Source organism: Panicum hallii, chromosome 3 (assembly GCF_002211085.1).
Source record: "Panicum hallii strain FIL2 chromosome 3, PHallii_v3.1, whole genome shotgun sequence".
Taxonomy (NCBI): Eukaryota; Viridiplantae; Streptophyta; class Magnoliopsida; order Poales; family Poaceae; genus Panicum; species Panicum hallii.
The window spans coordinates 45,583,487-45,655,575 of record NC_038044.1 but is presented as its reverse complement, the minus strand read 5'-3'; the positions used below and the strand labels follow the sequence as shown (position 1 = coordinate 45,655,575).

General features: G+C 46.7%; 1 protein-coding gene across 1 annotated transcript; it reads right to left on the bottom strand.

The window, feature by feature from the left end:
- Nucleotides 1-39,965: 39,965 nt before the first annotated feature.
- Nucleotides 39,966-44,738, bottom strand: LOC112887286. Its single transcript, XM_025953425.1, has 6 exons — nt 44,363-44,738; nt 43,836-44,012; nt 43,353-43,478; nt 42,679-42,858; nt 42,300-42,464; nt 39,966-40,553 (listed from the first exon to the last, which is right to left on the bottom strand). Exons 1-6 carry the CDS (start codon nt 44,582-44,584, stop codon nt 40,218-40,220), a joined length of 1,206 nt encoding a protein of 401 aa, XP_025809210.1. The 5' UTR covers nt 44,585-44,738; the 3' UTR covers nt 39,966-40,217.
- Between the last annotated feature and the right edge of the window lie 27,351 nt (nt 44,739-72,089).

The following is a 72,089-nucleotide window of genomic DNA, read 5'->3' as shown; positions in this document are numbered from 1 at the left end:
AGCGATCACATTTGCGGGCATCAGTGTCCGCATGAGATCCCGCATACTGGCACAGGTGATTGAAAACCTGTGCATATTGCGTAACGGTGCGGGTACCTTGGGTTAAACTCAAAAATTCATTGAGCTTCCGCTCAATGAGTCCCGCTGGTATGTGATGTGCTCGGAACGCAGTCCGAAACTCATCCCAGGTGACGACGTGATCGGCAGGTTGCATAGCATGAAACTGGTCCCACCATAGACGGGCAATGCCTCGGAGTTGCTGGGCTGCAAAGAGCACCTTGTTCTCCTCTGAACATGGAGCTGGTAGTAAGACGAACTTAGACTCAATAGTTCGCAACCAGGTGTAACACCCTAACGTAAATTTTCCCAATTTTTAATAAATTTATTTGGGCTTAAATAAATTTTCCAGGCTTTTCTTTAATTTTTGTGGCATTTAAAGCAATTTATAACGCAAGAAAATAAAAATTTATCATAGGATTAAAGTGTTTGTGCATTCATGCCGCAGCATTGTTTTATTTGTGTTGAGTGTATAGATTTGAATTCAAATTGTATTTGAATTCAAGTAGAATTGTTTGAATTAGTGGGGTATAGCAAAAGAAAAGGAAAAGAGAAAGAATAGAAGAAAGGCAGCCCAACTCCCTCAGCCCGGCCCACTCCTCCTCTCTCTCTTCCTTTCCTCTCCGCGTGGGCTGCACGCTGGCCCATTCCCTCCTCCTCTCAGCCGAGCGCCCCGGCCCGTCTCCCCCTCCTCTCCTTCCTTCTTTCCCCCGCGTGGGCCGTCCTAGCCAGCGCACGCACTCGCTCCAGCCCAGCGCACCGCTCCCTCGTTCAGCCCGCGACGCAGCGCTCCTTCCTCTCTCTGACGAACCGGGCCCGCCTGTCATCCCTATCCTCTCGCACTCCATCCCCGCAACGACCGCGCCGCGTCACGGCCGGGATCTCCGGCTCCTTCTCGCTCGACCCGCACGTCGAGGCCTGAGCCAGACCTATTTAAGGCAGCGCCTGCACCTAGGGTTTCCCAGGTCGCCGCCATAGCCCTCTCCGCACGCCTAACCCGAGCCGCCAATCGCGCTGCCGCCGCCGGTGCCGCGGGCCGCCGCCGTGCCGTCTTGCCGCCGCTCTCTACCGTTGCTCGGGCACCGTGGGGATTCCCTGTTGGGGTAAGGTTGCTCACTCACCTCACTTCTCCCTCGGTCTTGTTTCCCCGCAGCCGCGCGGGCTCGCCGGAATCCCGAGCCACAGGTCGTCGCCGCCCGGTCGCCACTGTCCAGTTGGCCGTCCCTCTCTCCCCCAAAGCGATTCCCCGTGCGCTCCTCTGTCTCCTCGGCCTGACCCCGTCTCAAACCCACCACGGGAGCGCGGGATTGCATGCGCTCCGGCGAAGCGCCGCCGCCATCCTCTGCGTCCAGCCTCTGCCGCCACCGGAGCTCCGGCTGGGATCTGATCTACCGCCAGACCCCTTTCCTCAGCCAATAGATCCATATCCGACGGCCGTAGTCGACCCAGCCCAGTCAACTGAGATCCATACCGGTCAGCGGTGCGGTTCTTTTATAGTTTAGCCCTTAATGTTTTCGGGAATCAACCCGCGGTCCACCCGTAGTTCAAAAGAAATTACGGATAGGTCCTGTTTTATGCTTTTAGGCCCCTGGGTTCTCTGGAATTTGAACCCGCAGTCCAGTCTAAGGTTTTAGCGAGTTAGCCCTTGCGTCTAGGGTTTAATTACGTTTAAGTCCCCGGGTTTTGCCCAGAAGCCCCTGATTTCTCTGTTTTTCTTACAAATAGGTCCCTGGATCCTGTTTTAAGCGTAGTTTTCGCGTTTTAGCTCCGTTTTAAGCGTTCTTTATATCCACGCGATCGTTGTAACGCGTAGAATAGTTCTAGCATAGTTTTGTGTGCTTTTTCTATGTAATGTTGTACTATTTTCTTATAGTTTGCTATTGTTTGTGCATGTGTGTATGTGTGGACTATGCTTGATAATCGTGAGTAGACGCGGAGCCTTTGGATCAGTACCAGGAGCAGCCGTCTTCCGAGCAGTTCGAGCAGCAGCCTGGAGAGTACGAGGAAGGCAAGTATAACATGAACCTCCTACCATCTTTAAATACAATTTCATACTGCATTTAAATTCTGTATGCCTATAAGGATTTCCTAGCCACTTTATATCCTAAATATATATCCTTTGGGTTGCATTGTGGTTAGTTGTGCTAGGTTGCTGCGCTATAACAAACTTGGCCCTTTTTAATTAAATTTGATTAATGGTCTTATGCAACTTAACTCTGAGAGTGGCCCTCTGTGCTGTGTGCTTGAGTGGCTCACGTCTCCTTAAAAGATGCTTTTGATAGAAACATGGTTTAGGGGGCCAGCACGGTGCTTAGTGCTTGGTTGGCCACTCTCCCTAAGGACCGGTTCATAGAGCGACAACCTGGGACAACCGCGCAACCACAAGACTGGAATGGGACGGTCTTGACTTACTAATTAGGTCATTTTGGTTCGGGAGTAACTTACCTGCGTGGGCAAGAGGGGTGGTAAGCTTCAATGGTCTCTGCTCCTCCGGCTTGGTCTGTGCTGTGTGTCTTGTACCCCCGGAGGTAGGCCCCATCGTCGCTGATCCAGAATCCTTAGCGGTTACACCTTACCAACGTGTCCTTTGTAACGGTCTCGTAGTGTGCTTGCTAGCCATCTCACCTAAGGAAGTGTGATGAACAACTAGCGTAGCTCACGACTGGTGGGTAAAGTTGTGCAACCTCTCGAGAGTGTAAAACTGATATATCAGCTGTGCTCACAGTCATGAGCGGCCCAGATCCTCCGTCTGATTAGTGGGGTTATCCACCTTTGACGAGGGAGGTTTCCCCTGGGTGGTTTTGGTTTGGATGGTTCTCAGTAGTTCTTAATTAATATTGATTAATTCTTATGCAATTGGGTTTATGGTAATTCATCCACTTGTAGTAATTAGCTTTAATAAAATATGCCAAGACTAAAAGCTAATGCAGTTAAGTCAGCTAACCTTAGAGCCTCATGCTCGTGTTATACTTGTTGAGTACTAGTTTGTACTCACACTTGCCTCTCTACTCTTCTGTTCTATTTCGGATATCTTCGACTGCTGCTCAGTGCCCGGCAACGTGGAGGATTACGTCAGCGGCTTCGACGACTTCTAGGCGTTTGTCTCCCAGTCGACGTCCCTGTGGTGCCCAGCTCTTCATGTATCTCTTTTACGCTTCCGCAACTCTTGAACCGATTCTTGATTCGGTTGTAATAAAATGATTTATTCATTTATGATTCGTTTACGATTTATATTAATATTATTCGTGACATGTGTTGTGATATCTTGATGATCTGTTGTATATATGCGTGACTTGATCCTGGCGCATATATGATTGCTCGATTTATGTTCTTATAAATCGGGTGTGACAGATTGGTATCAGAGCCGGGTCGACTGTAGGACGAAGCCTAGGTAGAATTGGTCGAGTTTAGGACTCCTTCCTCTTGCCTTGCTTCCGCAAACCTTCAACCACCATTCATTTTTGCTTCTATTCCTTGAGTCTTAAGCCCTAGATCTGCTATCTCTCCTGTCTTTTCTGGGAAATAGCTTGAACTTTCCGTAGACGTTGGCCTGAGTCACCTAATCTTATAGGCTCTAAGTTTAGGTTGTCCCGATAAAAATACGCTAGAACGAGTGTGTTAGTCGAGTAGTGTGGAAAACTCGACTAAGCTGTGAATATTGAATGATTGTTATTGTGCAAATGTTTGATTTGGATTTTTGGTTGATTGCATAGTCTAGTAGTTAAACTTGTTCATGCAAATCGACCTAACCCAACTTGAACTAAATAATAAAATTGAGTTAGAACGTTGGGGGTAAAACCTATATTTCTCTCTTTCTATCATATTCTTCCGAAGTTTCATTTCCTCAGCGGCACCATATCTTTTTCTCATAAATTTCGGTTGTTGCAATCAGATGGTGAACACCAGGCGCACCGGTTCCGGTTCTGACCAGCAGGAGCAGAACAACCAGAGTACCGGTCAGCCGCTGCCGATGCCGCCACCACTGACCCCGGAGCAGTTCTTCCAGCTCCAGATGCAGATGATGGCTACCCTGAACAATACCGTTCAGGCTCTGCAGCAGATCCATGCTCAGCCACCGCCTCCACCGCTGCCTCAGCCCCGTGACAGGCGTGCGGATTTCCTGAGAGGTCACCCACCGACCTTCTCTCACACCACGGACCCACTCCAGGCGGACGACTGGCTTCGTTCGGTGGAGCGCCAGTTGGTTGTTGCGCAGTGCGACGACCGGGAGCGAGTCCTTTACGCAGCAGGGCAGCTGCGAGGCTTCGCTCTTGACTGGTGGGAGTCCTACCCAGCTCGGGATCGTGATGCTCTCACATGGGACCAGTTCCGTGAGCGTTTCAGGAACCATCACATTCCTGAGGGCATCATGAAGATGAAGCAGAAGGAGTTCCGTGCCCTTAAGCAGGTAAAATTAAATGGAATTCCTTACAATTTCTTTTGAGCTCAATCTATCCTTGATTTCTTTCGTAACACCTGACCAAATGAGCGATTTCTATCCTTGTTATCTGTGTTCGTTATTTCAGGGATCGATGACGGTGACGGAGTACCGTGACCGTTTCCTCCAGCTTGCCCGCTACGCCCCTGCTGACGTCGCTCGTGATAGCGATAAGCAGGAGTACTTCAAAGAGGGACTGGATGATCACATCCAGTATGCGCTGCTGAACCACCGCTTCGACAACTTCAACCAGCTGGTTGATGCGGCCCTCAACACCGAGCGTAAGCGCCGGGAGATTGAGGATAAGAAGAGGAAGATGGCTCCATCCTCTTCGGGCAGTAACACCCGTCCCCGCTATCAGCATCCGCAGCAGCAGCAGCAGCAGCAGAGGCCGCCCCAGCAGTACCAGCAGCGGCAGCAGTACCCGCCTCGTCCTTAGCAGCAGCAGCAGGCGGGACAGGGTCAGAGGCTTCCAGCGCCTCCGGCTCCACCAGCTCAGAGGCAGGGAGCGCCCACTCCTCCTCCTGGGCAGCAGACCGCTGCATTTCCTCGAGTATGCTTCCACTGCGGCGAGCCGGGGCACTACGCCAACGTTTGCCCCCGGAAGGCGCAGGCAGGACAGCAGGGACGTGCAGCACCGCCCAAGGCCCCAGCTCAGGGCAGGGTGAACCACGTGACGGCCGAGTCAGCGGCCGAGGCTCCCAACGTGGTTATTGGTACGTTCATGGTTAATGCCCATCCTGCTACAGTGCTTTTTGATACTGGTGCTACACATTCTTTCATCACCCAGTCTTTTGTTGAGCATCATGGCATCCCTACTAGCACATTAAAGAGGTGCATGTTAGTATCTTTGCCGGGAGGGTAGTTGAGGTCTCATATCTTCTGTCCCAGAGTCAGTGTGGCCATAAGGGGGGTAGAATTCAGTGCGAATCTGATGGTGCTAGACTCCAAAGGCATTGATGTGATCCTCGGGATGGAGACTCTTGCTAAGTGGGGAGTCCGGATCGATTGTGCTCAGAGGACGGTTCTTCTGTCAGCACCGGATGGTCAGGAAGTCACTGTTGGTGCCACAAAGCCTTCTGGATTTCTTCATCAGATGGAGGCTAAACCCACGGATGGTATTCGCGTGGTGTCTGAATTCCCGGATGTCTTTCCGGACGATTTGCCAGGTATGCCGCCTGATCGCGACATTGAGTTTTCTATTGATCTCTTGCCTGGCACAGCTCCTATTGCTAAGAGGCCCTATCGTATGGCTCCTGTCGAGCATGAGGAGGTTAAGAAGACTGTCGATGAGTTGCTAGCTAAGGGTTATATCCGTCGCAGTTTCTCTCCTTGGGCTTTTCCTGTATTGCTTGTAGAGAAGAAGGATGGTGCGAAGAGGATGTGCGTCGATTATCGGGATCTGAATGCGGTCACCATCAAGAACAAGCATCCATTGCCCCGTATTGAGGATCTCTTTGATCAGCTTCAGGGTGCTTGTGTATTCTCGAAGATTGATCTGCGTTCAGGTTATCATCAGCTGAAGATTCGTCCTGAGGATATTCCGAAGACGGCATTCACTTGCAAGTATGGGCTCTATGAGTATACGGTCATGTCCTTTGGCTTGACTAATGCTCCGGCTTTCTTCATGCATCTGATGAACAAGGTTTTCATGGATTATCTGGACACCTTTGTGGTGATATTCATTGATGATATCCTGATATATTCCAAGTCAGAAGCAGAGCACGAGAAACATCTGAGGTTGGTGTTGCAGAGACTCAGAGAGCACAAGCTGTATGCCAAGCTCAGCAAGTGCGAGTTCTGGATTGACGAGGTTCTGTTCCTCGGTCATGTAATCTCCAAGGGAGGTATTGCTGTGGACCCCGGAAAGGTGAAGGATGTGCTTGACTGGGTAGTACCACAGACGGTGAAGGAAGTCCGCTCTTTCCTGGGCTTAGCAGGTTATTATCGGAGGTTCATTGAGAATTTCTCCAAAATTGCGAAGCCTTTGACTTCCTTGCTGGAGAAGGGTGTGGATTTCTCTTGGACTGATGAGCGTCAGAAGGCATTTGAGGAGCTGAAGAAGAGGTTGACTACGGCGCCAGTCCTTACTCTGCCAGACCAGAGCAAGAGGTTCACAGTGTATTGTGATGCTTCGAGAGATGGTCTTGGTTGCGTTCTGATGCAGGAAGGCAGAGTGATAGCTTATGCTTCGCGGCAGTTGCGCCGGCACGAGCTGAATTATCCCACTCATGATCTGGAGTTAGCCGCAGTTGTGCATGCTCTGAAGATATGGAGGCATTACTTGTTTGGGCAGAGGTGTGATATTTACACCGATCACAAGAGCCTCAAGTATATTTTCACTCAGAGTGAGCTGAATATGCGGCAGAGAAGATGGCTAGAGTTGGTCAAGGATTACGATCTGGAGATTCACTATCATCCGGGCAAGGCCAATGTTGTAGAAGATGCCCTGAGTAGGAAGAGCTATGTTAACATGGCCGTGGCTTTTCAGATGCCTCAGGAGTTATGCGAGGAGTTTGAGCAGTTGAGTCTGGGTTTCTTGCATCATACCTCGGGTACATCGTTCGAGGCGGAACCCACTCTAGAGGCTGAGATCAGGCAGCATCAGAAGGAAGATCAGAAGCTACAGGAGATTCGTGAGTTGCTCAAGATTGGCAAGGCTCCTCATTTCAGGGAGGATGATCAGGGTACCCTGTGGTACAAGGGTCGTATATGTGTGCCGGATGTAGCAAATCTCAGGAAGTTGATTCTGAGTGAGGCTCATGATACAGCATATTCTATCCACCCAGGCAGCACGAAGATGTATTACGACCTGAAGGAACGATTCTGGTGGTATGGAATGAAGCGTTCCGTTGCGGAGTATGTGGCTATCTGCGACACTTGTCAGCGTGTCAAGGCAGAGCATCAGAGGCCAGCAGGGTTATTGCAGCCGTTGAAGATTCCAGAGTGGAAATCGGAGGAAATCACAATGGACTTCATTGTTGGCTTGCCTCGTACTCAGAAAGGGTACAACTCCATATGGGTAGTAGTGGATCGGTTGACGAAGGTTGCTCATTTCATTCCGGTGAACACTACTTACTCCGGTGCTAGACTCGCAGAGTTGTACATCTCCAGGATTGTCTGTCTGCATGGTGTTCCTAAGAAGATTATATCTGACCGAGGATCTCAGTTCACTTCACGGTTCTGGGAGCAGTTGCATGATTCGTTGGATACGAAGCTGCGCTTCAGTACTGCTTATCATCCTCAGACAGATGGGCAGACAGAGAGAACCAACCAAGTGTTGGAGGATATGCTTCGAGCCTGTGCTATTCAGTATGGTACCAGCTGGGATAAATTCCTGCCGTATGCAGAGTTTTCTTATAACAACAGCTATCAAGCCAGTCTGAAGAAGTCCCCGTTCGAGGCTCTGTATGGTCGGAAATGCAGGACTCCACTGTATTGGGATCAGATTGGTGAGAGGCAGGTGTTTGGTCCGGATATTGTTGAGGAGGCCGAACAGTTGGTACAGCAGGTGCGAGAGAATCTGAGGGTCGCTCAGACTCGTCAGAAGAGCTATGCGGATGTTCGTCGCCGAGATTTGACCTTTGCAGTGGGTGATCATGTATATCTGAAGGTCTCGCCGATGAGAGGAATCCGCAGGTTTAATGTAAGAGGGAAGCTAGCTCCTCGGTACATTGGTCCGTTCAAGGTGTTGGAACAGAAAGGTGAGGTGGCATATCGTTTAGAGTTGCCGCTCAATCTCTCGGGGGTGCACGATGTGTTTCACGTGTCTCAGCTGAAGAAGTGCTTGAGAGTGCCAGAAGAACAAGCACCAATAGACGGGTTGGATGTGCAGGAGGATCTGACCTATATCGAGCATCCGGTGAAGATTTTGGAGACATCTGAGAGAGTCACCCGAAATAAGAAGATCAAGATGTGCCGTGTTCAGTGGAGTCATCACACGGAGGATGAGGCTACTTGGGAGCGAGAAGATGAGCTGAGGAAGACATATCCCGATCTCTTCGCTAGCTAGCCTATCCGAATCTCGGGACGAGATTCCTGTAAGGGGGGTAGGTTTGTAACACCCTAAGGTAAATTTTCCCAATTTTTAATAAATTTATTTGGGCTTAAATAAATTTTCCAGGCTTTTCTTTAATTTTTGTGGCATTTAAAGCAATTTATAACGCAAGAAAATAAAAATTTATCATAGGATTAAAGTGTTTGTGCATTCATGCCGCAGCATTGTTTTATTTGTGTTGAGTGTATAGATTTGAATTCAAATTGTATTTGAATTCAAGTAGAATTGTTTGAATTAGTGGGGTATAGCAAAAGAAAAGGAAAAGAGAAAGAATAGAAGAAAGGCAGCCCAACTCCCTCAGCCCGGCCCACTCCTCCTCTCTCTCTTCCTTTCCTCTCCGCGTGGGCTGCACGCTGGCCCATTCCCTCCTCCTCTCAGCCGAGCGCCCCGGCCCGTCTCCCCCTCCTCTCCTTCCTTCTTTCCCCCGCGTGGGCCGTCCTAGCCAGCGCACGCACTCGCTCCAGCCCAGCGCACCGCTCCCTCGTTCAGCCCGCGACGCAGCGCTCCTTCCTCTCTCTGACGAACCGGGCCCGCCTGTCATCCCTATCCTCTCGCACTCCATCCCCGCAACGACCGCGCCGCGTCACGGCCGGGATCTCCGGCTCCTTCTCGCTCGACCCGCACGTCGAGGCCTGAGCCAGACCTATTTAAGGCGGCGCCTGCACCTAGGGTTTCCCAGGTCGCCGCCATAGCCCTCTCCGCACGCCTAACCCGAGCCGCCAATCGCGCTGCCGCCGCCGGTGCCGCGGGCCGCCGCCGTGCCGTCTTGCCGCCGCTCTCTACCGTTGCTCGGGCACCGTGGGGATTCCCTGTTGGGGTAAGGTTGCTCACTCGCCTCACTTCTCCCTCGGTCTTGTTTCCCCGCAGCCGCGCGGGCTCGCCGGAATCCCGAGCCACAGGTCGTCGCCGCCCGGTCGCCACGGTCCAGTTGGCCGTCCCTCTCTCCCCCAAAGCGATTCCCCGTGCGCTCCTCTGTCTCCTCGGCCTGACCCCATCTCAAACCCACCACGGGAGCGCGGGATTGCATGCGCTCCGGCGAAGCGCCGCCGCCCTCCTCTGCGTCCAGCCTCTGCCGCCACCGGAGCTCCGGCTGGGATCTGATCTACCGCCAGACCCCTTTCCTCAGCCAATAGATCCATATCCGACGGCCGTAGTCGACCCAGCCCAGTCAACTGAGATCCATACCGGTCAGCGGTGCGGTTCTTTTACAGTTTAACCCTTAATGTTTTCGGGAATCAACCCGCGGTCCACCCGTAGTTCAAAAGAAATTACGGATAGGTCCTGTTTTATGCTTTTAGGCCCCTGGGTTCTCTGGAATTTGAACCCGCAGTCCAGTCTAAGATTTTTAGCGAGTTAGCCCTTGCGTCTAGGGTTTAATTACGTTTAAGTCCCCGGGTTTTGCCCAGAAGCCCCTGATTTCTCTGTTTTTCTTACAAATAGGTCCCTGGATCCTGTTTTAAGCGTAGTTTTCGCGTTTTAGCTCCGTTTTAAGCGTTCTTTATATCCACGCGATCGTTGTAACGCGTAGAATAGTTCTAGCATAGTTTTGTGTGCTTTTTCTATGTAATGTTGTACTATTTTCTTATAGTTTGCTATTGTTTGTGCATGTGTGTATGTGTGGACTATGCTTGATAATCGTGAGTAGACGCGGAGCCTTTGGATCAGTACCAGGAGCAGCCGTCTTCCGAGCAGTTCGAGCAGCAGCCGGGAGAGTACGAGGAAGGCAAGTATAACATGAACCTCCTACCATCTTTAAATACAATTTCATACTGCATTTAAATTCTGTATGCCTATAAGGATTTCCTAGCCACTTTATATCCTAAATATATATCCTTTGGGTTGCATTGTGGTTAGTTGTGCTAGGTTGCTGCGCTATAACAAACTTGGCCCTTTTTAATTAAATTTGATTAATGGTCTTATGCAACTTAACTCTGAGAGTGGCCCTCTGTGCTGTGTGCTTGAGTGGCTCACGTCTCCTTAAAAGATGCTTTTGATAGAAACATGGTTTAGGGGGCCAGCACGGTGCTTAGTGCTTGGTTGGCCACTCTCCCTAAGGACCGGTTCATAGAGCGACAACCTGGGACAACCGCGCAACCACAAGACTGGAATGGGACGGTCTTGACTTACTAATTAGGTCATTTTGGTTCGGGAGTAACTTACCTGCGTGGGCAAGAGGGGTGGTAAGCTTCAATGGTCCCTGCTCCTCCGGCTTGGTCTGTGCTGTGTGTCTTGTACCCCCGGAGGTGGGCCCCATCGTCGCTGATCCAGAATCCTTAGCGGTTACACCTTACCAACGTGTCCTTTGTAACGGTCTCGTAGTGTGCTTGCTAGCCATCTCACCTAAGGAAGTGTGATGAACAACTAGCGTAGCTCACGACTGGTGGGTAAAGTTGTGCAACCTCTCGAGAGTGTAAAACTGATATATCAGCTGTGCTCACAGTCATGAGCGGCCCAGATCCTCCGTCTGATTAGTGGGGTTATCCACCTTTGACGAGGGAGGTTTCCCCTGGGTGGTTTTGGTTTGGATGGTTCTCAGTAGTTCTTAATTAATATTGATTAATTCTTATGCAATTGGGTTTATGGTAATTCATCCACTTGTAGTAATTAGCTTTAATAAAATATGCCAAGACTAAAAGCTAATGCAGTTAAGTTAGCTAACCTTAGAGCCTCATGCTCGTGTTATACTTGTTGAGTACTAGTTTGTACTCACACTTGCCTCTCTACTCTTCTGTTCTATTTCGGATATCTTCGACTGCTGCTCAGTGCCCGGCAACGTGGAGGATTACGTCAGCGGCTTCGACGACTTCTAGGCGTTTGTCTCCCAGTCGACATCCCTGTGGTGCCCAGCTCTTCATGTATCTCTTTTACGCTTCCGCAACTCTTGAACCGATTCTTGATTCGGTTGTAATAAAATGATTTATTCATTTATGATTCGTTTATGATTTATATTAATATTATTCGTGACATGTGTTGTGATATCTTGATGATCTGTTGTATATATGCGTGACTTGATCCTGGCGCATATATGATTGCTCGATTTATGTTCTTATAAATCGGGTGTGACACCAGGCGTCTGCGTCCAAAGGCTCATCAGCCTTATGGAATAATGGAGGTTGGGTGCTGAGGAAGTCCTGGTAACTGGCCGACAGGGGTTCACCTCGGCCTCGAGGTTGCTGCTGGAAGTGGCCCATTTGAGCTTGTACAAGTTGATTAAGAAGCTCAGTCTGCCGGGCCATAACCTCGGCCAGGTTTGGAGGTGGCGGTGGTGGTTGCTGAGAACTACCAGGCTGACCTGCCTGGAATCCTTCCGGGGTTCCTCGAGTAGCTCCAACCATCTGAAATAAAGGAGACATCCATTATCAACCATAATCTTACTCCAGTTTCAGAAAGTATGCAATTACCAAACGGAAATGTAATGCATATGCTCCATTCAATCCTCTTATAACAGATGCACAGATGTTGAACAAGATAACCAAAACACAGGATTCAGATTACTATATAGATGCTGATATCCTTACATCTCGTATCAACACACTCAAACTATTACAAAGCTTTGCCTAAAAGCACATGCCACACATACAACAAGTGGCTCTATAACTAGATAACCTACACACCACTTATGTTACATCTTTATACACTAGTTACATCTAAACCATCACCCACTCAGTCACAACTAAAAGTCATCAAAGTTTCCTACTAATGACTGACTACCAGAAGAGGAATGATGGGGACTGATAACAGGATCTCCATGCTCCGAATCAAGTCCTGAGACTCCTTCAATCTCCTCTGGTTCTTCTTCTTCCGCCTCAGGCACTGCAGGTGCAACGGGAGGGATCGGGGGCTGCTGCAGTTCTTCAATATGAGCTTGAGCATCATCAACCGCAAGGATCAGATCATGGATTTGTGCCTGTAGAAATTCAATAACAGTATCACGCTGAGTGATTATGTGATCAATCTCGTTGATCTGATCTTCCCGATGATGGATGGTCTCATCCCGTGCTGCGATAATCTCATCCTTTTGAGTCACTAAAGCTTGAAGCTGATCCACTTGAGTATTTTGTCTATCAGCTTCTCTATAGTGACCTCGGGCAATATAAATCGCTTGGCCCAACTCACGACGCAGAAGTAGATGATAATGATATTGTACATTCATAAACCGCATCATTCCTTGGAGGGCTCCTTCCGGTGGACCATCCAACCTATGACTCTCAGGGACGATTCTGAGATTCCATTCTGGCTCATCGGGATTCGTCGTTGAGAATAACCCGATGGGCTTTCCAACAACTTCTTTTGGATGTTGAATGCAGAAACAATAGATTGCCTCTAATGCCACTGCTTCAACAGTATCCACGATACGATAACCTATCACGTTAACTTCGATGGGCGGCCATTAGGAGCGAAATGGATGCTGTGGAATGATCATTCTGACATGAGCTCTATGAATTCCATCATCCACAAATTCGACAGCATCATACTGAGGAGGCTCCGTATAAAGAAAAGATTGTAAGGATTCCCAGAGCAGACGAGGGAAACCTTCCCAATGGAGGGCATTAGTATGAAGATGCCCTTCCGGATCCCAGAAAACGTTAGAAGGTGCTGCCATCTGCAACAAGAATGCAAATGGTGAAACCTTATACCTTGCTTGAGAAAGTACCAGATAAATAGAATGAGATAATCAATTCTGATAACAGCAAAGGCTGGAAATTAGATGGATGTCTAAAGTACCTTAAGATACCCAACTTAAATCTATCATGAGAATCCCTATCAACTCCTTCTAAAGATAAATAACACACTATTAATCCTTAACAGGATTTAAACAAACATTACATTCGTTTGTCCCGTGATGAATTATGCATGCACGTACTACTTGTCCTCACAACAAAAACAACTGCCGAGTATCCTCGGACTTACGTGGTTAATTCCGGTGGCATAACCATACGTCTCTCACTATATATAACTAATCGATAAACCCTACGCGTCCTAACCTCATAATCGTGGTTAGTGTACCTGCAGAAGAATACACATATATATATGTCATGAACCTTTCATGGCAGCACGACATGAAAGCATCCCCAAACAGTACTGTTCACTATAGAAACAGCATCTGTACAATTACCGCCGTACAGACAATGTTAACATACGTTATCGAAACAACGTATTCACGGGGGGTACCGCAAAATGCGGGGGTATGAACAGCGATCGCCATACCCTGCGCCGAACCATATACTCCCAATATAATCAACCTAAGTTGGTATATTGGCAGCATCTCAAGTAGGCCACTGCTTGAGAAACAGCGTTCGGTTCGCATCACCGACAGGAAGGCCAAGCTCCCTCAGTTGGCTGAGGATCCTTACCTTCTTACCTCACGATCGTAGATGTCGTTACGGAAAGTAAGGTTGAGTTATACAAGAATTTAAATTTTGACAGAAAATAGTGCTGCAAGTCAGAACTATCTATACATATATAGATACTGATAGCCAACTGATACTTTCCCCATATAAATCCCTAGGGCTTTACGTTCTAATCATCAACCTTAACGGATCCAACGTGCTTTGTAAACTCATTTGTTAGCAAACTTTTATCCTGAAAACACTTTTTAAAAGCTTTTCCAGATGTAAAGGTAAACCTATAGCTCTGATGCCAGCTGTGGCAGAACCGCCTGAATTATTCCGGCTCAAGTGCGCTAATGATCGCCGTACAACTGCAATCGGCTCAACGCACTTCAAACGGAACAATTCCTTGGTCTGTCGGGTCTCCGCCGATACAACCACGGTTCAACAGGATCGAAGCAGGTTTACCTCGCACGAAGGCGAGTTCACATCACAGAATAGCTCATCAACTTTTGATTTACAGACATTCATACATTATTACAAACCGGGTTCAAACATAAGTAAGTTTATACAAACCGTGTCCAAACTGACAAGCATAACGGCTTGTCCAAACTCTCAGCGGAAGGAAAAGTTTACGCGACTACACACGTCGCGAAGGCGGACACCAAACTTAGCCCAGGGCCTGGTGTCACTCCGGAGGGTCACTGCCGGCCGGGGACGGGTCCCACTCCACGGACCAGCCATAAGGAACGGACGTTGGCCACACAAGGTTGTCCGTGGGATTCTCGAAGGTCATACCTGAAACAGATATTGGCAAGGCTGAGTATCCTAATACTCAGCAAGGCTAACCCGAGTTTTGGGTATACTTAAGCCCGTAACTAGACTCATGAAGGTACTATATGGGGCTCTGAGTTTATTTTCAGCTGAAAAGCAACAGAGAGTATAAACTATTTTCAAGTTTTAGCTTTCAGATTCTAGCTTGATTAGCCATTCTAGGTAAGCACCTATACTAAACAAGCAAGATATGATTATCATCCATCAAGATTATTCCATCAACAATTATACTTTTTACTCGATGTGGCAGAAGGAATAAGCAGTCTCAATCCTCGTGAGAGGCGGACGATCCGAATCGAATTTATCCTTGCAAGGTAAACCTAACACACACGCTTGGAATACCAACAGGGTGTTCCGAAGCAACCGTTTCCCTCATATTCCGGGTTATGGATCGGGGCCACCACAAGCGACTGCAGGACCGTACGCACATCACTCGTGCAGGACATATATCTGTAGCGCGACTACAAAACCCGTATTCCTGTCTGCCATGCAGAACATACTCCCACACATCGGTGCGTGTAAACATAAAATAAAAGTCGAGTGGTGGAGACGCGTCCATTTGCCGGACTAATCAGGTACTAGGTTTACCGCTTACCATATTTCGCGGCATGTGGCTAGTACTTTCAAATGCTTAGCCACCACTACCACACGCTGCGACCTTATCCACTTTTAACAAAACAGACAGAGTAAACCTTCAGGTCATGATACAACACATGACCCTGTCCATCATCCTTATAGTGATTACAGAATTGTAAACAAACAACTCCTATATCGCGCGAGTGACAGGAAATCACCCGACTTTTACCGGTCCTATTTAGCAGAGCATCTAAGCGATAAGGACTCGGGTTCAATACATTGGATTCCTAAGCGATCATGCAACTAGGGTTTCATCTCAACTCCTAGACTTAATGCATAAGTATAGATAATTAGACATAGATTGCAGTGTAATTAATAATAGTGGGATATGTCCGGGGCTTGCCTTCTTGAGTGGGATTGGGGGTAGGAGTGTCAGAGGCTTCCGAACTTGGGTTCGGGGCCTCAGTTAGTCTCTCGACGACTTGCGCTGGGTCTTCTGGAAAGCCTTGGTCTTGTCCTAAGACCAACTCGTAGTCCCCGTCGTCAAGCGTCGTTGGCTCTATATGAGATGCAATAAATTAAGTAAGGCAAGATTTAACTTTAGGACCTTATATTACAAAAGTTGTAATTCATCAAATTAACACACAAGAGTTCATAAAATAAAGAGAGTTTAGGTTTGAAACACTATTTATAAAGGAATCATAAAGATATTGCTGAGTTTGTTGCAAACAAGAACTAAAATATTTAAATTTGAATTTGAAAAGAACCAAAATTTAATTTCAAAACTTTAAATAAAAGATCATAAGGTTTTGGAAATTTAATTATACATTAAACATTAAACAATATCACATTAGAGAATGACAATAGATCTTAATTAGAAAGGGTTATACAACAGGTTTAGTTAATATTTCAAATTTGAATGTCCAAATTAAAAGAAGTTAAGTTTAAAACAAATTTGAGTTTGAAATTTTACACAAGGCTACATATAGTTTATAGAACATACATGCCAAAAATTCATAAGCAAATAAGCAAGAAATATAAGAGTTAAACACAAACCACCCCTTAATCTTAGGTTTAAAATAGAGGTAAAAGTATTTTGTTTCAAACTAAACTTCATTAGCAAAAGTTATAGAGTTTGAAATCTAGTTTCTAACAAAACTAATTTTCATTTTTGGATTTTTCTATGAATTGATACAAATTTTGTAAGACAGGACATACACCCACATGAAATAACAGCTACCCTGTTACAAACTGGTCCCTAAGTTTTACAGATAACCCCCTGGAAAGAATTCAATCAACGCAATTGAGTCCAATGGCCATGGCCGGCGGTGGGGAGGGCTCGGGTCCGGCCAAATTCCGGCCACAGGGCTCGCCGGCGGTGAGGGGCAAGGGGAGGGAGAGCACGAGGGGACCTTAGGCTACCCACCGGTGGTCTTGGAGGGGCTTGAGGTGGCCGGAGGAGGGCTACCCACGGGAGACCTAGCCGGCGGCCGGAGGTGAGCGGCGGGGGCGGCGCTCCGGCGTTCGGGGGAGGGAGAGGCCAGGCTGGGGAGATGCAGTGGGGGATGGGCAAGCTGAAGGTGCTACCGGTTTGAGGAGGGAGAGGGCGGAGGGGAGAGCTCCACGGTGGACCGAGCTTGACGGCGCTAATGGAGGGGCGGCGGCAGTAGGGCGCGCGCGAGCAGGTCTTGGCGGCCTTTTATAGGCAATTGGGGTGGAAGAGGAAAGCACGGCGAGCAGGGCCTCGGCTTGAAGTTGCTAGGGGGGTGAACCAAAGAAGCTCAGCGGCGACAGAGGCACCGGCGGCGGCGCTGCAGTGCCGCAGGCGGCGTGGCGCGTAGGCAAGGCGCCAGCAGGGGGGGCTAGAGCGGTGGAAGGGCAGTGAGACGACGCGTGGACGAGGGAGGAACAGGAGGTGGGCGCCGGCGACCAGGGGCGGTTCACTGCGCTGGCGGCAGAGGCGCCAGGAGGGCAGAGCAGAAGAGCAGAGGCGCAGGGAGGAACAAGGGGGAAGAATAGAGCCAGGGACTGTTTTGCAAAATCAAAGAAACACAAGGACTTTACTGAAAAGAGCTTATAACTTTTAAACCAGTGCTCAAATGGAGATGGTCCAAAAAGCAAAAGTGCATAGTTTTTCAAACTCTACAACTTCTCTTTAAGGTTCATCTGCAGTTGATCAATAGTTTTGAAGATACTATAAACTTAGTAATATTTTCAAATTTTATGTAAATCCTATGGATAAAATTACTTTTACATATATACCAAAGGGTAATTTCTCATATTTTTGCAATTTAACCACAAGTTACCATCTTTTGCAAAACAACCCTCATGCTTTTGAACTTTTCCCTCCATATCCACCCATTTTGCATAAAAGGACCTCTAGTTAAATTTAATTACATAAATAACACTTTTTCCTTAACATTGCACATATTAAGCACACCTTTGCCATACTTTACACATAAAAACATATCAAAACTTTAGGGTGTGACCATGCTATTTACCTGAGTGTCACAGTTTTGAAAGTGCCCGGCAGTTGTGCAGTGAGCTACTGTGGATGAGGAGTCCAGTAGTATTAAAACTTGGATCCTTTGTGTAGGATCAACCCCACTTATTATTCGATTACTATAGAAATGTCTTGAGAAAACTCTTTTATTAAATGAACCCTTGCATGTGTAAAACCTCGCTTTATCGCAAATGAACCCTAGCCTCAACCTTGATATATCCATGCATGATCTTTATTATTCCCCTCCGCGGGTGTGGTTGGACTTGTTGAGTACGTATGTACTCACTCTTGCCTAGTTTTTACAGAGGAGGATCCGAACTTCATTCCTGAAGACGTCGAGTAGGTCGCCGTCCTGCACCCAACCTTGCCTGTGGTTCAGGATCTCCACAGGAAGCTTACCATGGCGCAAGACTCTGATGTTATCTTAGATTTCATTGGCACTTTGGTTTGGTTTATAGTCCTTATGTTGTCCCTCTTGATAGTGGCGCTACAGTTCCCGCTACCTCGACGGTTTGTACGGTAATGAACTATCTGATGTAATAAATGTGTTATCAGCCTTCTGGGACTGATATTTGTATCACATTTAGTCACCTCTGATGAGGGCACACTTCAGGTGGTATCAGAGCCGTAGGTTGGCCATAGGACGCGACCCTTAAGACCGAGGACATTTTCTAAGCCATTTCCCACTAGATCTTTCCCCACTTAACACACCTTTCCACACGGCACTTACCTTTGGCCCTTGTCTGATTCCAGATGGCTGACAATGGATGGAGTGACGGAATCTGCCCCGCAGAGCCTGGCCTCCCGAAGTTATTGCTACTCAGCCTAGAACGCGTCGGAGTTTTGGACCCACCAGAGTACACCTACCGGGAGTACAACTTCAGAGGGACCCTTCGGTGTGACCTGATGATCCTCGTGGGAAAAAGCACACTTTACCCCGACGTGGATCCCTGGTTCATCTCCACCACTGGCTTTGGATTCCCAGACACCTACCGAAAGGCTGCCCGAAAAGCCCTGCGACGCTTACGCGTGGTCTATAGGCATCATCTTCAGCGAACTCCTATGGGATTTTTCCCACCTACTGGAGGGAGAGGACGCTCATGGATTGCCCGGATGAGAGGATTGGGAAGGGAAGAAGAAGAACTAGAAGATACGGTTTCCCACCTGTCAATTTACCTCACCGGCCTAGACCGACTTTACAGCGAACAAACAAAACAACTGAAGCACCAAATCCGCAGGGCAGAAAAGGCAGAACAAGAGTTGGAAATACAATGGAGGAGAGCAATAGAAGCTGAGGCTCAAGCTGAGAGTTCCCTAGCCTCTCTCCAAGACATATGGTGAAGCAACACTCAAGAAAGGGAACGTATCAAGGCGCGCAGAAGAGAAGCTGGATTACTGGAAGGAGAACCCGAGGAAACCCATTGGGATAAGGGCACTGAGACCGAAGATGAGGTATTGGAGCAATGTCTTCCACCAAAGAAGTGACCTAACCGGAACGGGGAAGAATCCCCTTGGGAGGAGTAGAGTACCTAAGCTAGAACTATCACCCTAGTAATGATGTATCCTTGGGAGATCTACCCGACCCTAATGAAAAATAAAGACCATCTATCCTTCTTGTACCCTACCATGTGTGCAAGGCTTGTTCACTCTACCTTTGTTTTCAGATGGCCGAGAATGGTTGGACCCAGGGCGTTTGCCAAGAAGAGCCTGGTTTCCCCCGCCTTTTGATCAACTCCCTGGAGCGCCTCGGTGTTACTGAGTGCCCAAGGTACTACAGCAGAGAGTATGAGCACCTCGGCACTCTTCGCTATAGGGTGGTTTTTTCCATCGCCAGAAGCACCCGCCACCCCGACATCGAGCCGTGGCGAGTGACAGCCACAGGATTTCAACATCGGGATGCCTATCCCTTAGCCATCAGAAAGGCTCTCCGCTACCTATGCCGGATCTTCGAGGAACACCTCATTCCCACACCGATGAGGCTTTTTCCTCCGGCCATCAGGACGCAAGTCTGGCAGGCCCGCATGAGGAACTTGGAACGGCGCCGCCATCAAGAAGACCTTTTGTACCATGTGGTCACCTACCTCGTCTCCTTGGATAAGCTCTTCGACGAGCAAGCCCGATTCCTAAGGGAGCAAACCCACCGGGCTGAGCAAGCTGAGCTTGCAGTGAGGATGCACCAAATCCAGGTGGCTCAAGCCGAAGACCGCGGCCGCTATAAGCAGCGAAGCCGTCACTCATGAAAACCTCAGGCAGATCCAGGATCGGCGCATGCAAGAATGGACCAGCAGTGGAACGCCCGTCCCGGCAATCGGGGAGACCCAAGTCCTAATTGGAACACCCATCGTAGGATGGGGAGGACTTTTTGGGACCGCGCAAGCTCCACCCGAAGGTGCCAAAAGGTCAGCTGTATCCGCAGAAGAAGGAGCTGTCGAACAGCCCTGAGAAAATGGGATCCTCGAGGACGACGAGGAAGAGCTACTCATTCCACTGGAAGTGCACTCCGCCCCGGAAGACGACTCACCACGTGAGTAGCATGCCTTAGAGATGCCCCAGGGATGAAGCCGTCCCGGCCCCAAGCTTAGAGTTGTGCCCCTCCCATCTGTTTTGCCCTTTGTACCCGACCGTGTAGTGCGTGTTTTGGCAGTACCCTCCCAAGTGTTGTACCCCCAGCTTAATAAATAAAACTATTTGTGCTTGATGCTTGTTAGTCTGTGTGATTGTCGGCAGTAGGTGGAGTCTGTCTTTTCGAAAATACAAAGATAAAACATCGCTTAATTCCAAAGCTAAGTCTCATAAGGGTTTTATCCAATCCACAGATGGCCCCCAGGCGTAACACCAGGACCTTCCAAGTTAGGCACATACCACTCCAAGTGCGGAGAGGCAACAGGGTGTGCAAGGACAAGCTCCCGGCCATGAAGATCAGGAAGATCAGGAAGTAAGCCAGCAGGGAGGAGAAAGCCAAGTAGGAGCACGTCAGGCCCCACCCCCACCGGCCATTGACCTGGTGCAAGTGTTGAACAACCAGAACCTCCTACTGGAAGCTTTGACCCATGTCATCACCAACCCAAGGCCCCATGAGCAGAGTACAAATGACAAATTAACAGCTTTTCTGAGGACCAAGCCACTCACCTTTGCAGGATCCTACAACCCCTTGGATGCAGATGACTGGCTGCGTGTTATCAAGAGAAAACTCGAACCATTTGAGCATGGAGACCGTGACAAGGTCCGTTTGGCTGCTCACCAGCTCACTGGAACTGCTTTGGCTTGGTAGGAGAACTACTGTGCAGCTGCTCAGGATGCCTCCACTATCACTTGGAAGAAATTTGTGGATGAGTTTCGTCGCTATCACATCCCAGCAGCCACCATGAAGCGCAAGGCAAATGAGTTCCGTGAGCTGCAACAAGGCAACAAGTCCATTGAGGAGTACACATACCAGTTCATAGAACTAGCTCGCTATGCACCGGAGGAAGTAGACAAGGATGAAAAGAAGCAGGATATGTTCAGAAAGGGTTTAAATGCAGAACTTAAGAAGCTGCTTTCCCCATGCATCTACCCAGACTTCAACGCACTAATGAACATGGCTATCATCACCGAGAGAGCCATGGCAGAGGAAAAGAGAGACAACAAGCGTAAGTTCCTAGAAACCAAGGCTCGCCAGCAGGACCGTTTCCAGAAGCCGAGGCACATTGGCCCTCCAGTGACTAGGTCCCAAGCCCCTATGCAGTATAGGACCCAGTCACAAGCTACTGGCTCTCAAGCCCCCAGCACCCAGTTTAGACAGTTCAAGAGCCAGAACACCATGAAGGCCCCACAGAGCAATGCAAGCCAAGTTACTGCCAGCAACAATGCCCGAGCATGCTTCAACTGCCGTGAGATAGGGCACTTCATTGCCAATTGCCCATATGCCAATAACAAGCCGGCAGCATCAGCCCTCTCCAACTCGGTGAATGGACCAAGGCCAGCTCTATCAGGAGCCAATCGTGTACCCATCCGCGGTAACAATACCAGCAACAACAACCAGCAGATGGGGCAGCCCCAGCAGTCCTTCAGACGAGCCCGCATCAACCACATCAACGCGCAAGAGGCTCAGGACGCTCAGGGCGTAGTGCTCGGTGAGTTTCTAGTCAGCTCAGTTTTGGCAACAATATTATTTGATTCTGGAGCATCACATTCATTCGTATCCTCAAGTTTTGTGGAAAAGCACAATATACCTACAGTACTACTAAAAACACCCCTATTAACCCGAACGCCTGGAGGTGACATTAAGTGCTGACTGGGTTGTTCTCGGGTAAGGATCATTTTAAGTGGGGTAGAGTTCCTAGCAGACCTAGTAGTACTTAAGTCTAAAGGTATAGATGTGATCCTTGGAATGGATTGGCTAAGCCTGCACAATGGCCTTATAAGTTGTGCTGACAAGGTGGTACACCTAACCAACCCAGAAGGAGTACAAGTAACCTGCCATACTCGGGGAAGTGGACCGGACCCAATGATTTTTAGTATGGAAGCTAAATTCTTGGAAGAAGTTCCAGTAGTAAATGAATACCTAGATGTTTTCCCGGAAGAACTCCCAGGAATGCCGCCAGATAGGGATATAGAGTTTGTCATTGACCTTGTCCCTGGAACCTCCCCTATAGCTAAGAGACCGTATAGGATGGCAGCCTCTGAATTGGCAGAACTAAAGAGACAACTGGAAGAGTTACAACAAAGTGGTTTCATTAGACCAAGCTCATCACCATGGGGAGCTCCGGTCTTGTTCGTCAAGAAGAAGGACGGAAGCATGAGGATGTGCGTGGATTACCGTGCACTAAATGAAGTCACCATCAAGAACAAATACCCCCTTCCTAGAATTGATGACCTCTTTGATCAGCTGAAGGGAGCCAAGTATTTCTCCAAGATAGACTTAAGGTCAGGATATCATCAGCTCAAGATTAAGGAAAGTGATATTCCGAAGACGGCCTTCGTCACCCGCTATGGGCAATATGAGTTTACGGTGATGTCCTTTGGACTCACCAATGCACCTGCTTATTTCATGAACCTCATGAATAAGGTGTTTATGGAAGAGTTAGATAAGTTTGTCGTAGTTTTCATTGACGACATACTTATTTACTCTAATAGTGTCGAAGAACATGAGCAGCACCTACGAGTGGTTTTGGAAAAGTTGAGAGCGCACAAGCTCTACGCCAAGTTCAGCAAGTGTGAATTTTGGCTTGAGAAAGTAGCATTTCTTGGTCATATCTTGACCGCGGAAGGAGTAGCAGTGGACTCCGAAAAAGTCGAAGCAGTCTCCAGTTGGCAGCAACCAACCAATGTTAGTGAAATCAGGAGCTTTCTCGGTTTAGCCGGATATTACCGGAGATTTATTGAAGGATTCTCCAAGATAGCCTGACCCATGACAGAGCTACTCAAGAAAGAGAAGAAGTTCCCCTAGACCGAGTCATGTGAGAGAAGCTTCCAGGAGTTAAAGAGAAGACTGACAACCGCCTGGTACTAACCTTGCTGGATATTCAACGGGACTTTATCATTTATTGTGATGCATCCCGTCAAGGATTAGGATGTGTCCTTATGCAAGATGGGAAAGTAGTGGCATATGCTTCCCGACAGCTCAAGCCTCATGAGCAGAATTACCCAACCCATGATTTGGAGTTCGCAGCCGTAGTACATGACCTCAAGATTTGGAGACACTATTTGATTGGGAATAGGTGTGAGATCTACACAGACCATAAGAGCTTGAAGTACATCTTCACCCAGCCAGATCTGAACTTAAGGCAAAGAAGGTGGTTAGAACTAGTTAAGGATTATAATGTGGTAATTCATTACCATCCTGGTAAAGCAAACGTGGTAGCAGATGCCTTAAGCCGGAAATCTTATGGACCTAAGGATGCCCACCTACAAGAAGAAATGGCACGATTAAATGTGCACATCGTCCCCCATGGTTCCAGTCGCAAGTTGAGTGTTCAACCCACTTTGGAGGATAAGATCAGAAAGGCCCAAGGTTCAGATAAGGACTTGATGAAAATCCGCATGCATACTGGAGAAAACAAGGCACCGGATTTTAGAGTGGATGACAAAGGAACCTTATGGTACAAAGATAGAATTTGCGTACCTAAGGAAGGAGACTTCCGGCAGACTATTATGGATGAGGCCCACAACTCGGCATATTCCATCCACCCAGGATCCACCAAAATGTATGTGGATATAAGACAAAAGTATTGGTGGAGTGGAATGAAGGCGGACATTGCACGGTTCGTCGCCCATTGTGATACTTGTCAAAGAATCAAGGCCGAACATCAGAAGCCAGCAGGATTACTGCAACCCTTACCCATCCCGGTTTGGAAATGGGATGAGATAGGAATGGATTTTGTAGTGGGCTTACCCAAGACACAGAAAGGACATGACTCCATATGGGTGATAGTGGACCCGCTCACAAAAGTCGCTCACTTCCTACCCGTACGGACCAATTATGGTGGAGAAAAGCTAGCCCGGCTCTATGTGGAAAACATAGTGAAGCTGCATGGTGTGCCTAGTAGAATTGTTTCGGATAGAGGAACCCAATTCACCTCTAGGTTTTGAAAAAGTTTGCATAAGGCCATGGGCACCAAGTTGGATTTCAGTTCGGCTTATCACCCGCAGACTGATGGTCAAACAGAAAGGGTGAACCAGATTATGGAAGATATGCTAAGAGCATGTGTCCTTACTTATGGCAAGGATTGGGAACAAAGTTTACCGTATGCTGAGTTTTCATACAACAACGGTTATCAAGCAAGCTTGGGCATGTCACCATTTGAAGCTCTCTATGGGAGAAAGTGCAGAACCCCCCTGATGTGGTTAGAAGTTGGAGAGCATGCCCTAGTTGGACCCGCACTCATAAAGGAAGCAGAAGAAAGAGTGGCCGAAATTAGAGAAAAACTGAATGCCGCCCAATCTTGATAGAAGAGTTACTCAGACAAGAAGAGACGAGAAGTAAGCTTCAATCCAGGAGACTTCGTCTATCTCAAGGTTTCACCTATTTGAGGGACTCGAAGATTTCAGGTACATGGAAAACTAGCCCCTCGGTACATTGGACCGTACTGAGTATAGAAGAAAATTGGAGTTGTGGCATACCGTTTAGAGCTACCAGAAGGAATGGCTGACATACACCCAGTATTCCATGTATCCCAACTGAGAAGATGTCTGAGGGTACCCAAGAGAGAGCGTGTGCTGGAAAGAAATAGCTTTACAGACAGATCTTCGGTACCAGGAAGTACCTATCAAGATTTTGGACACTGTCACAAAAAGGACAAGAAACTCTGAAGTACGGATTTGCAAAGTTCAGTGGAGCAGACATGGAGTGGAAGAAGCTACATGGGAATGTGAAGATGCTTTGAAGAAAGAGTTTCCCCATCTATTTAGGAGCCAGCCGAATCTCGAGGACGAGATTCATTTTAAGTGGGGTAGGTTTGTAACGCCCGCGTTTTTATCTTATTTAAATTACTTTACCAATCCCTCGCTTAAAAATCTTTTAAACCTTTTCCACCGCTTGAGCTCCCGAAGCCCACCTCCCGATTTTCCCGCCATTCCGACATCGCGCAGTCTCTTCCTCTTTTTCCGCAGAGCCGCCCCCCTCCTACTATTCCCCTCCCCCTCCTGTTCTGTCTCGAGGAACAAGAAAGGCAGACTTGTGCATGACCCCCTCCATTTTTCCTCCTTATGCAGTCCGCAGCCCCATTTCATGCGACATTATGTTCTGAATCGATTCCAAACTCCACCACGCATCAAATACTCTCTCCAAGTCCCAAGATCCACATCCAACAAATATAATAGCCTCCTCTATTTTTAGTCGAAGCTCTCTATTTCCCTTTTTAGCTCGTCGGTGAACTTTGTTTTATTGTGTGATTGTTTGTGTGTTGTAGCCGACGGTGTGACTGAGGAGGAGCAGGACCGCGAGCCGGAGCCCGAAGACCCATACCTCGAGGAGGAGCTTTCGGAAGGCTTTGAGGACGGCACGTCCAATCCCATCCTTTGATGCATATTTATCCCAGTTTTATAAACGCAACCTATTGGCCTGTTTTATAAAATGCATTGTTTTATCGCAAGACATGGTTGGATAGCCACCCCTTGATCGCTATGACTATTCCTTGATGACCTAGGTTAATGTCTATAAAGGATTTGCTCTGTTAGACGTTAACTACTGCTAGAGATGCTTATTACCTTTCATTCCCTTTATTATATTTTAATCATGACCACAAAGCGCTTTACCGAAAATAAGGGTGTGAGTGTTTTAAAAGATAAAAATAGGATTCTGGGAAAATCAAAGAAAGATATAACCCGATGAGATGGACGGTGTTTTCTGTGTGAAATGCCACTAGTGTGCTTGTACCTTTGTGGTTGAGCATGGTTGGGAGATGTCCATCTTGTCAATGTAAGGATGAACTGAGGTGTCATCTTGTCTAACCCACTTATCGTACAACCATTCGACCGTTGTGTGGGCAACGGCTTAGCATAAACCCCACTAGTTGTCCTGCTAGCCAAAAGGAGAGCGGGTGAGCAACGGGAGATCATGGAGAAGGAATACGATCTGTGTGAGTATGTCCCGGTTATGACCTTGTTGATAGGTCACTAACCCCATGGTTGCTTTCGCGTTGGCTAGTTAGATTCAGCTAAGGTGGGTAATGGCTTTGTTAGGATCCGCCGCGACATTAAGGTGTTCGTAGTGTGGTACCCTACTTGTGGGTAAAGTGTACAACCTCTGCAGAGTGTAAAATCTATTCGAATAGCCATGTCCACGGTATTGGACGAGTTACGGCATGGTCACTGCAATAGACATTTTGGGATGATTGGTTTTGTGGCGTGAGTTGTTTTGAAAGTGCCCGGCAGTTGTGCAGTGAGCTACTGTGGATGAGGAGTCCAGTAGTATTAAAACTTGGATCCTTTGTGTAGGATCAACCCCACTTATTATTCGATTACTATAGAAATGTCTTGAGAAAACTCTTTTATTAAATGAACCCTTGCATGTGTAAAACCTCGCTTTATCGCAAATGAACCCTAGCCTCAACCTTGATATATCCATGCATGATCTTTATTATTCCCCTCCGCGGGTGTGGTTGGACTTGTTGAGTACGTATGTACTCACTCTTGCCTAGTTTTTACAGAGGAGGATCCGAACTTCATTCCTGAAGACGTCGAGTAGGTCGCCGTCCTGCACCCAACCTTGCCTGTGGTTCAGGGTCTCCACAGGAAGCTTACCATGGCACAAGACTCTAATGTTATCTTAGATTTCATTGGCACTTTGGTTTGGTTTGTAGTCCTTATGTTGTCCCTCTTGATAGTGGCGCTTCAGTGCCCGCTACCTCGATGGTTTGTACGGTAATGAACCATCTGATGTAATAAATGTGTTATCAGCCTCCTGGGACTGATATTTGTATCACATTTAGTCACCTCTGATGAGGGGACGCTTCACTTGGGCACCTAGGGGCGAGGTAGAGGCTGGGGCACGGCGCCCTGGTGGGCGATGTAACTTCTGGTGATGCGCACGGGTGCGGGAGGAGGGGCGGTGCTGGCTATAGCAGAGCAGGGGCTCAGGCGGACGCTGCTGGCTTGGCTGCAGGAGACGCGAGGGGCGCAGCACTTCCTGGTGGCGCACAAGCAGGAGGTCATGCGGCGGTGGCACAAGGTCCAGGAGCAGGAAGGCGGCACACAGGAAGCAGGGGCACAGGCAGCTAGGGCACAGCGATGGCGGCGGCTGTGCAGGAACACGAGGAGGAAAATGCGAGGCAGAAAGATGCGAGACTAGGGTTATGCGAGCAGGATTTATAGGGACGCGGAGGCCTGAGGTTTGGCAACCATGAGGGCGCGAGGGCTCGCGGGGGGGGGGATGCGCGGCGTGCAGGTCGACGCGAGGCCGAGGGATTCGGTCATGGGCTGAAATAGTTTCGGCCACGTGCCGAGAGCTGAACCTGGGCTGGCCAAGCAGGTTCGTTTGGTGCTGGCCTAGAACGCTGAACTGGGCCGCGGAAGGAAGAAAGATGGGGAGGTCGAACCGCACCGGCGCAAACTGACGGGCCGGTTGAGAGCCAGGATCGATCGCGGATAGAACGAGATAGAGAGATAAAGATAGAGAAAGGTCGAGTGGCTGCACGTTTTATTGAACGCGCACGGTCGGGCTAGTGCATGCCGAGGATAGCAACAAGAGCCATCCGGTGTCAAGATGATGTTTGAAACTGTAACGACGAGATAGCAGGCTTGGCCGGTAGGTGCGACACAGGCACACGAAGAGCAAGACGCACATGACCGGTCCACATATGGCCACTGAATTCTAGACGTTCATGCTTAGGGAACACGAGTCAACATGGCCTGGCTCTTGCGCGACGGTAGCCGCCAAAGCTAACGTTGACGATAACGAAGTATCACCGAAAAATGTCGAAGTCGAGGCACGATTTCATTTCGAGCGAGATTTGATCGGGAAGGAAGATTAAAGAATCGGGAGGTCAATGGGGCATATTAAAGATTCGAAGAAGATAAGATTAAAAGGATGTACAACAAGATACGGCTCGGTCCGACTATGATGGGAATCAAAACAGATATATTTTTCAGAACATATTTTTAAGCTTAAAATAAATCTAGAAAAGTTCAGATAAATATTTTAACCCACGAAAAATATACCCGAAAGAATCCTAAAAATTTCCAAGGAAACTCGGGAGATAATTTGGGTCACGAGGATTCCAAATAAAATATTTGGGACTCATGAAAAGAATTTTAGAGCTTTCCAAATAAAAAAAGATCTAGCTCCAGGATAAATAGATGTAGTGAGGATACGAGGATAAGCAGGCTGAACATATATTCAGTACTGCAACCAAATTTGCCAGCCAATCTTCCGATCGAAGGATCAGGTTCTCCTTGAAGATCAGTTTGAATGAAAATTGCTGTCATCATCGGTGATGCTTCGGCTGCTAGAAATTAAAATGGATGAAAAGTTTCGTGTAGAACCCACATTACAGCAGCGCCGTCCCCAACCGTGACTCAGCGCGCGCGCTCTAAGGCTCGAGTAGTGTCGACGCCGGAGCCCTTAGGCGACGACACTACGGGCAACAATGGTCGGCTGACGATCGAGGCGAGGATAGCAGTAGACGAGGGATGCGTGCGGCAGTGGGCGAGACACTAGACCGGTGCCTCCGTGCTTGAGAGTCGAGCCGCGCACAATGAGGGAAAATGACCTCGGGTCGCTCATGAGGGCGATGCGGGGCGACCGTCATCCAGCCGCCGGTCCCTCCTCAACCACGCTTCGATGGCCGCTGCCGCCGCCGACGACCGGCCACGGCGGTGGCAGCCCACCCCCCACCCCGTCAATCTCTCCCCCTCCCCTTGTTTTCCTCCCCACTCTCACCCTCGCAAACCCTAGGTCGTTGGTTGCCCCTGTCCGCCGCCAATGGCAGATCCACCTCCTCAAAGCCCGGATCTACGCATCCCTGGCTCGGGGGGTCTCCCTCGACGACGGCTACCTCGCCCCGCCCTTCCGCGACTGCATCTCGCCCCTTCTGCTGCCTGGTGTGCTGAGGCGCGGATGGGTGTGGCACCGGCTCCCGGCAGTCATCCACGCCGCCCCTGGACGACTTCCCTGGCCCTTCGCCGCCCCTCCGCCGCCTTGTGTGTTGGGGGCACTGCCATAGTGTGGCGTCACCGTCCAGTGGCCGGATCCGTGCCGCCCTACAGGCTAGGCTTCGCCCGCCCTGTTCCTGGGGCTGGGGGAGTGGCCGGAGTGTGCCGCGGCCGTGCCCGGGCCTGGCGCGGGGGCTTGGTGCTCCACCATCATGTTTGGCCGGGTGGCTGACACACCCATGGGTGGAGCCGCCCTCTGCTGCCGGCGGGGCCGGTGGTCTGCCGCGATCCACATTGTGGTGACACTCCTCGGCCCGTGGCAGATGTTTTTGGTGGCAGCGGTGTATTCTGGGGAGGGAATGGGGAAAGCGAAAGCCTAGAACCTGCTTGTGGGCTACTGACGGCGACACTCTCGGGCGTTTTTTATCTTATTGAAGGCGTCATTCCTCTTTTCCTTTCTCTCTGATGAGTTTTCCGGGTGAAAACCTTGACCTTATAGGTCGGACGACGATGGCACTAGTGGCTTTGCCCCCCTCCTTTGAGGTGTCATTTTGGATGCTCTGCCGGATGTCGCTGCCATCACTTCAGGGATTGTTGCCAAACGCCGTTCCCACTTATCTCTGGCTTGTCATTGTCGTGGCGGTGGTCGTTAGCTCTCCTTAGGAGTTTCCTCTTCTGCGTCTGTCTTCGCTTTGATTCGGCCACTTTGTCCAGGTTGATCAGGTCGTCGTCGTCTGGCGGATGCTTGGCCGCCCCTCTCTACGCTAGCAGATACTTTGCTGCCGTTGATTGCTTGCTCTGGCGAATGCTTTGCCACCGCCGTCGTGTTGGTCGTATCGCTTCGGGCGGATGCTTTGCCGCCTTGTTTTTGTTGTTTGGGTGGATGCTTTGCCATCTCCGCTTAGAGATCTTTGGCAACCTTTTCATGGTGGTATCTTTTAGCATATTGAGATGTTTGGTCGTATCTAGGTTTAGTGGGTTTGAGTGTGTTTTCTCCCGTGTTATTCTTGTTGTTGTTGTGTTCGGTCACTATCACTAGCTTGGTGGTGCTTTGTAATTATGTTAATAGTTTATGCTTATTAAAATTTATACTGGTCGTATTATTTTTCTCTTAATGAAATATATGTTAAGGCACATTCTAAAAAGGAAAGAGTCGAGCCGCGCCCGGGTGACCGGCGCCGAGTCGTCGAGCCGCACGCAGGGGATCCTCGTGAGCCGAGCCGAGCTAACGTTGGAGCGACCGGAGGTTAGCGTCCGATCCCTGAGATATCCACGCGGCGTTCATCCAGGGTGGGTATGCCCGGAGCGGGTTTTGCAGAGGATCCCTGAGATATCCACGTGGCGTTCATCCAGGGTGGGTATGCACGGAGCGGGTTTTGCAGCCCGTCTGCACCCTTTTTTTTTCCCTGTTTGCAGGCCCCTCCTCCTTCCCTTCCATTTTCTGGTGTCCCCTTTTTTACTTCCCACCTCTTGCACGCGCTCCTGCCCGCCGCGTCCCGCTTCTCTTCCAGCTCCTCCCGCCGCGTCTCGCTTCCCTTTCACCTTCGCCTCGCAGTTCGCCTCGCGCAGGCGCAGCTTGTGCTCTTCTTCCTGCTCTTGCCAGGAGGGGAACTCCGGTCTTCGATCTGCTGCATTCAGCTCTCTGCCGCCACCGGGGTTATGGCTCGTCGGTAACCTCCAAAATCTTTAGGTATGCCCTCTTCCATCTAGTTTGTGGAGGCTAAATCTTCATATCCATAGGCTCCTCGCTCGCGGCCGGCCTTCCGTCGCTCCCCGCCCACGGCCGGTCCGGCCTGGCGGCGCTCGAGGCTGGTCCGGCCAAGCGGCGCGCGCGGCCGGCCCGGCGCGGCCGCTCCTCGCCCACGGCTGGTCTGGCGCCACCCCTGCCTGCCCGCGGCCTGCCCTGCGCCCCAGCTCCTCGCCCACGGCCGGCTAGGCGGCGGCCGTCGCTCCCCGCCCGCGGCCAGACGGGCGCCGTTGCTTCTCGCCCGCGGCCGGCCAGGCGGCGTTGCTGGTGCCGCACCTCCTCGCGCTGGGCACCGGCGCGCCAGGCGGCTCACGCGTCCTTGAGGACCAAAGTCGAGGACCAACGTCGGTGGCGACGGGGTCACGCGGGAGGTCCCGTCATCTCCCTTCTCCGCCTCGCCGGGGCGACGCGTCCGCCAAGAGCCCCGCCCGCCATGGCCTCCGACGCGCGGCTCTCCCTGCCGTGCCGCCTCCCCGCAGCGCTCCGCCGCTCGCCCCTCGCCGCCGCCGCGGCGGCGTCCACCTCCCCGAGGTGCCGCGTCTTGACAACGGCGGCGGCGGTGCCGGCACGCCCCCGCCCCCGCCGCGGCCGGTGGCGGGCTCACGCCGCCGAGGACGAGGCGCAGGGCCAGGTGCAGCAGCAGCAGGACGACAGGTGGTGGCCAGCAATGTGCTCCCCTACTGCAGCATCGACCGCAAGCAGAAGAAGACCATCGGGGAGATGGAGCAGGTTCCTCCAGGCGCTGCAGGCACGCCCTCGCCACATACCCGCCTCGACCCGCTCATTTTTTGTTACTTTTACTTATACCCGGTGGTGAATTGAATCGAGGTATTTGCTGCTCCTGGTGTTTAGGCGTTCTACTACGACAAGAAGCCCACCTAATTTTGTTCGTCTCTGATGCATGGGAATGATTTGATCATGCTAATTTTACTAATCAATGTTCCTTTGTTTTTGGTTAGGCCCGGATGAGCAGAGGCTTTTGGAAGCCTCCATGGCATATGTCGCTGGCAACCCCATCATGACGGATGCTGAGTTCGATGACCTAAAGTGGAGATTAAAGGTTAGATCTAGCTGTCCTATTAATCTTTTAATTTAGTAGTACAGTCATAGTGATATGTTATCTAAAAATCTTTTAATACTGTTTTGACACCACCCGCCAAATCTTTTGGCTGCGAGAACTTGCGCTGTAATCATTCAGTGCAATTCTTAGCTCGTACCAACCAATTTTACTGCTTTACTAAGGATGGTTGGTGTTAGTTTGGTCTCCATTTCTCAAGTTTATGACTAGAATAACTGCTAAGCAAGAGGGAAAAATATCGATGAAAGAAACCCATTCGGTGGAATCCTGAAAACCCCACTGAAAACTATGTTTGTATGTTTTGAAAAATTCTAAAGAAAAAAATTCATACATATAGAGGAGGTAAATGATGCACAAGCATGTAAGATTCTAAGATTGAGCTTGACTTTATTTCTAAGGTATGAAATTGGCAAAGAGTGAAGATATAATGAAGAAAAGTGCAAACAAGGTATATGTTTTTTTTCCCTTTTTGTTTGCTCTCTGTCAATTTCATGTCTCACAAACAAAGTCGAGTTTGACCATAAATTTTATATGCTCATGCATCACCATGTGCATTTTTGTGAAATTAATTTTGCATATATGCCCAGTTTCTTACCTGCTGACCATGTGTTTGTTCTGCGACAGACAACTTAGTTTTCACTGGTTAGATTTAGTGGGTGTGTGTGTGTGTGTCTATATATATATATATATATATATTACCTTATAATTTCTGCTACCTTCTACCGATGCAATTGGACACCCGAATCTTGGTTACATGTTATTGGAAGCGAAGTCCAACAAGGTAAACAGTGGCTGTACAAAAGGTGGAGGAGAGCAACTTGCGCCTTCATGGTCTGAGAATTGACCAAGTTGTCAGTAAATAAATTGTTGGAAAATTGGAAATAGAGCTAGATTATAGTCCAAGTGGTATGGCAATTTGGAAAAGCAAATGTAGCTTTCCCACGAATCAGTGAACAAACTTGGCTATACACTGATTACCTCTAACAAACAGGTTAGTGCTCTTCGTGTGACGAGTTATTGTAAATTGTAATATCCTTATATTATCATATCATTTCTCTGTTATTACCATAATCACTAAATTCAAATGGGTTTCTGATGTGATGTGGACTTTTTGTTTCTTTACAAATACCGGGGGAAGTTAGGTTGCTATTTCAAAAGGATCAACATGAAGATTTCAAGGTATGATCATATCCAGGCTATGTGAATCATGAAGATTCTGCTTCCTATACATCTCAGCGATGTTTCAAGATTATCTGCTATTGAATCATGTGCAGGTATCACATAAACATTATAATTCCATCTTTTTTTATAGAATGCTGGACTCCTTCACCCTCCTATGGAGCTTTCATTGATTCTTTATAGCATGTATATTCTTTACTTTGTGCCTGTTCTAGGTATGAAACCATTGAAAAATGTGTCCTTCCTCCTTCGTTTGTCCACTACTTACCTCCAGCCAGATATGAAAGAGTGTGAAATCGTAAAAAATGTTTGTCCTTTGTATGACCACCGACAACAGGCTTCACTGCTTACTTGCAGCTATTGATGTTCCAAGTGTGAAAATGTTGTGCATTCTCTTGTCTTGTCGATCCTATATACGACCTGCCATATAAGGCTTCTTGGCCTATGATGGCCTTGCACATGTCCTGCAATTTACTCAGATGACCTTTTGCATGCCCCCCACAATTTACTCCAATTCCGTATCATGTGGTCTTGCGTCTTTTCCAGATTCTCCACTCACTGTTTATTGCCACTGTAGATTTACATGCAGATCTATCATGGACATCTCTATCGATTTACATTTTTCTATTGATTTGTAGGTAATTAGATTTACTTATTAGTATGTTATTTCTTCCAAAATACCTGCCTAACAACCATTTTACTAATGATGCCAGCAATGTTGCTCCAGCACCAAATCTGGCAGGGATCCTAACTTCTTGGTAAGTTTCTATATCAACAACCGTTAGATCACCATATCAGATTTTATTATTTTTGCAAGATCTCTTACTTAATTATAGTACTAATACTTCTTACATTATACTATTACAGGCCATCTCCACTTCTTTTGTGGACTAAGACAAGCCCCTTGCAGAAGTTATTTGCTTCGCTAGAATAACTATATGTATATTTTATATTTCTATCTTAGACTATGAAGCTGATAGCTACTACCTCAACAAATCTAAAATTCATTGTAAAGAACTCCTATATTTCATTATGATATAACCAGGAATGTGAGTCTACTAAATCCACAAATTTCGTAATTCAAATTGATAATTAACAAATAAGTTATAACCGAGTATGAACAAAGTTAGCATGAGCGCGTGAAGGCCCAATACAAAAATAGAGTGAGCCCTTCCTAAGAAAACCGCCCCCCCCCCCCCCCCTACACACACACACAAAACACACCCACATCCAGAAAAAAAAAGAGTTATGGGTGCCTGCAATACTCCCGCAATTCACTAGTTTATTAATATTGTACACATCGGGGGTTTGGGGGACAAATTGCCATCCCCTTTCCTCCTCTATATAAATGACTCAAGAGGTAAGAGGGGGGATTCACTTGAGCACTTCTTATTTATATAAATGACCCAAGAGGTCAAGAGGGGGGATTCACTTGAGCACTCCTCATTTACTCACATGTTTTGAACCGTCATCTCTCTCATAGACCTTCGGAGCTCTCTTCCTCTCTTTCTCCACTGCTTAGCGGATAGTCTATTTATGAATACTGTACCCACCAGGGACTTGGGGCTAAATTGCCACCCCTTTCCTCCTCTATATAAAATGACCCAAGGGGCTAAGAGGAGGGAACTAAGTCGAGCACTCCTCACTTCCTCACATATTTTATATCATCATCTCTCTTATAGACCTTCAGAGCTCTCTTCCTCACTCTCTCCACCGCTTGGCGGAGTCCTCCCGAACAGTTTGGCGCCCACCGTGTGTTTGGCTCGAGAAAAAAAAACTGAAGAGAGAAAAGAGAGGTGCGCAGTACCTTCGGACGAGACCTTCGTCGGTTCTCTTTCTGTTCATAGGTTTTCACCCTTCGATCTCAGTGGAATTTCTTGAGTCAGTTGGTTTGACCCTTTGGCAGTGATTCTGAATTGTTTTCACCCTTCAGTGTTGACTCGGGGTTGGTTTTTACCCCTTTGGAATTAATTTTTCACACTCGGGGTTGGTTTTTACCACTCCGGAATCAATTTTTCACCCTTTGGTGTTGACTCGGGATTGGTTTTTACCCCTTCGAAATCAATTTTTCACCATCCGGTGTTGACTCGGGGTTGCTTCTTATCCCTTCGGAATCAATTTTTCAAACTGGGTGTTGACTTGGGGATGGATTTTGCCTCTTCGGAATTAATTTTTCACTCTTCGTTGCTCACTCGGGGTTGATTTTACCCGTCGGAATCAGTTTTTCACCCTTCGACGGTGACTGAAGACTCAGTTTATTTTTACCATCTAGCAATAACTCAACAGATTTTTACCCTTCGGTGGTGACTTCGGGTTGATTTTTTAGCCTTTGGCCATCAGATAAGTTGGTTGCGAAAATACCTTTGTCTGTCTTCACCATTCAGCGCTGACGCAGAGTTCATTTTTTACCCTTCGGTGTTGATTTGTAGTTGTGCCTTACCCTTCATTTGTGCCTTTTGGTGTCAACTCAGTGTTGGTTTTTTATTAGTTTGTCACAAGTAAGAAGCTAAAAATTACCATTCGGTCTTCTTATATCTTCACCAATCTTTTCTTGGGGTCAAGCATGAATTGTTTTCAGCCTTCTTCTACTTTTACCAAATCTCTTGATCGAAAACAAAAATACCTTCGTCGGTTTTTATACCTTCGGTCCAAAAAATATATTTGTCTCCTTCATCGGTTTTTATACCTTCGGTCCAAACAATACCTTCATTATTTTTCTTGAGTACCTTCATTGGTTTTTATACCTTCGGTCCAAAAAATACCTTCGTCATCTTCTTAAGTAGCTTCATCGGTTTTTATACCTTCAGTCCAAAAATAACCTCATCGTTTTCTTGAGTACCTTGACTACCTTCTTCGGTTTTTATACCTTCGGTCCAAAAAATACCTTCATCATTTTCTTGAGTACCTTCGTCGATTTTTATACCTTTGGTCCAAAAATACCTTCATCATTTTCTTGAGTACCTTCATCAGTTTTTATACCTTCGGTCCAAAGATACCTTCATCGGGTTTTCTTTTTGATGCTCAAGTAAGAGGTACCTTCACTCAAAGAATACCTTCGTTGTTCTCTTGTATTCATGGAATACCCTCGTCGGTCCTTTTAAACTTTCAATCAACATTATATCTTCATCAGTATTCTTGCACTTATGGAATGCCTTCATCGAGTTTTGAAAATACGTTCATCAGTTACATCAATATTAGCACAACAAGTACCTTCGTCGGTTTTCTTATATCTTTGTTGGTTTTCTTATACCTTCATACAAAAAATATCTTCGTCGGTTTTCTCACACCTTTGTACAAAAGATCCCCGTCGATTTTTTCTTACACCGTCGATCGAAAAATACCATTGTTAGCCAGCAAAAATACCTTCGAAGGCAGCGAGGAATACCTTCGTCAGCCAACGAGGAATACCTTCATCTCACCAAGAAATACCTTCAGAGTTTAATTTTGTAACCTTCATATTCATCTCGGTGGGATTTCACGAGATTGGTTTTTCACCCTTCGGCATCAGGCTTTGGAGTATTCTCGTAAGTGGGCTTCGGCATCATGCTTCGGATTATTCTAGTAATTGGGCTTGAGCATTAGGCTTCGAAGTATTCTTGTAAGTGGGCTACGATATCAGGCTTCGGAGTATTCTCATAATTAGGCTTCGGCATCAGGCTTCGGAGTATCCTCGTAATTGGGCTTTGCCATCAGGCTTCGAAGTATTCTCGTAAGTGGGCTTCAGCATCAGGCTTCGGAGTATTCTCGTAACTGGACTTCGGCATCGGGCTTTAGAATATTCTCGTAATTGGCCTTTGGCATATCCATGTTTATGGGCCTCAATAGCGCTGTTTTGGGGGCTTCGGAGAATTCAATTCCAGTCCTCACGTGTTCACCAAAGTATTATTTGCACAACTAAGTAGATCTGATTACGGCCTTATTGATTTAAAACTGAAACAAGATTGTCCCAAGAAAACAGAGGGGCTCTCAGCGCCGAAGCAACCTACCCCTTTGTTTCAAAAGGGGTGTTGTCATCAGTGAAAGGGGCTGCAACACCCATGATAAGTGGTCATGGTCCGTCCTTACTTTTAGTGTAACGGCATCCATTGCCTGCTTAACCGTGAAATGAATATGATCACTCTCCTCACCAAGGATTTCTACCTTCAAGGTATTGGTTTTCTCCCCGAAGTAAGGGTTCTATATGGAACCTTGGTTATCTCAGTCCATCATTGACTCGAAAATGGCTATGCCATATCAATCAGTTTTCCCTATCTATCACACTTCATCAAATTGGTCTCCTGGAATTCTATTTGAGCTTCGGTATTGCTTGATTCTAGTTAACTCATGAGGCTCTCATCACATAAGAAAGTGGGACCCAACCAAAGGTAGTGCCTTATTTGTCTCGCTAACCCTTCGTCTTTACTCTCATTGCAATAGCAAACATCCATACATCCATCCATTCATTCATTTCATACATGCAATCATTGCAATCACGTTGTATTGCATTGCATGCCAATGCCAAGTGCGTACAAAATGGCAAAAAATGCCAAAGGGCAAAATGAAACGCTCTCAAGCGAAAGGCTGAAGGTATTCGTAGAAATGAAAAACAAAACCCTCTCGAGCGAAAGGCTAAAGGTATTCGTAGAAATGAAAAATGAAACCCTCTCGAGCGAAAGGCCAAAGGTATCCATAGAAATGGAAAATGATAACCTCTCGAACGAAAGGCTGAAGGTAAATCGTAACGCCAAGTGTGATTACGCAGACAAGCCATGAAAGGCCTGCTTTATTTCTATGTAATTCATAACTCCGGATTGGATGGAAAAATGAAGTTATATCTATGCAGCCCATAGAAAGCTTACAAAATAGATGAAGGTGCCCAAAGGGCTCGACCTCTACCTCCGCGACGACTACTTCGCCTTCATCCTCGTCGACACAGTTCAGCTCGAGGGGCTCAACATCTACCTCAGCGACGACTACTTCGCCTTCGTCCTCGTCGACACAGTTCGGCTCGAAGGGCTCGACATCTACCTCAGCGACGACTACTTCGCCTTCATCCTCGTTGACACAGTTCGGCTCGAGGGGCTCAACATCTACCTCGGCGATGACTACTTCGCCTTCGTCCTCGTTGACACAATTTAGCTCGAGGGACTCGATGTCTACCTCGATGATGACTAGTTCGCCTTCATCCTCGTCAACACAGTTCGGCTCGAGGGGCTCAACATCTACCTCGGTGACGACTACTTCACCTTCGTCTTCATTGACACAGTTCGGCTCGAGGGGCTCGACCGCTACCTCAGCGACGACTACTTCGATTTCACCCTCATCGATGTCAGATGCTTTGACTGCGTGCAAAGCACCTTTGCTGCCTCCACTACGAACCCCGGACAAGAGGGGCTATAGCAGGCCATGGTGGACTAGCACCTCCTGGCATACAAGTCATACCCGGCGCTCGCGAGTGGAGGCCTGAAGGGGTTGTTGGCTTCGACAAGACCAATGCAACGTCGTTTCTGCTTCCTCTACTTCGACTATATCAACTACACTGCTTCCTCTACTCTACGCCGAAGAGGGGTTTTATACTTCGGCTACAATGAAGAGGAACCATCTGCTTCAGCTATAGCGGCGCGGCAGGAGGTGATGACAAGGCTCAACCAGCTCCGAAGATGCGAGCGCTCGGGATCCAAGGCCCTGAAGCCTATGGGACGAAGTTTCTGCTTTCATCATCGCCAAAAATCCACTTCATCATCAAGACCAAAGTCAATCACTAGCTGGATTATTGTTGTCATGTATGTGTGGATCCGCAAGACGTGCATGCTCTTTTCTCCATTTGTTTTGTCCCACTGGGTTTTCGGATGGAGTTTTTCGCGAGGCGTATGAGTGGGTGGTCATGAGGGCATTCCTCACAGTCGAGGTCATAGATAGGGCTAGGTCACTTCCTATATATTTATCTACTATACTTTATACTTTGTTGTACCAGCCAAACTGAAGTAGCTAAGAGCCTACTGTTGGAAGAATGGCCCGGCCTAATGAGTAAATGAGCCTCATGTAAAGGTCCATGGTCTATTTACGAATTTACGAATATTGTATCCACCAGGGGTTTGAGGGTAAATTGTCACCCCATTACCTCCTCTATATAGATGACTTAAGGGGTCAAGAAGAGGGGACTCACTTGAGCACTCCTCACTTACTCTCTCGTAGACCTTCGGAGCTCTCTTCCTCTCTCTCCACTGCTTGGCGGAGTCACGTCCCCTACGCATCCCCAACGGTTTTGTCCAACAATTACTCCCTAGTTTTCATTTGTGTGATACAAAACTGTATTCATAAGAACATATTTTTTAATATGAATACGACGACATCATGCTTGGGCCATAAAAGTTATATAATGATGGCCTATTTATTTGTTAAATGACCTAACAAAACTATAAATAAAAACAGTGGGAGTTTGTATGAATATATTTTTCACATTTGAGATTTTAAATCACTTTGGTTTTGAAATTGAATAGTTCGATAATCTGGTCCCATGATTGTTTGTCATATAAAGTCAATTCACTGCAACCCAGATTTCATGCAAACACCGTTATCATAGGAACTGGGACAGCAAGAAAAATAAATTAGGCACTGATACAAAAACAGAACAGAATTGAAGATGCGAAATAGTCAACGTATGTATAAGTTACACAGCCAGTACGAGCATCCCAAGCACGAACACGGCTCTTGACATTTGGCCAGAGCTCAGTAGCAACAAACAGAGGCATGACAACCGTGGGAACTTGATTACATGAAAAATGGCAGTATAAAATGTACCGTCCCACCACCAACCACCTTGCTGCTCTTCTGTGATGGTTGGGAGGCAGCAGGCTTGCTTTATTGCTCAATTGCTCAGAGAGGAAGCCGGCGACAGGGACTTTGGAGAAGCTGGTACAACAGAGCAAGATTCTGGTACAACGATGGATGTTGATGATGCAGCAGATTCAGGTGTAGCTGGAGTGGCTGCCCGACCAACGCTTGATCCAGTACGGGGTAATACTTGTGTAGGGTACACTTCGGTGACCTCTTCTATGCCTTCGTCTACATATATGACATCCTGCATAGTCAGTTGGTGGTACTCGACTATTTCTCGCAGGAATCGGTTTTCTCGAGCATATACAGAGTTCTCATGTGCTAGCCGTGCCTTTTCTGCTAATAGCGTCTCTAACTGGAGGCGGATCTGCAAAAGCAATGAACAATGTATGGTCATCAGAGTGGCAGATGACTTAGAACCTTGTCCATTTAGCTAGCCATATAAGTTTATATTAAACTACACAAATACTACTTCGCTTAGTCGAAAAATTTCTATAAAACAAATTCAGAGAACCAGATTGTTATTTGCAAAGTTTTCCAAAACCATTCTATAAGCCACCATCATTTCCAGTGTGCCAGGTCCACTTGTTGATCTCACGAACCTATGTATGGTCACCGTGCCAGGCCCACTTGTTGATCTCACAAACCTATCACGTTTCTTTCATTTTCATGGGGTAGCTGCTATGAAAAATAACTGATAAATGAACGTATTGTCTGCCAGGAGGGGCCAAATCAATGTGATTTTTTTATTTGTGTTCCACCTTATGTTCCAAAACTACTTGGTCCACGAAATTGTTGCCTAAAAAGATGCAGTATATCGTGGCCATACTCAAACGGTGGCATGGTTATGTAAACATTACACTATAGGTTTCTTTTGCTAGATGATATAGAGAAAATTTGACAATCATAAAACAATTATGAACAACAAGTTTGTGTGAAATGCAATTAGACCTAATAGGGATAAAATTCTCTATATGCATTTTATTGAGCAGAGCCAACAAAAAAACTTCTAGGAACCAATTGTTGGTTGATTGGTTCAATAATTTCATTGTGCTAATTGGAGCAAACATCCAACATACATACTCACACAATGTCAATGGGTGTTCCACATAAACCCATAATGTTTTCATCAACATACATTACTAGTGGGTAATATTGTTAAAAATCTACTACTGTTCAAAAATATATGGTAATTTTTTTATTTAGAACAATGGTTTGACTAAATATTACTATGTTGTGATACAAATCATAAGTACTTTTGAATCAAAATCTAATAACATCAATTTTGCATTCCAAAAATTATGTACTAATAGAGTAATTAGTGGTCAAAGACTTATCCTATTGTAACAAAATACACCATATATTTTTGTACGGAGATAGTGTTACTACTTGAAAAAAATTAGTTGATGGTAAAATTCTGAAAATATGAGTTTAAAACTGGCTCAATGGACTGATTTAAACAAATTTGAACAAGGAGGGTGACAGCAATTAAAGGTGTGATATAAATGCAAGCCACATGAGCAACACATGCCTCTGCACAGCTAAATTAAGCAAGTGACCAAACTGAAGGCACAGTGTAGCATGAGCACAGATTTGAAGCCAAGATGCAGGCCCAGCTATATAGATCTCTAAAGGGATTATGACAGAGCTAAGGGGTGGCACAGGGCTGCTGGTTGTGTACTGTGATTGTGGTTCAACAGATAACGGTAAAACAAGTTTTAGTTCATTGCAAACTATGAGCAACTAGTACTAGTAGTTAGGACTTTTGGAGTCTCAAAACCTCGCTTTGCTAGGAACTCTTGAGAAACAACAAGAGAATTGGACTAGCTCCTTCCACATCAAAGCTTAAATTGAGTATGTAACTTATGATAACTCGTCAACTCAAGGAAGTTGCACCCAGTGTTGACATGATGTCCTAATGATTATCAATAGCCAATAAGTTAAAAAAAAAAACTGGACAATGATGTGGAAAATAAATAGGCTATAGTATTTTAGTATAACTTTAAATGCGGATAGAGTAGCCAAAATACATTTTTTAGAGATAATTTCATCAGCAATCAATACTCCAAATAATTTTTTTTAGTTTCTTGTTTTTTCTCAAAGAGAGGCTAACCAGATCATCATCTTCTGGATTATCACCCTTGTCATAACTTTCTCGCAACATTTTATTCTCTTCTTCAAGCTGAGCACAACGTTCTTTCGCAAACGCTAAATCTGCCTTGACAGTTTTCAGCTCACGCAATAGCAACTTTGCTTTTGCAGCCATGGCATTTGCAACCTGTATGGGTAAAAGATGGAGACATTAGTTCAGTCATACCTGAAAAGATGGCACTATGAGAGCCAAAATCACGGTTATCAATCAAATGAAAATTATCGTGTTCCTTATCCCAGCCAAGCAAAATAAATTTGGCATTTTTTCCGTACAGTGGATTCAAACATGCAAAATGGAGCACTGTAGCAACATATCTAGTGACGCATATTTGCCACCTTACGTCGCGAGATGCCTTCAACTGAGTTTCATGGTCAAGAGGATTTTGAGGAAGATATTTTTGAGTAAGTTTGTGATCAGCTTCTCCTTGTGTATTTGAAACAGCTCCTTTTCTTCTTATGTTCAGTTTACGCGTCTCCTGAATAATGTCGGCTGTTTTATTCTCTACAATGGTCCGACCTTCCTGACAAAATACAATATACAGCATGAATCAACAAACGGAATCTGACATAACCGAAGGATATTTTAATCATAATTCTAGTTAAGGGAAAAAAATCACAAATAACAAATTTATTGCCATTGGATGTGCAGGAAATAGACCAACAAGGTAAAGAACTAAAGATATATAACTGTCACCGATTCTCAGTGCACATGGAATGTCAACAACAAAAAGTGATGTAACCAAAGGATATATCAGCCCACAAATGTAACCAAACAATCACAAGAAACAAGCTTGGTGCCACTTGCTATACCAGGAAATAGACCAACATGGATCCAAAGAACAGGAAAAGCAAGGAATTTCCTTTCCCACATATTATACTGGATATGAAGCATTTTAGCAATTCTTGGTGCAGAATAACATTGACCTCGTGAAACATAGAACTGATACTAAGGGGGATCTATTTTCGTGTTATTCTTTTTTGAGTAAAAGGAAGAAGAATCGATACAGCAACTTACTTCAAGGGCGTTTTTTATTGTTCCTCCAATATAGTTAAGGGAGGAAGTTATGGCCTCAGATCTCTTCTGAGATGGAGGTGTCTCAGATTTCCATGTCTCTCCTGGAAATTGCTGTGAACGTCGACGCTGCGGCATCATGAGAAGGAGAAACGTCAGTGTCCCACATGAACATCTCAAAAGGAACTAAGCATAATGATGACAGCAGTTGGCAGTGAATCAGGACAAAGATTTACAGAGTAAACCATAATTGTAACTAAAAGATGATAGCTCTTCATTGTAGTAATAGAACAGAAACACAAACACTGGCTATGTCAAGCTTAAAACAGAAATCGGAAGCTTAGAATGTACTGCTAGATCTATTAAAGTAACCATTAGTACAGATATTAAGTGGCTTCAATTACATGACAAGGAGTTTAACTTAAATTTAGCACCCAAGAAATCAATTAAGGCAAACATAGTAGCACGAGGATTGCAGATCCCCACCTGGACACCTACTGACGCTTCATCTCTCGGTGACTGCTGCCCTGTTGGCGATTCATGCTGCCCTGGGGAGCCATCCTCATCAAGAAACGACTTTGCCTTCCGTGCGAGGGCACCCCAGAATCCGTACTTGGCCTCGTTCAAGCTCTTCATGGAAGTGTATTCGTAACCCGAAGAGTCCTACACCAAGACCAAAACCAAAACCAACAAGCATCACTTCTGAACACTAGACAAACAGTTCTGACCACTTGACCGATTCCGAGGACAGGAGCAATTTTCAACGTGGAACCGGCGAAGTCAAGCATAAAAAGTTCACCAGCAATCGGTCAATCTTACACGAATCAGATGGTTATATACTGCGCCTAAACACGAAATGATCCGCCGGTTAACCGAACCCCCAATGAAAACTATATTCCCCAACATGCCGCTGCCGGTGACCGGGCCAGATCCGACCCCGACGCATCTAGAGGCGAAACCGCAGAGGGAATAAGAGGAGCGAGAGAGATAGAGAGGGGCACGGCGCGGCGTACCAGGGACGTGGTGGAGACGGAGGGCTCGTGGTGACTCCGGCGGGCCGCCGCCGAGGCCGAGGAGGAGTAGGCGGAGGCGATGGAGGAGGCGTCCCGGTGCGCGGCGGAGGCGCGCATGGCCTGCGCGGCGAGGGAGTCCGGGGAGGCGGGGCCCACGGACGGCGGGTGGTGATGCTCGAAGGAGGGCGGCTGCTGGGGCTGGGGCTTCCGTCGGTAGGCCATCGCGGTGGGGTTGGGGCGGCGCTGCGGCGGCGAGGCAGGCGCCCGGTGGGAGACGGTCGCCGGGGCGTTGCGCACGTTTCTACGCCAGCAGGGAGGCGAGATGAGACGCGTCGTCAGGTACGGCGTGGACTCGAGGCACTACTGCAGACAGAGTGCAGACGGGACGGAGTTGGGTTGGACTCGAACTCGATCCGAGGCGCAGCAACAGCCACTGGTTCGTTCACGTGGTGGCCCCTCGCGCCTCGCGGTCTTGCCGTTCGCACACCGTCGTCACACGCAGCCGCTGGCCGCTGGAGTGATTCGACAATTTCTGTACAAGGAGATCGAAGTGTCTTGAGGTGGCTTCAGTAAATCTCACTTTCTCTTTTTTTAAGATAGACATCGGAAGTTGATCGTACATGTCCTATACTCCACCTTATATGTAGTATTTACAAAAAAATAGAAGTGTTGCCATATAAACAACTTATATTATTAAAAAATTATTCTTCCTAGGTGATGCATATGCAAATAGTAGTAGAAGGATTTGGCGGTATCGTTGGAACAATTTATAGTGGCAAAGTTTCTACAGGGGATTACCAAACTTCCCCAAACCCACACGTTTTAACTCTCCTGTGAAGGCACATGTGTTTTTCGTGTATTATTTTCAAGAAGAACCTACCTTTAGTTCTGGATCTTTTATATTATACATGACAGAGGCCGACCTCATCACCACGTGGGACTTATTTTAAGATTCACCCAACCCTGTAGATTCTAGTCGGGCTAAGATGCATGAGGTATTTAGGGTATGGTCATATGTGGTTATATGGTTAATCTAATTTTAGAAGTGGGTTCATGTACAATTGGCTTTTGCTATTACTCATAGGCCATACTTTCCAATAAAAATGCCTTCCTTCATGTTCACTCTTGCCTAGTGCACACCACTACTCGGCTTCCTCCCTCTCATCACGAACCCTCGCTCGCTCCTTTAATTCTTGCTCGCTTCCTCTTCCAAATCTGATGAAATCCATATGCTATTCCAGAATCTTGCAAAATCTTCCAGAAAGTAGGGAGTACAAATGCTATTCCTCGCCAAGCTCACCACTATTGCTTCTCCAAACTCATGGAAATTGAGCTCAAAGTAGCGAGTGAGCATGGCCGCAATCACATAAAGGACGTGCGTCACAGGTTGTGGCAAGTTAGACGACATCAAGCTTAGCCTTGGCCTCTCCCTTGGCGTCGCCTCAGTGCCAGATGCCAAGCGGTTGCTCCTTATAGTCAGTAGCGGAGTTAGGATTTTTATACAGGGTATGCCAAACCAAAATATTCATGTGCAAACCGGTAAAATTTATTTAGCAATTCGGTAAGTTTCATAAAAATTACCAACAATTCGATACACAACTATTAAATGGCATAATAAGTCTTAAATTACATTCCAAACAGTTTAAGTCTTAAATTACATTCCAAACCGTTTAAAACAGCGACACTAATAGTTTGGAATATAAACGACACGGTTCTATAATGAGAGCTCCACACAGTCTCACCAGGCCTAGCCAATTCCATATCTTGGTTTAGTCCACTCCTAGTTTTGAGTTAATCACATTCAAATGCTTTCACTATACACTCAAATCTAGCACTTCGAAGGCCGTGAACGGCCGGGAGGTCGGAGGCGTCCAGGCGGGAGCGCGGGGAGCTGCCGAGCCAGAGCCGAGGTGGCGGCCGGCGGGGCTAGGCACTAACGGCTGGCCGACTAGGGCCGGCCGCCGGGGACGGGGTGCGCCGGGAAAAGGGCAGAGCGCCGCGCCACCGGGGACGAGCGTCCGCGAAGTCGCGGGTAGGGGAACAAGTGCAGGAGCGGCCACGAGCGATGGAAGTGCCATGTCGAGGAGCGGACAGGTGCGGGCGTGCGGCTGGAGAGGAACTGAGGAAGAGTTTTTTTTATATAATACCTGCTGCCTTGTTGGGCTGGGCCTAGGGTATGCCGAGCCATACCGCGCAGCCTGTCAGACCCGGGGCTACGGAGCTGTGTACATAATGTAGTTTAAACATGGTTAAGAGATAAAGCCTTAGCTAGTATTGACTAGATCCGTGTAACCCTGACTTCCCGGATATATAAGGGGGGCAGGGACCCATTCAAAACACGATATCAACACCCAAGGGAATACAAACCACCACACAGGATGTAGGGTATTACGCACCTCGCAGTCCGAACCTGTCTAAATCTTGTGTTCCTTGCACCTTCGAGTTCCTGATCTCGGGGTCTCCTCACCTAAATTTACCACCTCGGATATATCCCTCGGTGGGCAGCCGGTAAAACACCGACAGCTGGCGCGCCAGGTAGGGGAGCGCATCGAAGATCCACTGGTGAACTCGATGGCATCTTTCCAGTTCACCAGTCGGAATCAACTCCGACTAGTCAAGCTTCATCAACAAACCGTCGCAGCTCCATCAACAAGCTCCACGGCTTCGTCAACATTCGTCCACGAGTCAAGCTAAGTGACTTATACCTTTTCCGACTTGTTCTTCACAAGATCAGCTACCTTTTTTGGGTACGCCTCTCGACGGGCATGAAACCCTCAGGGGCTACTCCATGATTGGCTACCTATCTGTGTATGACTCTCGATGGGCATTGAAACCCTCCAGAGCTACACTTCGCCGACTATTTATCCGTGTACGACTCTCGATGGGCATTGAAACCCTCCAGAGCTACACTTCGTCGACTACTTTTGTGCACTGCGCATCCTCTTTGTCGCATGACGACTACTTTCTGCTCGTTGTCTCTTAACGGTCGCTAATCTACTCGGGTAGCACATGCCTTAATCCGTGAAACCTCGGCTCTTCTGTCATGCCTAATGCCTTTACGCGTACATGAGATAAAGATCTCATACACGCTATGAGCAATGGCTTAAACGGGACCAGGCGCTTAAACGTATCAGGCATACTACTCGGGAGATTTAAATGGCCTAAAAAAGAGCTCGACACAGCAATTTTTACACCGAATAAATTTTGGTGTCTTCACATTATTACTGAGTACTATTCGGTATCTTCGCATTATGCTACATAATGTATGCATTATTTTTTTTCAGATCAAGCTTCGGCAACAACCCTCTGGGCAGCACGGCGTGGCATCACAGCTCCGCTAGTTCCAGGCTCGGGGGCTGGGCAATGTACACTACTCAACATGGCTCCTTCGGCTCTCCTGGCTCATAAGCTTGGGGGCTGGACGCCGCAAAACTACTCGAAGACTCATATGAAGACTGAGAGTGCAGAAAAAACTCTAAGTCACCGCGCGGTTAAATAAACCAGCGGGAGGCTCAATTTCACTGTGCAGAAGGCGAAGAGTTTTTCTCGGAATTTCAGAGTAACACCAATGCCACGATTCTTGGATCCTTTTTCCAAACCTGGGAGATTTGGATTCAAGACTCGGGGGCTGCGGGATATGTGGCATCGACTACTTATTTTTTCGAATTTATTTGAAAAGAAAGTAAGGAAGATTCAAGACTCATGCGACCCTCAGCCTGATTCTCCAATTCAACCTAAGGCTCGGGGGCTACTCCATATGGAGTGCGATTTTTCAATCGCACACCATACCAAAGAAGTAATTCGGGGCATGAGCACCTCATAGCTTCGATGCAGCCAAGAAAGTACTCGAAGAAGAACTTCAAGACGGAGCTTCAAGAGAATTCGAAGATTGCTTTGAGAGTACTCGAGAAGCCTGCAGTACTCAGCTACGAAGAGCTAGGGGGCTTGTCAGGCCAGGGGCTACGGGGCTGTGTACATAACGTAGTTTAAACAGGGTTAAGAGATAAAGCCCGTCTTATCTCTTATTTATGTTGTTTTCTACTTATTTGAGTAGGAGATAAAACTAGTCGGTACAGAAGGAAACTACCCGAGTTATACTCGGGTACGATTCCTTAGCTAGTATTGACTAGATCCGTGTAACCCTGACCTCCCGGATATATAAGGGGGGGGGGCAGGGACCCATTCAAAACACAACATCAACACCCAAGGGAATACAAACCACCACACAGGATGTAGGGTATTACGCACCTCGCAGCCTGAACCTGTATAAATCTTGTGTTCCTTGCACCTTCGAGTTCCTGATCTCAGCGTCTCCTCACCTAAATTTACCACCTCGGGTATATCCCTTGGTGGGCAGCAGGTAAAACACTGACTGTTGTCGGTCAAAACCCACCGGCGAGGAGCGACAAGCAACACGAGGAGCCGGGAGGCTTCCGGAATTGCTGGTGGGTCCCGGTCCCTCGGTCAACGGCCCAGAAGTCCGGCACACGACCTGGCTTGTTGAAGTGCTAGGCGTGCCACCTGACCTATACCTGATCAGCAAGATGTAGAAGCCGTTGTCAATTATTTTTCTGCATGCACAGCCATGTCAAACGTTAGTCCGAGCCGCGAGCGGCTCTTAACATGACTCCCAAGATCGGCTAGAAGAGCCGATGGAGCCTCTGCACTAGGCCAAACCTATCTTCGTACCAGGTTGGACCTTCGAATACCTCTCAGAATCGGCTGAAAGAAGCCGATTGCCCCGTTTAACAGATCGGATCTATTAATATTTAAGCGTCTTGTACGAATCCATAGAAAAAGATAAAAGCATGCTCTGTAATTACCAAGCTAATCCAATCCATGACAGTAAGGGTCTTCACCGTGTAACCGGAACATCCTACCCGTGGTTAAGCCTAACGAACATGAAAGAGACAGAATGGTAACCTAAACAGAGGCCTAAAAACCAACTAACAAGTCGATTCCTGGAATAATCCCTTCTTAGATTATGATAAAGCACCAATCATGCAGCCGGAATAGTTAACCCATTTGAAGGGCCTAATCATACAGATATTAAACCAATTCCTTGTAGAACAAAGAATTACCATAACAGATTAGATTTACTAAGCAAGAATAGAGCACGGTGCTGCCCGTGCACCTGGATTGCGTACAAGGGCAGCTAAACGATTACGAACAGCAAGCAGAGCATGGATATACTATTCAAAACCAATGCAGGATCATAATCGTTTAAGATAACTAGTGTTACTCGCCATCAACAACGCTTCAGTACGAGAAACACAAAGATAAATAGGTAAACGCGATGCTGCCCCGACCATGCGGAGCATGATCAGAGCAGCATGTCAGTTACCTGGAGAAACCCTTGGGAAAGGGGTGGCGATGCGCCGAGAGTTTGTTGTGAATGATTGATTTATTGAATCTCACGATACATATTTATAGTCTGGAGACTTGATCTTTTCTAACTAACCCTAGCTGTTTACGTTGCAATCTCTAACTTACTATATTTAAACTATCCTTACTAGATACATGGCCATCCCGGCCCTTGACATGTTCGCACAGAAGCCGATTCACAGGCCATTACAATGATTTCCTTCTGCCCATGTTGCTCTCAGCCCATCCCTTGGCCCAGTCAAATTATGGCGATAACACATGCCTCCCTGGTTTTGGCAATGATAATTCCGAAACCATCGCCTCTTCGACTTCTAAGATTTGTACACACGCATGCCGCTCCCAATGCCATCGGGTGCGACCCTTCGACTTCTCCCTTGGGAATTGCGATAGCGCCGCTTCGCCTTCCATCTCTGCCTTTATAAACTGGCATCAGCTGATTTACTTCTATTCATCTTCTTCCTTCGTGCATTACCAGCATTATTCTGCATCCCCCAACAATGGTTTCCTTTTCCTCTGCCTCCTCCAATTCCTCTTCTCCTTCTTCGATAATCTCCATCACCTCTCCTGACTCCGAAACCTCCAGGGAGGCAACACCGGAGTTCGACCCAGTAGCTTCATACGAGGCTCTCGCTCCTCTGCATTGGGATGCAGAGGAGTGGGACTTCAGCATTTGGTCAGAGGACGATGAGTCCCTGACCGACGATGAGGACCTCCAGATTCTCCTTCACGGGGATCTGGATGAAGGCGACGAAGATTCCTGGGATGATGACTTCTTCTCTTCCTCAGAAGAAAACACCAAGGACACTTCCACCGATGACGACTCGGCAGCAGGAGGGTGCCTGCGCGGTGGATCGTGGTCTTCAGAAGACGACGGGGACGCCGGCAATGACGCCGGTCCTAGCAGCAGTGATGGTGGCAACAGCAGCAGCAACGATGGCGGCGATAGCGGCGACAATGACACCAGCGCGTCCCCTCCATATAAGCGCCGCAAGTCCTCAGGGACCTACTGGTGGTAGTTCGTAGGGTCGTCCGCCGTTGTGCACAGAGCCGGTAGATCGGCTTCTTTTGTAATAATCTCTTGTGAATAAACCCTTTTATTTCAGCAAGCCAATGTCTGAAAATCCAATCTTAAAGTCCGATGGCATCGCATCGGCCCTTCTCCTTGAATCGTCCAATCCAATCCCCTGCCTTTCCTTTGTTCTGGATCGGAAATCTCAGAGACCTTCAAGAACTTGAGTACCCTTCAAATGATCTCGCTAATAATAAGAGTACTTTGTCAAGATCTACCCCTCTTTTTCTTTTGCCATCTGGCTATGTACCAAAGCAAGTCGAACCTGCTCATGTTGTTATTGCTTTCCCCTGATCCCCAATCAAGTCGAAGAATATGATCATCAAGAAAAACCCGCAAAGAAGTCAAACCTGTTCTTCTAAGATCAAGAGACACCCGCAATCGACTTCTCTATTTTTTATCGAACTCCGGGACTTGCAGGTTCTAATTATTGCTTCTAAAGTTGATGGCTTAACATCGGCTATTCCATCTTTAGCTCCATGTACGGACCTACACTGCTCTTTCTTTAGATATCTGACTTGTTTATCTCATTCTACTTTACAGCCTGATGCACTGCACCGGCTTTTAAAGTACTCGATGGATACTGACCTGCAGCCTAATGCACCACAAAGTACCCGATTATGTCAACTTGCAGCCTGATGTATCACGTCGGTTTTCCTCACAGATATCCTGATTGTGTTGGTCCATAGCCTGATGCATTACATCGGCTTCATCATTCGTCTTCCCACATGCACGGGAAATATTTCTTGAGGTGTTGGCCATTGATGGCTACCGGAAATTTAACTCCATCCAATTCTTCAAGCATGTACGCATTCCCTGGCAAAGCTTGATCAACTATATAAGGCCCATGCCAATTCGGAGACCATTTACCATATGCCGCATCCTTAGTCCCCAATGATAGCATCGCTTCCCATACTAAATCTCCAACTTGTAATTCCTTCGGTTTAACCTTCTTATTCTACGCGCGGGCTACCTTGGCCTTATTTTCCTTGATCTTTTCCAGCGACCAAAGCCTGAGTTCTGTAATATCTTCCACATTGTTGCTTATTAGTGCGGCATATTCTTCAGCACTCAGATCATTCTGAAATTCTATTCGTCTTGAACCGGCCGTAATTTTTCATGGTAATACGGCCTCCTGCCCATACACCAAATGATATGGTGAAGTTCTTGTTGCCCCATGGCATGACACACGATAAGCCCATAACGCTTCTGATAATACTTCATGCCAACGCCGTGGGTATTCATCAATCTTCCTTTTGATTAGCTTGATCAAGCTCTGATTGGACGCTTCGGCTTGTCCATTTGCTTGAGCATAGTATGGAGATGACCTGATCAATTTGATCCCCATGTCGGCAGCGAACCTTTTGAATTCATCAGATATAAATACCGACCCTCCATCTGTAGTAATAGTCTGAGGAATCCCAAACCTATGAATAACGTGTTCTTTGACGAAATTGATGATGTCCCTCGACGTTTCTGACTTCATCGGAACAGCCTCTACCCACTTGGTAAAATAATCTGTGACGGATAAAATAAACTGATGGCCTTTACTCGATGGAGGGTTAATCTTACCGATCATGTCCATGCCCCAGCCCCTGGATGGCCAAGGTTTGATGATACGATTCATTGCCGATGCTGGTACTATTTGTATTTTTCTAAACCTCTGACAGGCCTGGCATCCTTTATAATACTTGAAGCAATCTTCCAGCATATCAGGCCAATAATATCCCGAGCGCCTGATCAACCACTTCTTCTTGTGGGCTGATTGATGAGTACCACATGTACCTTCATGGACTTCATGTAGAAGCCGATTAGATTCAATCGGCCCCAAGAACTTGAGCAGTAGCCCCTCTAGAGTCCTGTAGAACAAGACATCCCCTATCAAGACGTACTTCATAGCTTTGTAACGTATCTTCTTAGGTGCCCCCCGAGCCAGATCCTTCAAGTAATTGAAGATATCGGCTCTCCAATCCCCCTGATCCAACATGTTTATTGGGAAGTCAACTCCATCCGCTGTATCCTTGTAACCTGAAGCCATCTGGGCAAGATCATTGGCCTCAGAATTTTGTACTCTTGGTATCCAGTAAAAATTTATATATCTGAACCTGGCCATTAGCTCCTGGCATTGTCTCCACAAAGGAAACAATGACGCACTCTCACATCGGTATGTCTCCGTGAGCTGAGAGATGACCAGTTTTGAATCCCCAAAAACTTCTACTGCTTCTGCTCCGGCCTCAAGAAGTAATTCCATACCTTTGTGCACTGCTTCATACTCGGCTAGATTATTGGTGCAAGGCGTTGGTAATCTGATTGAAAAGGAATATGTTGCCCTCCGAGGCGAAACGAACAAAATGCTTATGCCAGAGCCATCTGCATAGACCGACCCGTCAAAATACATTGCCCATGCACGAATGTAAAGCGCTGCTATGTCTGAGCTGGTCCTTTCTGCAACGAGGTCGGCCAACGCCTGCCCTTTGACTACCTTTGCAGGTTGGTACCGGATATCAAACTCTAACAAAGCAAACATCCACTTACCGAGTCTGCCTTTCAACACTGGGGCCGACAACATATGCTTGATAACATCTGATTTGCAAATGACAATTGTCTCAGCGGAAAGCAGGATGTGGCGGAGCTTCGTACAAGTAAAGAATAGACAAAGGCATAGTTTCTCAATTTCAGGGTACCTTGTCTCTGCATCTAACATCCTTCTGCTAAGATAAAAAACAACTCTCTCCTTGCCATCCTGCACTTGTACAATGACCGAAGCAATGGAAGTGTTACCTACTGACAGATAAACATAGAATGGCTTACCCTGCTGGGGTGGGACTAACACAGGTGGTTTGGATAAATATTCTTTGATATCTTCGAATGCCTGTTGTTGCTCTGCCCCCCAGCGGAACTCGTCATTGGCTTTAACTTTTATCAACTCCATGAATGGCTCGATTCTTCCTGACAGATTGGAAATAAACCTCCTGATGAAATTGATCTTGCCAATGAGTTGTTGGAGTTCCTTCTTTGTAGTAGGTGGCACCATTGTTCTTACAACTTCTTGACTTTTTAGGCCGATCTCAATTCCTCGTTCATGAACCAGAAAACCCAGGAACTGACCGGCCGATACACCAAAGGCGCACTTCTTTGGATTCATTCTAAGCCCGAATATCCTAGTTCATTCCAAAACCCGCTGTAGATCTCCAAAATGCCCCTCAGCCGATGCAGATTTCACCACCACGTCATCAATGTAGATTTCCACCAGCTTACCGATCAAGTCATGAAACATGTAATTCATGGCCCGTTGGTATGTAGCACCAGCATTTTTCAGCCCAAAGGTCATGACCACATACTCGAATAACCCCACCGCACCTGGTACTCTGAATGCGGTCTTATGGATATCCTCTGGAGCCATAAAAATTTGGTTATAACTAGCGTTGCCATCCATGAAACTCAATATCTTATGACCAGCAGCTGCATTAATCAACGTCTCCGCCACCGGCATCGGGTACTCATCTTTTGGTGTAGCTCTGTTAAGATCTCTGAAGTCTACACAGACTCTCCACCGGCCATCCTTCTTCTGTACAGGCACAACACTGGAGATCCATTCAGCATACCTGCACGTCCTGATGAAGCCTGCTTCTATCATCTTTTCGACTTCTTTCTTGACTTCTTCTAGGACTTCGGCCTTCATTTGCCATGCACGTTGCTGGAATAGCCAAAATCCTGGCTTGAGAGGGAGACGATGCTCAACAATACTTCTGTCCAACCCAGGCATCTCTGTGTAATCCCAGGCAAAACAATCCGCATATTCTTTCAACAACACTATCATCGGCTCTCGCAACTCCGGACTCAACTTCTTGTTGATAAATGTTGGTCGTGGCTTATCCCCAGGACCAATGTTGACTTCTTCCAGCTCATCAGCAGATGTAAACCCGAATCCTAACTTCCCTTCATCCATCAGGTCGATACTGCAAATAAACAATGAATATGAAGTAAAAGGATTCGGCCGATCGCAAGGATCGGCCGACTTGTTCTTTTCATTAATTTGTACCTCTTTACAGTCAACACCTGGCCGGCTGCTCGAGCAGGCCTCTTTATAATGTAATATGGATGACAAAAATAATTCAATTCTTATTTTTTGGGGCCGATCGCAGGGATCGGCCTCTCCTGTTTCCTTGGTACAGACTAACTGCGGCACCCCTTCTACTCCATAAGGCCAGTGGATAAGGCCAGCCTCACCCCATTTTTTGTTGCTTCCACTTGGTCGCAGCCTTCCAAGCTAATCCCTGAGATTGGCTCCTGGTCTTCTGTGTCCCAGACACTCATGGCGGCATGTGAAACTTCAACAGAATCGTCCGCATGGACTACTTCTACTTCATCTCCATCCCATTGAATCAGACATTGGTGCATTGTAGAAGGGATACAGCAATTGGCATGGATCCAATCTCTCCCAAGCAGGATGGTGTACGAGCCCTTGCTGTTGATAACAAAAAACGAAGTAGGGACGGTCTTGCCTCCTACCGTAAAATCCATGCTGAGGACTCCTTGTGCCTCCGAAGTTTGTCCGTTGAAGTCGCTTAACGTGATGTTGGTTTGATCAGATCTCCAACAGAATGCCCCAACCGGCGCAGCACTGCATACGGCATTATGTTAACCACCGCTCCTATGTCGACTAGCATCCTGCTGACGGGCTGGCTGTTTATGTACCCCTTGAGATATAAAGCCTTCAGGTGCCTGTTATTCTTCTCTCGGGGTTTCTCAAATATGACTGGCCGTGGCCCTAGATCAACCTGAGCCACTGGCACCTCCTCGTGGCCTGGTGCATGAAACTCTGCAGTAAGAACAAATACCATATGTGCATCAGCCGATGTCTTTACATCGGCTTTCGACTTCTTGGGACGCCACACCTTCTTGGACGAAGCTATCTCTATTTTTTGGGGACGGTGAACTTTCTCAGCCAAATCTGGTCGCGCCTTCCTCAATGTTTCCAAATATTGGGCCTCGGCTTCTTCCAGGCTGCGTAACCGCTGCACCCTTCGCTTCTGGGACCGGTTAAGCCCATCAGGGCACCAGTGTGGTCGGTGATACTTGTCTTCCTCATCTTCTGAATTTCCCCCTGTGCGTGTTGACTCGGCTTGTCTATGGCGGGGCTGCTCTGGTCCCAAACGCTGAAAAACCGAGGCACTTCTTGCATCTTGCTTCTGAGAATTGCACTCTGGGCAATCCTCAAGGGTGGGTAGTCGTTTCATACCAGAATCCCAACAGTATTTGAAGAACGGGCAATGCCAATGATCTTGTGTATCCTCCCGCTTCCTGAGGCGTTTCCCAGTGCGCTGCTCGTACTCTTCTTCTTCAGTCTCGCGTTGGAGACACTGTTGATACTAATACTGGTATTTTCTCAGAAGATGAGAGGACACTGGTCGTTGATTCCTAACGTGCCTGACCTGTTCTTCAGTGATATAGTCCCTTTCTTATTTTTGGGGCCGATCGCGGGAATCGGCCTCTTGCTTCCCTGCATGCTGACGTGAAGCATGCCCTGCCATGTTAATACCGAGCGTAAAATCCAGCTGACGACGCGTTGATCGGTCGTACCCCTCCACCATATTTACGTTCGGGAACGGTTGAGTATCAACCTTCATGGCGTACTGTCCCAAGATTAATCGGCCTTGCTCAATAGCCGATTATATCTATCGCCGGAGTTCCTTGCAGTCTCCGGTACCATGAGTGAAAGAATTATGCCACTTGCAATATGATCTCCCCTGAAGCTCCTGAACTGTTGGGATCTTGAAACCTTCAGGGAACTTCAACTGCTTCTCCTTCAAGAGTAAGTCGAATATCTGTTCTACTTTGCTCACATCAAAATCAAATCCTTTCGAAGGACCCTGCTGTTTTACCCATTTGCAGGGCACAGGCTTTGCCCCACGTGCCCACTCCACAACTGCGATCTCTTGGTCATCCCCAGAGTCTTCGGAGTCTTCAGCGTCAACCATTACTACTTGACGTTTAAACTTATCTTGGTAGAGTTCTGGGTGGTGTTGCTCATATACTGTCATCTTTTGTACCAGATGTGCCAAAGAGTTGAACTCCAGCCGGAAAACTAGATCTCTGATCGGTTTTACCAATCCTACGGACGCCAATTCTACCGCCTCTTTTTCTGAAATCCGAGTCGAGTAGCACCGGTTCTTGACTTCTCTGAAACGCTGGATGTATTCTGCCACCGCTTCTCCTCGCTTCTGGCGGACCTGCGCCAAATCAGCAATCCCAGCTTCGACAGCTTCCGAATGATATTGTATATGGAACTGTTCCTCTAGCTGCTTCTAGGTGCGAATAGAATCAGGACCCAACAATGTGTACCATTCGAAAGCCGGCCCTGTGAGAGACTGCAAGAAAAACCTCACCCGCAATGGATCCGACACCGAAATCATCCCTAGCTGCGCCAGATATCGGCTCACGTGTTCTATGGAGCTGGATCCTTCTACTCCGCTGAACTTGGTGAACTCAGGTAGCCGATACTTGGGCGGCAGGGGAATCAAGTCATACTCACTTGGATACGGCTTGGTATAGCCGATCGCTCACCTTCTTGGGAGAATGCCAAATTGATCTCTCAAAATGGCACTAATCTGATCTACTGTATGAACTCCTGGGGCCGAGTGCGTACCTTCGTGATTCGGCCCTGTTGCGTAAGTAGCCAGCCATGCCTGTTTGTCGGCATCGACTACAGATGTTCCTCCAGTTATCCTCTGCGTAGGTTGCGCCGGGCTACCACCATCTGGTATGTACGCACAAACATACCCATGTGGTACCTCCTTTGGGGGTTCACTGAAGAATTGGTGATCAGCAGGGTCACCCCCCATCTTGTATATGACGTATGCTGGAGAACCATGTTGTTTTGGAGCTGTAAACATGTAAGGCATTGGTGGCCTGGCTTGAGAAGGCAACTCCCCTTTGTGACTTTCTAAAGCAGGTCCTGTTGGAGAGTACTGGTGTTTCATAATCTCCTGCACCACATGTACCGCGACGCGCTCAAGGGTGTTCACCAAACTTGGAGAATGTCGATGTAATGAATGAGCCACCATGTAGTTGACTTCTTGGCGGAGAGCTCGCGTGCGTTCTTCCGTAGGAGTAGACAAATCCACCTCGTCGAGTGCACCTTCAGATGAAAATCCCTTCCACCTGATGCCGTGGTGACGGGTCCTTTCAAATGAGCCGATGAGATCGGCTTCAAAAGCAGCCTTTATTTCGTCATACTTCTGTTTGTGCTCTTCAGACAACTCTTCTGTGGCAGAACCAACCTGAATTATACCGGCTCAAGTACGCGAGTCCATTTCCGAGGGCTCCAACGTGCTTCAAACGGTATAATCCCTTGGCCTGTCGGGTAACGTCCCGATAAACCACCGATACACAGGATCATATAAGGTTACCTCACACGAAGGTGAGTCCAAAGATACATTCACCAACATGTTTTTACATCACAGGGATTTATATTACAAGAGTTTTCAAAAGCAGTACATTACAAACTGCTAATATGGTTTTTGGCAGCGGAAAACATACGCGATGATTACGACACGTCATCAAGACGGATGTCATGCTAAGCCCGGGCACGACATCACTCGAGATCCTCCGTATTGGCCGGGGGACGGATCCCATTCCTCGGACCAATCTTCTGGAAGAGCACAGGGCCAAGGCAAGGAAAGAGTAGGGTCTTCAAGACATGACCTGCAAAACATATAACTAGCAAGGCTGAGTATACTAATACTCAGCAAGGCTTACCCGGGATTGGGTATACTTAGCCCATAACTAGACTTATGAAAGCTTATAATGGTTCTGGGTTTAGTTTCAGCTGAAAAGCAACAAAGAGTAGATCCTTAATTTCAACTTTTACTTTTCAGGTTCTAGTTGATTATCTATTCTAGGTAAGCACCTATAACTATTCAAGCATGGTAAGATCTTTAGCCAAACATCATCTTTGATAATCATAACATTGCTCTTGTTACTCTATGTGGTAAAGGGATCAAGCAGTCTCAATCTTCGTGAGAAGCGGACGATTCTTAATCGAATTTTCAACCTTGCAAGGTAAACCTAACTCACACGCTTGGAACACCAAAGGGTCATTCCGAAGCAACCGTTTGCCTTTCATTCCGACTCGTGGATCAGAGCCACCACAAGCGACTGCAGGACCATACGCACTCCCAAAGTGCAGGACGTACGTCTGTAGCGCGACTACAAAACCCGTACTCCTGGTTGCCCTTGCAACACGTATTCCCCAGTCGAACTAAGTAACCAGAAGAACCAAATACATGTGGTGGGAGGTATGTCCACTCCTCGGGCCGATTAGCTACTAGGCTTACCGCTTACCCATAACTCACGGCATGTGGCTAGTACTTTCAAACGCTTAACCCGCACTACCACACACTGCGACCTTATCAGATTCTTCAACACAGACGGGGTATCATCTCGACCATGATACCTCACAAAACTCCCGTCCGTCATCCTTATAATGATAACAGGAATATAAACATTACAACTCCTATATCGCGCGAGTGACAGGAAATCACCCGACTTCTACCGGTCCTATTTAGCAGAGCATCTAAATGGTATGGACTCAGGTACAATACATTGGTTTCCTAAGATCTTATGCAGCTAGGGTTTCATCTCAACTCCTAGACATAATGCATAAGTATAGATAATTAGACATAGATTGCAGTGTAATTAAAGTAGTGGGTGATGTCCGGGGCTTGCCTTTACTAGTGGGCTGGGGTTAGTCAAGTTAATAACGTCCGAACTTTGGTTCGGGCCTTCAGAGAATCCCCTGACGAAGTTCTTAGGGTCTTCAGAACAATTCCTTCTGGTTCCGGGATTAGCTGGTAACTTCCGTCAGCGAGAGAGATCGAGTCTACATGATATGCAGGATGGAGTTCAATGGATGCACACACTTTCATTTACTTCACGGTAAAGTTGCAATCCAAAAGCTAACACTCAAGAACTCATGGTACAAAAAGGAATCTAAGCCTTGAATCATAAGCATTCAACTCATGACTATAACATTAATTTAATTGAAAACAAGAATTAAAATACTTAAAATTAAAGTTAAGTTTGAATGTGAAGCTTGGATAATTAAAGTTATAAAGTTTTGAAAATTTAAACACAGCTTCATTGCATACTTAAAAGATTTTGACTAAAAGATCTAATTAGATAAGCTTTACTGAAAAGACTTAGCTAATTCTATTATAAACAAATTGAATTGATCAACTTAAAAGAATTTAATTTATGAAACAAACTTAGGTTTGAAAAGTTCATATCAATTTATATTTAATCTATAGAAATTGCATACCAAAAATCAGGATCAACAAAGTTAACATGTAGGAGATATGGATATTACACTTTCTTATCTTAGATTTAACATAGATTCAAAACTATTTGGTTTCATATCAAACTCACTTAATAGCAGTTGTAGAGTCCAAAATCTAGTTTCCAACAAAACTGGTTTTGCAATTTTTTGAATTTTCTACAATTTTCTATTGAATTTACAAGTCAAAAATACCACTCACATGAAATAACAAGCATCCATTTACTTCTATTTTAAACACAGCACAAATCATATACTTTCATAGCATGGTCATAAAACAAAAGTGATAGAGTTTGAAATAAGGATTCGGGTCCAACTGGTTTTACATTTTTTTGAATTTTCTATGATTTCCTAGGAATTTTCAAAGTTCAGCACCTTGAAAAGGAAGAAAGGATTGAAAACTTTCATACAGGCCCTCGGAAAGAATTGGAACTTCACAAATAGGCCCCTCTGCCATGGATGGCCGGAGGAGCTCGGTTCCAACTCCAATTCCGGCGATGGGATGGTCAATTAGCAAGGGGAAGGGGGTGGGGAGGAAGAGGGCATTCGGGCGCACCCTTTTGAGGCCTTGGCCGGACTTGGGGAGGCCGGGAAGGGGGTCACCAGCGGTGGGCAGTACGGCGGCGGAATGGTGGCGCGCGGGAACCGGGCTGCGGCGTGGGAGAGGTGCAAAGGAGTGGGGGAATAGCTTCTAGAGGTCCCGGGGCTGCTATTTATAGAGAAGAGAAGGGAAGGGAGGGGCGCACGGCCGGGCGCCACGGCGGCGTGGAGATGGCAGTGCCGGCGGCGGCGCTGAGCACGTGGGGGCGCGAGAAGAGGCCACGAGGGCGGGCTAGGGCGAAGGGCAGGGCTAGGGCGGCGCCTGGGAGTGAGGGGGGGCAGGGGGGCTGCGCTGCCGCGACCTGATTTCGAGGGACGGCGGCGGCGGCGCAGGAACAGAGAAGCAGGGGAAGTCAGCCAGAGGAAGAAGAAAGGTTGAGGACGACTGGACCGATTTGCAATTTTCCAAAGTTCCAGGGACCTGTCTGTAAACCAGCGATAACTTTTAAGCTAGGGCTCAAAAGGAAAAGTGTTCAAAATGAAAGTTGTAAAACTTTTCAAGCTCTACAACTTTGTTTTAGGGTTTGAAATCAAAAACTCAAAGTATGCAACTTTATTTTGGAACTTGGGACTAACTTTAAATTTTATAAAGATTTTGTCCTTGTTAATTATTTTACACATAACTTGGGCCTAAATGCAAGTTTTCAAGTAAGTCATGATTACTTGCATTCTTATAGTTTGACCCCTAGTAATTTTGAAGATTACTTTTGTAACTCATGCATTTTGCACAAAAGGACTCATATTCTTATAAAATTACACATAGGGTCTTATTTCTACAAATACATCCAACCTTATACAATTCAACACATGCTTTACATTTCATACCTATTATGGTACAATTTGACACCTAGGGTGTCACATCTTCGTAAGTAATCGGGTTCTTGTTCGGCATCTTGACAACGGGAGTCGATGTAGCCGAAGGAGATGATGCAGTCGGTTGTAGTCGATGTAGTCGAAGTAGTCACTGGAGTAGTCGATGTAGTCGACGAAGTAGTCGATGTAATCGGTGAAGTTGATGAAGTAGTCGATGAGGTCCCACTGGGCGTGCCAGGATGTGTTGTCGGTCAAAACCCACCGGCGAGCAGCGACAGGCAACACGAGGAGCCGGGAGGCTTGCGGAACTGCTGGTGGGTCCCGGTCCCTCGATCAACGGCCTAGAAGTCCGGCACACGCCCTGGCTTGTTGAAGTGCTACGCGTGCCACCTGACCTATACCTGATCAGGAAGATGTAGAAGTCGTTGTCAGTTATTTTCCTGCATGCACAGCCATGTCAAACGTTAGTCCGAGCCGCGAGCGGCTCTTAACATGACTCCCAAGATCGGCTAGAAGAGCCGATGGAGCCTCTGCACTAGGCCAAACCTGTCTTCGTACCAGGTTGGACCTTCGAATACCTCTCAGAATCGGCTGAAAGAAGCCGATTGCCCTGTTTAACAGATCGGATCTATTAATATTTAAGCGTCTTGTACGAATCCGATAGAAAAAGATAAAAGCATGCTCTGTAATTACCAAGCTAATCCAATCTACGACAGTAAGGGTCTTCACCGTGTAACCGGAACATCCTACGCGTGGTTAAGCCTAACGAACATGAAAGATGACAGAATGATAACCTAAACAGAGGCCTAAAAACCAACTATCAAGTCAATTCCCGGAATAATCCCTTCTTAGATTACCATAAAGCACCAATCATGCAACCGGAACATTTAACCCGTTTGAAGGGCCTAATCATACGGATATTAAACCAATTCCTTGTAGAATAAAGAACTACCATAACAGATTAGATCTGCTAAGCAAGAACAGAGCATGGTGGTGCCCGTGCACCTGGATTGCGTACAAGGGTAGCTAAACAATTACAAACAGCAAGCAGAGCATGGATATACTATTCAAAGCCAATGCAGCATCATAATCATTTAAGATAACTAGTGTTACTCGCCATCAACAACGCTTCAGTACGAGAAACACAAAGATAAATAGGTAAACGCGATGCTGCTCCGATGTCAGTTACCTGGAGAAACTCTTGGGAAAGGGGTGGCGATGCGTCGAGAGTTTGTTGTGAATGATTGATTTATTGAATCTCACGATACATATTTATAGTCTGGAGACTTGATCTTTTCTAACTAACCCTAGCTGTTTACGATGTAATCTCTAACTTACTATTTTAAACTATCCTTACTAGATACATGGCCATCCCGTCCCTTGACATGTTCGCACAGAAGCCGATTCGCAGACCATTACGATGATTTCCTTCAGCCCATGTTGCTCTCGGCCTATCCCTTGGCCCAGTCAAATTATGGCGATAACACTGACACAGCCCACTAGCTCCGCCCATGCTTATAGTCCTTATGCATTGCCTCTATCAATTATGTGTCCCTACTCGTTGAGGATATTGACGCTAACACCGGTCCACCCAACTACAGTGCTGGTATCTATGCACCAACTCGATGTCTACAGTTTTTTTCTGGGGGGACCTTCATGATGGTGAGTTCCACCTCTCTTCACTCACGGACCTTCATTTCTGCCTCCTCCTATAGGTGTGGGAATGGGCAACAAGCTAACAACATCAAGAGTAGGGGGAGGGAGGGGAGCAGTAAGCTTCAGGTGCAATTGCCTCAAGGTCATTTTTTTAATGCATTATGATACTTTTATAGATAATGTGCTTACACTTCTACAAATCATTTTAAGAGTTGTTTGGTTATTGTAAGTTTTAAAATAAGCAAGAAACTTATTTTTAACTCTTGAATCATCGTAATAGTTTGATTTAAGCCACCGAATAAATACAAATACTTGACAACTTGTGATTTGAACTATTCAAAGTAGGTATTTTTTTATCCTTTTTGGTTGTTTCAATGTTGTTTTAAGTAATAGTTCCAAATTGAAAGTGCATCTAGACCAACTAGGGTGGTTTGGTGTATCAAATGGCAAAACGATTAAAGAATTAACCTGTTTGCTAAAGATTGTGACCAGAAATTTATTCTCATATAAATATTGTGATATCGACTCATGAGATAAATAGTAAATATATGGCTCAAAGCAAGCAAGTGTGTGATCTCATCAAGCAAAGTTGTTATGTGTGGCAAGTGATTTGAAATGAGGATTAGAAACATGGTGTCATGCTTGATAAGACGGTCTCCATAAAGACTTGTTGTCAAACAATGAGATGTTAAAATTGAGAACTTGCAAACAAGACAAGAAACATCAAATATGAATTAAAGATCAAGTATGTGAAGACATGGATTTCAAATGGCTATTTATTATTGATGTCCAAATAAAATTAAACTCAAAGTGGCAAAATTGGATGAATAAGTCAAGCAAGGGGCTAGCAACGAGAGACTAAGGAAACCATGGGATCTTTGCTAGGGTGAAGGGGTGGTACTCGTAGGATTTTGAAGTATAAAATCAAGCCTTAAAGAGTGACGCATTGAAACACATCAAGTCTTTTTGGAATCATATGATGAAGTAACTTAAGGATTAGAGATATGATTTTGATCGTATATAATAAAAAAATCATAAGTCACTAGCTCAGTTGTAATGCAATGCTAAAAGTCCTCAAGTTGAGAATGACTAGTTAAGGTATAAATAAAGACATATAAAAGATTGATTCATATTTGTTCTTGAGTATATGTATGCCATACTATTAAGAGAGATGCAACATTGGTTGTTTGAGAACACCAAAAGTGCTCATAGGTCTACAAAGTAAGATATCTTTAAGAGAAACCCTTAACTCTGTGTGACTTGGTTCAACCGAGTCGTGCTCTCTATGTTGAGGGTGCTATATTCTGTGGTTAACCGGCCTGATCGGTTTGCATAGTATTTTGAGTAGAATGACTTGTTTGGTTTCAAAACTATCTGACATGTTTTTCTCTAACATATCACTACAAGAAAATAGCGTAATTTCATCGGCCAGAAACCGTCAAAAATAGCCCGAAAGCCGTCAAAAATATATATTTTCGTCGGTGACCAACGAAAATAGGCCGATGGAATAAAATCGACGAAAATGAACGCATTTTCGTCGGCAACCGATGAAAATAAATCTATTTTCCTCGACCAGCGAGGCCGACGAAACTGTACAACGTATTTTAGAACGCCCGACCAGCCGACGAAAATGATATAGTTTGTTTCATCCGAATAATGGTAGATATTTTTGTCAGGTTCACTAGCCGATGAAAATACTGACGAAAATACTGGGTGCCTGCTAAAAAAATAGCTGCATAATAGTTTTCCAGAATTACAAATAGCAGTTAATTAACATATCCATAAGCACAATTATGAAATACATCATCACACAGTCATGAAATACATCCAATAAGTGCAATCATTAAATCCATAATCTAAATGACATATATATGTCAACGAGACGCAAAAACACAAATCAATGAGGGGTAATATTATGTCCGCTGCCGCCGTCACCTCCAGAAATGTTACACGCTGTCGATGGTGGCGTGGACGGGCAGGCAGAAACTCCTCGAGGATGACTACTCATCGAACCCTGATTATAGACAAAGTTAAATGTATATAGTACATATATATATAAGAAAATTTGAGTATTGCTAGTTATATGAAAGAATTGCCACTTGTGGAGATGGTAGATGCACGTATGGTACAAAAGTCGGCGGTAGTGGAGGAGGCGAAGGAAGAGGTGGCATATTAAATTGTGCTCCAAGGGTAGCCGCTAACATTTTCTAAAAACTAATAATAGATCAAGTATCTTACAGCAATGAAAAGTGCACAAGGACTTGAAAAAATATCAAACTTGCATAGTACCTGAAGCTGTCGTTGCTGAGCGAAAAAATCTTGCATGTACTCGTGTTGTTGCCTTGCCCACTCCTCTTGCCTCTGCATCGCCTCTCTATGCTGCCTTATCTCCTCCTGCAGTCGACTTTCCCTTTCGTAGCCCCGAGAAGTCTGAGAGGACTAAGAACACTTTGCCTCACTCAAAGCACCACTTGTATCAATAACGTCATTCAACATGCTGAACCTGCCATTCTTCTTTCCTCCCCCGCTTGAGTATAAGGCACCAACATCCACATCACTCCTCCTCCAATCGTACTCCTCCCCATGACGTACCACCATTTCATCACCATATCTCACCTACCATTCAAGCAACCAACAATAAGATAATATTCGAATCATCGCTTAATTGAAATCAAATTGTTTTACTAACCAGATGCATTGTGGCATTCTCACTGCAAAGCAACTCTGGCTGTGTAGGATCTGCGTCGTGGCTGTGACACTCAGGTACTTGGTATTGACACACACTAGATTTTAGTATGAAGTTGTGTGCAAAATATTGTGAAAGTGTGTTTAAAAATTTAAAGGATAAGGGAAAAGGGTTATTTATATAATTATAATTTAATAAAGGTTCTTTTGTGCAAATGTGCTAGAATGGGAGGTAAAGTCATGTTCTGCTTGGGTTGTTTTGAAAAAGTGCAAGAACTTGCTTTTAAACCATAGATAGAAGTGAAACTACCTCTAGGATTCATTTTGAGTGTGGTAGTTAAAAAGAGTTATTTTCAAATTTAACTTTTCCCAACTTTTAACTTGTAAATCCTTAACTCTTTTGAAACTGAACCTTAAAGCAAAGTTGTAGGTTTTGTTAAACCCTACACTTTTCCTTTTGGGTCCATTTCCATTTGAGCTCTGGTTAGAAAGTTACCAAGACATTACAGTGAGGTCCCTGCACTTTGGAGAATCATGAATCAGTCCTCGTCTTCCTCTTCCAGCCCCGGCTCATCTGTTTCTTCTCTGCGCCGCCCCCGCCGCCCTCGCCGGCCGTTCTCCCAAGGCTCTGCTGCCCAGCGCCGCTCTCTCTCGTTCTACGTGTCGCCTGGCTGCTCCCCCCACCGCCCGCGCCCCCTCTGCTGGCTCCCCCTCACGCTGCCACGTCGAGCCGCCGGTGCCGAGCGGCCGCCACGCATGCCCGAGGGGGAACATCGGCGCCGCCCGTTGACCTGAGCCGGCCGCGCGTCTGCTCTCTCTCTTCCTCTCTTCTACAGAGCAATGCTCTCCTGTAAAGCCTGATCCGAGCCCTATCCTTCCCACTGTTTACCTTTCTTCTCCCTCGCGACCACTAAGCCGACCACCGAGCACTCGCCGGAATTCTCCGCGGCCGCTCCCTCCCACCCAAATCCCAGCGCCTAGGGGCTTCCTCTCCTTCCCCGCCAGCCTTCCGACCCGCCCTGGTCGAGCCTCTGCCTTCCCCTAGCTGGAATCGACGCGATCCCGAGCCACTGCTCGTCGGAGAAGCCCGAGGTCCACCTCACCGTCGACAACCCCCTTCTGCCCCACCCCCGACCAAATTGGGTACGGGAATCGCACCCCCTCTCTTCCACGATGCTCATGCACGCTCCCTTTGTCCATGTTTGCCGGCCCCTCACCGGGAACATAAGCACGCCGTCACGGCCGCCGCCACTCCTCGCCGCCGGCCGTGCTCCTCCACTATTCCTCGAGCACATCACCCACCAACCACTTGTCCCGTAGGTCATGCTAGGCCTATCCTTCCCCGCCGGAGACCTCGCCGCCGGCGAGAACGTGCCGGACAGACCGGCCGGCCACCGTCGAGAGCTGGCGAGGGCACATTTGCAAATTCTTTTCCTGTTCTAAGGGCCCTTGTGCAAAAACCCGAGGGCCTCTATGTGAACTTCTTTGTTATTTCATGTGGGCAAAGCTGCCAACTTGTAAAATCAATAAGAATTTGTAGAAAACTCCAAAAATTGTCAAACTAGTTTTGTTGGAAACTAGAAATCAAATTCTACAACTTTTATTAGTAGATTTTGGTTTGAAACCCATTGTTTTCAGAGTTATTTAAAAGTTTAGAAAAAGAGTATCTAGTGTATAACTTTTGCATACCAGCTTATTTTCTTGTGATTTTTTGTGTATAGCCTCTTTAGATCATAAGTAAGCTTGTGTAAAAGTTTCATACTTAGTACTATTTTGTAGTTTAAGTTCTTTTAAACTTTTGCAAATCAAATTTGAAGTGGTTTGAATTTATTTAAGCATGTTCCTGAAGCTTTTCTGTTTAGATCTTTTTATCATAAACTAATTTGTGGATAAGCAGTTCATAATAAATTTTTCAAGAATTTATAGTTCTGTTTACTTAGGATTTAAATTTAAACCTGAAATTTGAATTCAAATTCAAATGCTTTAGTTTCTGTTTTCAGAAAATTATGAAAAATTCACAATAAACTTAATTGTTGAAAATAAGCTTACTCACAAAAATTCAAGGTCAGAACCTTTATGATTTTTAAAATGAAAATCATACTTGTCCAATTACTTTAAAAGTAATTCCATTAATATGACAAGGCATTAAGTACCAATAGTAGAACTAAACCCCCCTTGTTTCATGAGTTCATGTTTGTTAATTTGTTGGATTGCAACTTTTTCATGAAATAAAATCTTTAACTCAAGCACCATCTCACTTAAATCATTGCATATCATGTAGAGTCAGCAACACTCGACGACGGAATCTACGAGCTGGTTCAGGAATCCAAGCTTGGGTTTTCTGAAGATCCTGCAAGCATCGCCGAGATATTGACTGAAGCCCCGAACCAAAGTTCGGAAGTCTCTGACACTCCTGATCCCAACCCCACTCAAGAAGGCAAGCCCCGGTGCATAACCTAGTATTTAATTTACTAAAATTTTATACTTATATAGTATATCTTGCATTAAGTCTAGGAATTGAAATGGAACCCTAGATGCATAAATCCTAGGAATCTATTGTATTATACCTGAGTCCTTATCGCATAGATGCTCTGCTAATAGGACCGGCAGAAGTCGGGTGATCTCCTGTCACTCGCGCGATATAGGAGTTGCATGTTTACTATTTTGCAATCATTATAAGGATGATGGATAGGGTCATGTGCAGTATCATGACCTGGAGGTTTACCCTATCTGTTTCGATAAAAGTTGTTAAGGTCGCAGTGTGTGGTAGTGGTGGCTAAGCGTTTGAAAGTACTAGCCACATGCCGTGAAATATGGTAAAGCGGTAAGCCTAGTAACCAATCGGCCCGAGGAGTGGGCATACCTCCCACCACTCATAATTTGGTTTTTCTCACACACCGACGTGCGGGAGTATGTTCCGCGCAACGGCTAGGAGTACGGTCATGTAGTCGCGCTATAGACGTATGTCCTGCACAATTGGTGTGCGTACGGTCCTACAGTTGCTTGTGGTGGCCTTGTTCCACGAGTCGGAATGAAAGGCAAACGGTTGCTTCGGAACTATTGTTGGATGTTCCAAGCGTGTGAGTTAGGTTTGCCTTGCAATGATATGAAATTCGATTCAGAATCGTCCGTTTCTCACGGAGATTGAGACTACTTATTCCTTCTGCCACATAGAGTAAGAACAGTAATAATTATGAGATAATCTGGATGGATGTTAATCTCTACCTTGTCTGACTAGAATAGGTGCTTACCTAGAATGAATAATGAAACTAGAATCTGAGAGCTAAAATCTGAAAGTTAGCTCATACTCTTTGTTCCTTTTTAGCTAAAATTAAACCCAGAATCATTTCAAGCCTTCATGAGTTTAGTTATGGGCAAAGTATACCCTAATCCCGGGTAAGCCTTGCTGAGTATTAGTATACTCAGTCTTGCTGGTGAAATTTTCAGGTTGACCTTCGAGAGCCCCACGGATAGTCCTGCATGTCCAACCTCTATTCCGTTTGGCTGGTCCGTGGAGTGGGATCCGTCCCCGGCTGGCAGTGACCCTCCTAAATGACGCCATGCTTCGGGCTGAGTGTGGTGTCAACCTTCGCGACGTGTGTAGTCGCGTGTTAATTTTCTTCCACTGTGAACTTGACAAGCATGTTTAGCTTATCAGTTTAAACAATGTTTGTTTATTACCTTAAGTTTGAAACGGTTTGTAATGATGTTTAATATTCTGTGAATTAAAAGTTGATGAGCTGTTATGTAATTGTAAACTCGCCTTCGTGCGAGGTAAACCTGCTTCGATCCTGTCGAACTGTGGTTGTTTCGGGCAGAGACCCGACAGACCAATGAGTTGTTCCGTTTGAAGTGAGGTGAGTCAAAAACGGCTGTATAGCGATGACTAGCGCACTTGAGCCAGAATAATTCAGGCAGTTCTGCCACAGCTGGTATCAGAGCTGAAGGTTTACTCTTATAACTGCAGCAGCTCTCAAAAATGATTTCAGGATAAAAATTGTTTAACAAATGAATTTACACAGTGCGTTGGATATGTTAAGGTTGGTGCTTAGAACGCAAAGCCCTAGGGAATTATATGGGAATTATCAGGTGGCTGCTAATGTATAAATATATATAGTCCCGCTCTAACTCGCAGCACTACATTCGGTCAAAACTTAAATTCATGCATAAACCAACTTTACTACTTGTAACGACACCATCGATGGTGAGGTAAGGAGGTAAGGATCCTCAGCTAACTGGGGAGTTAGCCTTCCCGTCGGTGATGCGAACCGAACGCTGTTTCTCAAGCAGTGGCCCACTTGAGATGCTGCCAATATATCAACTTAGGTTGGTTATATTAGGAGTATATGGTTCGGCGCAGGGTATGGCGATCGCTGTTCATACCCCCACATTTTGCGGTATCCCCGTGAATACGTTGTTTTAATCATGTATGTTAACGTTGTCCGTACGGCGGTAATGGTACGGATGCTGTTTCCATAGTGAACAGTACTGTTTGGGGACGCTTTCATGTCGTGCTGCCATGAAAGGTCCATGTTATATATGTGTGTTCTTTTGCAGGTACACTAACCACGATTAAAAGGTTAGGACGGATAGGACTTATCGACTAGTTACTAGAGAGAGACGTATGTGTTATGCCACCGAAATTAACCACGTAAGTCCGAAGATATTCGGCAGTTATTTTGGTTGTGAGGTCGAATAATACGTGCATGCATAACCCATCATCAAATACATGAATGCAATGTATGTCTCATTCTTTTAAGGACGTATAGCGTGTTGCTTATCTCTAGAATGGGTCAATAGGATCTTTGTGGTAGCTTTAGTTGAGTACCTTAAGCATTCATCTGATTTCCAGTCTTTGCTGTTATCAGAATTGATTATCTCGTTCCATTTACCTTGTGAGTTCTCAGCAGGGTAAAGATATCTCACCATTTGCATTCTTGTTGCAGATGGCAGCCCCTTCCAACATCTTCTGGGATCACGCAAGGCATCTCCACACTAATGCCTTGCATTGGGAGGGTTTTCCCCGTCTTCTATGGGAATCACTAAGTTTGTTCTTCTATACTGAGCCTCCACAATACGACGGAGAGGAGTATCGAGAAGAGGGTGTTCCTCGATGCCGAGTCAAAATGACAATTGCTCAACATCCTTTCCGCTCCCAGTGGCAGCCCATCAAGGTTGAAGTGGTAGGCTACCGTCTAGTTGACACCATCGAGACCGCAGCTCTGGAAGCCATCCATCTTTTCTGCAACCAGCATCCCATGGAAGTTGCAGGGTATCCTATCGGCCTATTCCCTGCAATAGATTCCAGTGATCCCGAATGGAACTTTCGGATAGCTCATTATGGTCACTTGTTGGGAGATGCAGCTGAAGAAACGATTCGTGGCATTATCAGGTTCATGAATACACAGCACCACTATCAGATTCTGCTACACCGTGGTGTGGGTCAGCTGATTGGCATAGCCCAAGGTCACTATCGAAATGTCGATCGACAAGTCACCTAGATAGTGGAGCTTCAAGCCTTGGTCACGTAGAAGGAGGAGATTATCGCAGCCCGGGATAAGACTATTCTTCATCGGGAGGATCAAATCAATGAGAGCGATGCAATGATCACTCAACGCAACACAATCATTGAGTTCCTCCATGTAACGCCCTAAAAATTTCAAATCTAAACTACGCGTTCCGACTAAAAACTTAACCGTCGAAAAACCCTGACCCTCTCCGCCACACGCGCGCTGTCACGTTCCCCGCCCTGTGCCGCACAGCGCCCGGCCGCATCACGACAACCGCGCGCGACCGCTTTCCGCGATCAGCGCCGGTGCGATTCCTTCCTCGCGCAGCGCGCGAAAGCCGCACGCGTGGCCGACCGGCCGCGGTCGCCGCCGCGACCGGCGCCGCCGCGCCTCTCTCCCTTTCCCTCTCCTTTTCCCTTTTTCCTCTCTCCCATTTCTTTTCCTTTTTTTTTCCCCAATCTCTCTTTTTCTCCTTTTTCTTTCCTTTCTTTCTTCCCTTCCTCCTTTCTTCTTTCCCCCTTCCTCCCTTCTCCCCTTCCCTTCCCCTTGCTGCGCGCCCGAGCGCTGCTGTGCGCCGGCCCCGCCCGGTCGTGCCGCACGCGTGCACGCGCCGCGTAGCCGCGCGCCGCGCCGCGCCTCGCCCCTGGCCCGCGCCACGCGTGCCGTGCGCGC

Coding starts and splice junctions, on each gene's coding strand:
- LOC112887286 (XM_025953425.1), bottom strand. CDS start 44,584: ATGGCCTACCGACGGAAGCCCCAGCCCCAGCAGCCGCCCTCCTTCGAG. Junction 43,479..43,835: donor AAGCGTCAGTAGGTGTCCAG/GTGGGGATCTGC, acceptor ATGATGCCGCAG/CGTCGACGTTCACAGCAATT. Junction 42,465..42,678: donor AGTTGAAGGCATCTCGCGAC/GTAAGGTGGCAA, acceptor TTACCCATACAG/GTTGCAAATGCCATGGCTGC.